This window comes from Lactuca sativa, chromosome 5 (genome assembly GCF_002870075.4).
Source record: "Lactuca sativa cultivar Salinas chromosome 5, Lsat_Salinas_v11, whole genome shotgun sequence".
In the NCBI taxonomy this organism is placed as follows: domain Eukaryota; kingdom Viridiplantae; phylum Streptophyta; class Magnoliopsida; order Asterales; family Asteraceae; genus Lactuca; species Lactuca sativa.
The window spans coordinates 6,728,236-6,800,324 of NC_056627.2; the positions used below are offsets into that span (position 1 = coordinate 6,728,236).

The 72,089-nt window shown below is 39.6% G+C and overlaps 1 protein-coding gene across 2 annotated transcripts; it reads left to right on the top strand.

Moving 5' to 3' along the window:
- The first annotated feature begins 22,465 nt into the window (after window positions 1–22,465).
- LOC111883570 (uncharacterized) lies at window positions 22,466–25,549 on the top strand. Of its 2 annotated transcripts, XM_042902355.2 has the most exons (6): window positions 22,466–22,622; window positions 23,599–24,619; window positions 24,705–24,854; window positions 24,946–25,137; window positions 25,277–25,398; window positions 25,496–25,549. In XM_042902355.2, the coding sequence occupies exons 2-5, from the start codon at window positions 23,618–23,620 to the stop codon at window positions 25,355–25,357; spliced, it is 1,425 nt and encodes a 474-aa protein (XP_042758289.1). In that variant the 5' UTR covers window positions 22,466–22,622; window positions 23,599–23,617; the 3' UTR covers window positions 25,358–25,398; window positions 25,496–25,549. The 2 variants fall into 2 exon arrangements, with proteins under 2 accessions (XP_042758289.1, XP_023735660.1); XM_023879892.3 differs by having other exon boundaries at window positions 25,277–25,549.
- Window positions 25,550–72,089: the final 46,540 nt, after the last annotated feature.

The following is a 72,089-nucleotide window of genomic DNA, read 5'->3' on the forward strand; positions in this document are numbered from 1 at the left end:
TACCAAGCTTCTCACGTTAGGGAGCACCAGTGCTATTCGTGAAAAAGAAAGACAGATCGTTCAGAATGTGCATCGACTACCGAGAACTCAACAAACTTACCATCAAGAACCGGTATCCGCTACCATGAATAGACGATCTGTTCGACCAACTCCAAGGAGCAAACTATTTTTCCAAGATCGATCTGAGGTCGGGATATCACCAGCTACGAGTCCTAGAAGGTGATATTCCCAAGACGGCTTTCCGAATAAGATACGGTCACTATGAGTTTGTAGTGATGTCGTTTGGACTTACCAACTCCCCTGCCGTGTTCTTGGACTTAATGAATCGAGTATGTCGTTCCTTCCTGGACAAATTTGTGATTGTGTCATAGATGACATACTCATATACTCAAAGAGTAGAGAAGAATATGGTCAGCACCTGAGACAAGTCTTAGAGACATTACGAGCTGAGAAACTTTATGCAAAGTTCTCAAAATGTGAATTCTGGATTAGGAAAATGGACTTCCTAGGGAACGTGGTCAACAAGGAGGGAATCCACGTGGACCCTTCTAAGACCAAGGCTATCAAGAATTGGGATGCACCCACAACGCCAACCGAGATTCGCCAATTCCTAGGTCTCGCTGGCTATTACCATAGGTTCATACAAAACTTCTCCAGCATTGCAAAACCTCTTACCTCCCTAACTGAGAAGGGCGTAGCCTACAAATGGGGAGAAAAACAAGACACCACATTTTAGACCTTGAAGCAATCCCTGTGCATTGCACTCATCTTGTCCCTTCAAGAGGGGACAGAAGACTTCGTAGTATATTGTGATGCTTCCAATCAAGGGCTGGGTTGTGTGTTAATGCAGCGAGGAAAGGTTATTGCGTACGCCTCACGACAACTGAAAACACATGAGGTCAACTACACCACTCACGACTTAGAACTTGGAGCAGTGGTGTTCGCTCTGAAGATCTGGAGGCGCTACCTATACGATACGAAGTGCACTATCTTCACAGACCACAAGAGCCTCCAACACATATTCGATCAGAAGGAGCTCAACATGAGGCAAAGATGTTGGGTTGAGCTACTCAACGACTACGAATGCGAGATTTGTTATCATCCGGGAAAAGCCAATGTGGTGGCAGATGCCCTTAGTCGTAAGGAGTACTCTGGTTGAAGAGTGAAGCCATTAACCATAATAATCCATTCACACCTGTCAACACAAATCAAGGAAGCTCAATTGGAAGCCTTGAAACCCGAAATCATGAAAGGTGAAGCACTTAGAGGGATGGACAAGAATTTTGAGATCAAGAGTGATGGAGTTCGTTACCTCATGAACCGAATCTGGACATCGAAGTTCGGTGGGTTCAGAGAAATGGTTATGGACAAAGCACACAAGACCTCATACTCCGTGCACCCAGGTTCAGATAAGATGTACCTGGATCTCAAGCAACTCTACTGGTGGCCAAACTTGAAAGCAGAAATTGCTACCTATGTGGGCAAGTGCTTGACTTGCGCCAAGATTAAAGTAGAACATCAGAAGCCCTCGGGTCTACTCCATCAGCCCGAAATACCTGAGTGGAAGTGGGAGCAAATTTCCATGGACTTCATAACCAAACTACCCAAGACGCAGGGTGGTTACGATACCATTTGGGTGATCGTCGATAGGTTAACCAAATCTACCCACTTCTTGCCTATCAAGGAGACCGATAAGATGGAGAAAATAACAAGAACCTACATCCAAGAGATCGTGCGACTTCATGGAGCACCCATATCTATCATCTCGGATCGAGACATTAGATTCACTTCAAGGTTCTGGCAAACGCTGCAGAAACCTTGGGAACTAGGCTCGACATGAGTACAACCTATCACCCACAAACTGATGGACAGAGCGAGAGAATGATCCATACACTAGAAGACATGTAGTGAGCATGTGTAATCGACTTTGGTAAAGCGTGGGACATCCACCTACCATTAGTTAAGTTCTATTATAACAACAGTTATCACACTAGCATCAAGACTGCTCCGTTTGAAGCCCTTTTACGGCCGCAAGTGCAGGTCTCCTCTGTGCTGGATGGAAGTGTGTAACACACAGTTGACAAAATATCTAGTTCCTGATAGCACTCTCACTGGTTCGAAAATCATAAGAGAAACGACCGAAAAGATCGTTCAAATTCAAGAATGACTGAAAGCCTCAAGAGATAGACAAAAGAGCTATGCCGATAAAAGACGAAAACCGTTGGAATTTCAGGTTGGTTACCGCGTCCTACTGAAGGTCTCACCCTGGAAGGGCATGATACGCTTCGGGAAACATGGAAAGCTAAACCCAAGGTACATTGGACCCTTCGAAATTACTGCAGGATTGGTCCAGTAACTTATAGACTTTAACTTCCAATTGAACTTAACAAAGTACATCCGGTGTTTCACGTGTCTAACTTCTTGATGCATGAGTTAGATCTGGAGTTGAAACTCCAGATCTGAGTTCCATATGGATTCTATGTGAAGAAAGCCCTTTGATTAGCCATGCAAAATCCAGCCCTAATGAGTTAAGTTCCATTTTAACTTGGTTTTTGATGAATGGGTCATGGAAGCACGTAAAGGTAGCAACTTTATGTTGCTAATGAACCATAGGGACCATGATCTAGTGTTTGGAGTAAGGGAGTGGCTCTGTGACTCGAGATTGTGGAACTTCTCGTTGGACTGGGCGAGTCTGGGAGATGACTCAGAGAGTCGGACTAGAGATTTGGCATGAGTCGCGTAGTAACTCGGCGAGTCACATAGGTGTACTCGACGAGTTGCATGAAGATAGGCAGGAACTCGACGGGTTGGAAGAACAACTCGGCGAGTCTGTTGAAGATTGCCTTGGACTCGGCGAGTCTGGTTGTGGAGTCCTAACCTTTTCTGGTTGAACGGTGAATCGGTGAGTCGAGGGATGACTCGGTGAGTTGAGCGAGAAGGGACTCAAAAATGCGGGACTCGGCGATTCGATGGGGCGACTCGGCGAGTAGGGTCACACAGGAAGGTGGACTTTGACTGAGGACTTTGACTTTGACCAAGAGTTGACCAGTTGATTTCCAAGGGTATTTTGGTAATTGTTGGTATTTATTGAGTTCAGTCTTTTGGTATTGATTAGAGGTGGAGTTCGTGTCGGAGGTTGGAGCAGCGTGATCTTATTTCTGCAGATCGGCTTTGCGAGGTGAGTTATCCTCACTATATCGACAGGGTCTAAGGCACCAAGGCCGGCCCTTTATCGGATGGAAATCCGGGTAGTTGTTATGTTATTGCTTTGCTATATGTTTGCATCCTGGTAGTTAGGATGGTATATGTTAGAGACCTGGTTAAGGTCAGAATCCTGGTATATAGGATGATGCTATGTTAGTGTCCGGTTAGGTCGGTGTCCTGGTTAGAGGGTGCTATGTATGTGATTTGCTAGATCGGTTGATTAGTGAGTAATTGCTATATAATTATATGTTTATGTGCACATGGTTGATTGACTGGGGTTGGGTTGAGGCGGGTCTTGCTTTGTGCTGTAGGCCAACATACCCAGGGCGGACCGGATATCCCGAAGGCCCAGCGAGCGGTCTGGATAGGCTGTAGGCCCCACGAGGGCGGACCATACGTGCCGAGGCTCAGAGAGTGGACCAGGCCGTCTGAAGGCCCGGCGCAGGCGGACCAGTCATACTGTAGACTTAGAGAGTGGACCAGGTGGGTTGAAGGCCGGTGCGGGCGAACCAACCACACTGTAGACCCGAAGTGCATGGCTGTTCTGTTCTGTTTATGATATGATATGTTATGTGTATGGTATGTGTGGTTGGTATTTTGGGGGTAACTCACTAAGCTTTCGGGCTTACAGTTTTCAGTGTATTGTTACAGGTACTTCAGGAGATCGTGGCAAGGCGAAGGTGTGATCGTACCGCTCCTCATGTTTTATGTATTTATGATGTGGTTCTGGGAAATACTCTGATAATAAATGAATTGAAAACCTTTTTGTAATGAATTAATGAATATGGGTTGTTTTTGAAAAGTTTAAATTGGTTGAAGAATTTTGGATGTTACAAGTTGGTATCAGAGCCTTAGTTTGAGTGAATTGGAGGAACATTCATGTGAATCCAGTCTCAAATCAAGGAGAGTTTTCAAAGAGAAATTAAAAATGGTTTTCAAAAATAAGTAAGAGGACGCAGAGGGTACGATCAGCCGGAGCCAGTAAGTTACCCCAAAATTACCATACAAGTTATTTGTTTATGTGATATGTTAGAACAACATGCTAGTGTTAGGCTAGAGATCTTCAGGAATTCAAAACTAGCCGACGAAGTCTAAATGAAAGTTGTAGAATACAGTATCACCTATGCGTGGATATAGAGAACGCGGAAAACGGAGCTCGTACGTGAAAGTTATGCAATTTAGAAGTTTGGAAATTCAAACTACGCTCCGCGTAACGAGTTACGCCCAGCGTACCAGAGGATAGGAGCCTCGTCCCATCGTCCATCAGGCTCTCCCATCAGTCATCTGGTCCGAGCTACGCATGCGATAACGACTCTGTAGCACCTGGTTCATGGTACGTAAATCTTATTTGAGTATTTCTCTTCTTTTAGCCTTGGACTCGGTGAGTCATAGGTCCGACTCGCCGAGTAGATGCGGGACCCGGGACACGTTTAAGTTGGCGACTCGGCGAGTCCATATCCTGGACTCGGCGAGTCACAGCTGTTGGATGAAACCCTAAGTTTCAAGGGTTTGCACCCTATTTAAACAACATATCTGCCCCAAGCCAACCCCCATTCACCTCCCAGAGCTCCCAACCCTCGTTCTAAGCTTGTTCATTGTGAGTTTGAAGCCATTGTTGTGTTTTCTTGAAGGTTTTGAGGCAAAAGGGGAAGTAGATCAAGAGGAAGGGAAGGAATCCAGCCATCTTTGTAATCCTTCAGCAGTTCCTTTGAGGTATAATCCGTTTTCCCCCTGTTTCTATGCTCATTACTTCATTTAAGTCATTCTTGAGCCATTCCCCAAGTTTGTATGTGCAAATTATTCCGTAATAAGCTGATTGGCCCTTAGATCTAGGCATGGTTGAGCTCCAGGAGCTCAGATCTGTTGCCTTTATGGACCCTTATTGCATGAAGACCCCAGATCTACCCTTTTGGGTACATATTGAACCCTAAAATCCATATTGGTGAATATCTACACGTAAAGTTGGAAAATTTACGTGTGATTCGTGTTCTAGGAGTCCAGATCTGTGAATGGCATGGACTGGAATCGAGCAGATCTGTGTATTAAGTGAGTGCATGGCAACGACTCGACGAGTCGTTCATGTGACTCGGCGAGTCTGTTCGCGAGTCTTCGAGTTTGTCCCCGTTTCGTAGTGTCGAGTGAGCAGTGAGTCACAGGGTGTGACTCAATAGGTCAGAAGCTGAACTCATCTATGGAGGAACTCGGCGAGTCAATGCCCTGACTCGACGAGTTCAAGGCAATCTCCTTAGATCAAGAACAGACTCGGCGAGTTGTTCATACAACTCGGCGAGTCTTAGCATAAGTGTTCATCGGATGAAGATGAACTCGACGGGTTGTTCATACAACTCGACGAGTAGGATGAAGGACTTGAGTATCAGTTTAGAAGGAGAACTCGTCGAGTCGTCGCCTAACTCGACGAGTAGAAACGGGATTCAGGGCAAACGTTTGGGTAGGGACTCGGCGAGTTGGAAAGCCAACTCGGCGAGTCGGGTCAACTGAAAGTTGACTCTGACTTTGAATTAGGTCATGATCAGGGGTAAAATGGTCATTTTACCCAAAGGACAGTTAGCAGTGTTGATTGAGTATGTTGTGGGAATTACAGCCGGAGGATTTCCGGAGCAGCAACAGCAGCAGTAGGCAGTCAGTTCCCGATCAGATCAGCAACTACTTCGAGGTGAGTTACCTTCCAGTAGCGGTGGGTCTATGGCTTCAATGTCGGCCCACCAGTAGGAGTCGTATGATAGATGATTGTCTTTGTGATATCATCTAGGTTTGCTACTACCTGATATGTTATGTGCTAGCATGATATGTTATATGAGATAGAAGTAGAGATCGGTTGATAGGACCGAAAGGTAGTTCAGACACCCCAGAAATGTCTGACAGTACGTCATGATATGTTTGCATGCTGGCTTGTTATGTTATATGCAATAGAGATAGTAGGAGGGGACTAGTCCCCGAGGATCGGTTGTTAGGACCGATGGGTAGTCAGCACCCCAGAATGGCTTGACACGGGTAGTCAGCACCCCAGACTGACTACCCCAGAATGGCTTGACACGGGTAGTCAGCACCCCAGAATGGCTTGACACGGGTAGTCGGCACCCCAGAATGGCCGTACCGGGTAGTCAGGCACCCTAGAATAGCCTGGCAGTATGTATGTTATATGTTTGTATGGTGTGTGGTACGATGGGGGAACTCACTAAGCTTCGTGCTTACGATTTTCAGTTTTGGTTTCAGGTACCTCCTCAGCTAGGGGAAAGGAGCCGGCGCGGTAGCAGCATGTCACACACACACACTCTCTGGTTTCCACATTTACGAGATTCTCTGGGATTTATACTCTGATATTTTGATTGGTTGTATGATTTGGCTTTTAGACATGGTTTATGTTGTGTTATGGTTTGATCAAACAATGTTTTAATTATTAATGTTTTCTAAAGTAATGTTTTAAAACGAAAATTTTGGACGTGAAAATTGGGTCGTTACAGACTCATTACGCCCAGCGTAACTAGGGTGAGTACGCCCCGCGTACGAGGGGGTTTCAGCCCCTATAAAAAGGGTGCAAGGGTTCCGGGATTATTTGCTCATTTCTTCTCTTTCTCGTGCCGAAGCTCTGCGTTTAAACCCTAGGAGCCATCCCGAAGTCCCAGTTTTCATATTCAAGTTCGGAAGGAAGTTTTACGCTCCCGAGATTCCCGAGAATCCCGAGAAAATCAGTTTTCGCTAGTCGAAGTTTTGCTCGATTTTCGTCTCACATTCTTCAAACTACCAAGTGAGTTCATACCCCCATTTCTTTAATGCTTCTGAAAACTTTACCCCGGGGGGGGGGGGGGGAATACAAGTAAACACAGGGTTAATCCTATGTGAAAACATAAATATGTTGTTATACATTTCGTATTATCGTTATAACTATCATATGGATTTTGTTAACATGTGAACGTCTTACACCACTTTACCCTCTCGGGATGAAACATAATTATAAATATTTTAAGTTTTATTATATGTTTGCATCATATCAAGGGTAACCATTTTTACAATAACATTCGTAAACATGCGAGAACATACAAATCATTATTATGCCTTGTCAACACTGTAGAAAAGGGTAATTATTTCTGAGACAAACATATTCTTGCTAATACGTGACTTAATTGAGAACTCGTGAGGCATTCATCTTCAATATACCTTCTAAGGTACCGCTAGAAGTCCTGTTTATAACTAGTATCTCCCGTCCGGAGAACGTGACAAGTGTGTATAGATCTATACGGGACTAATAATCCCACCCCCTGAATGCGAGCTACAGTCCCCGGGGTGACAAGTGTCATCTCATTTCGACGACTGAAGAACGTCGCTACAGGCAAATTATGATAGTACGGTTATAAAAACTCACCGGATAGACAATTATTATGGTATTATGTTTTCATGAGAAAAGTAACAGTTACAATTCTTTTCACATTCAAAACACGATCTTTTTATAGTTTTGTTTTACAATAACACTATACAACATCTTTTGAGCATGTCATAGTTGCTTACAGGTTACGGTCTTGGACATTTGAGACTGCATTTCACTTTTAGGAAAATATAGGATTTTCCTGGTTCAAATACATACAATTTATACAAAAATCATTCATACTCATTTCATATCATTGTTAGAAAATGTCGGATTTTCGAGAAACATACAAGAACTTTCGAATTGCATACATTTTCTCAGAACACTACCTATGAACTCACCAACTTTATTGTTGACACTTTTTCTTTGAAATAACTTGTATTCTCAGGGAATCGCTAAGCCAGGTTAGCGACTACTTTTGAAGGCTCACGCGCTGGCGTTAGTAACATATTTTGGATCACCATATTGTATTTGATATTTAAACATGTAACACATACAATCATGTAAACTTTTCAAATATATTTATATTATGGTGGTGTGTACTTTCTTTACTATTCAATTGTTATGATACTAAATATGACGTCCTCCGCCCCCGAACGTTTCCGCCGTTCAGGTTTGGGGGTGTTACAGATTGGTATCAGAGCATTGTTTAAAGTGAACTAAGTATATCAAAACCATTTTTGATATACAAATATGAACACAACTGGGCAGAAACACTCTGGAAGATGTCCATCACCTTCTCATGTCGTGAACAATGTGCTCACGTCGTGAGCTCTGACATAGGGGTTGAAGTTTTTGCCTCGAACTTCAGAAATTCATATCTTTCGCATACGAGCTTCGTTTTTGACGTTCTTTATATGAACGCGTAGGTGAGATTATGCTCTACAACTCTCGTTTAGACTCCATCGGCTAATTTTGACTTTAACTTTTATTATATTATTTTTAGTAGGATGGGACAGGAAAACTCTGTTAGAAATTCATAACTTCTTCATCTGACGTCCGTTTTCGTCTGTCTTTTTACCGTTGAACGACTATCGACGAGATCTTCAATTCTTGTTTAGATTATTTTGGCTAGAAATCCCTTGATCTCATATTCGAACTTCAGGTTGCATACTGCTAAGCTGAAACTTAGAAAAATCATAACTTCCTCATACAAAGTCAGATTTGGATGTTCTTTTTATGCACGTTCTCGGTTTAACATATTCTACAACTTTCATTTAGATCGCTAAGGCCAAATATTGCTCTAATGTAAATTCACTATTTACGTCGCGCTGTGTCGTGTAGGTTCTATCGCGAAACTTCAACAAGTCATAACTTCTCCGTTATAACTCGGATTTTGGCGTTCTTTATATGTACGGAATCCTTGTAACATATACTACAACTTAGTTAAGATTACTCCTTCTAAATAATCTTCCATAAAAACATCATTTTTGACGCTCATTGTCTCTAAATTAACTAGTCCTGATCTACGGGCGTTACAAAGTTTGACCTTAAGGGTATTCTGGTATTTCGATATTTTTACAAGCTAGTCAGATGATGATTGTAGGCAGTTGAGTTGGAGCTACGTATTGGGACTTATCTGATCTTACCTTAGCAGTTCAACATTTTTGAGAGGTGAGTCTTCTTACCATACCAATGTGTCTAAGGCACCAAATCCGGTCCATTTTATGATATGTGGATTGTTGATTGATTATGCATCATGTTGGTATGAATCTTGCATGGATTACCCCGAGGGGTTCCCGTGGCAGTAGATTGAGACCATGTGGGGGTTCCCATGGCATTGGTGTAAGACCTTGGAGGGTTTCCATGGCATCCTAGTATATTTACATGTTTAGCTTGTATGATATTTTTTGGTAATAAAGACCATGTGGGGGTTTCCATGGTAGGAAGACCATGTGGGGTCCAATTAACTTTTTTCTTGGGTTAAATATAAGATAGGTACCAGAAGGTATTTTTATTAACCAGGAGGCCTACACGAAGAATCTTTTGGAAAAATTTGGTATGAAGGGAGAATCAAATGTGAAGGTTCCTATGGCGTTTGGCACTAAGTTAACATCCTCTATGGAAAAGCCTGTTGTTGACATGACTCTCTATCGTCAAATGATAGGATCTCTCATGTATTTAATTGCTAGTCGACCAGATATCATGTTTTCTGTCTGCTATTGTGCCAGGTTTCAAGCTAATCCAAGAGAACCGCACATGGTGGCAGTGAAGAATACTTTTCGCTATTTGAAGCGAACCTCGTTTCTTGGTCTATGGTATCCAGCAAAATTAGGGTTCTTTGTTTAAGCCTTTTCTGATGCTGATTTGGTTGGATGCGGTCTGGACAGAAAGAGCACAACTGGAGGATGTCAGTTCCTTGATGGTAAACCAGTTAGCTGGCAATCCAAGAAGCAAACTTGTGTGTCTCTCTCAACAGCCGAAGTAGAATACATAGCTGCTGCTTCGTGTACCTCACAAGTAAATCATATTTTCAATCGTCAGAACAATATCAAACAAACTGTATCCAATGTCATCATAACAAAACAAATCCCAAAATCTCAGAAGATCTCAAATACATAAATCCTATCAGTGTGTACGGATCATGCTGGCGCCTTCCCACGGTCCTCGGTAGTACCTAAAACACATAACACAACAACTGTAAGCATAAATGCTTAGCGAGTTTCCCAAAATACCACATACAACACATACGCCTTTCCATGCCATAACTCTATGGGACCTTCCGGTCCAAGTGACTCAGGGGACTTCCGTCACTCTGGTGGCTTCGTGTTGCTGAACTCCCGAAACAACAATGAGTCGCCTTCCTGAGGCTTGGTAGCAGCCACAACTGCAGTAGCTGCAGCAGCCGCAACCTCAGTCACTGCTGTGTACCGCTCATCAAAAGTCTCAGTCAATGTGGTCTTGATAGACCCAAACATCTCCAGAATCTCGGCTCGGATGGCAGCAACCACCTCCTCATGAATCAACCTACGGATCTCCTCATCACTAACACCACTGCTCTCAGGTGTGTGGCATGTCCCAACCATGATGTCTCTCCGAAATACAACATAAAATATCAGAGACCCGCTCGAGCATACTCGCACTCGATAACACAACCCTACTTGTTCCCTAGTACCCTAAGGATTCTTACTTGGACTGCGCACTGATACAGTGTCTTCGGTAGTACGGGCCCTTATACTACCGTCCACATCGCATCGGTATTCACCCCAAATCCTCCTCCTTGGATCCCAGATTACAAGTACTCTACGTCTCGCTAGCATAGGTTAACCTTCGGTAGACCTCTCATAAGCTCCTCACTGCTACCTACTCATTCTCAAGCATCTAATAGCAGCAGAAATCTTCCTAGGCTAAGGCATCACAAATCAGGCCACTCTAGTCCTAATATGAATACCTAGCCTACTCTAGCATGCATATCATATCATAACATATATCATAACACATAATGTAAGGGTATTTTGGGAAATCACCGTTCGGGCGCTGGCTGATCGTACACACTGCTCCGTTCTGCCTTTCTCAAAATCTTTTACTCTCTTGGAAAAATTGTTTATTTATGAAAAACTTTCTCAAATCTTCAGTTTGATTTCATATACATCCGAAGTTGCATCCGAATCCCTCAAACCAAGGCTCTGATACCAACTTGTAACGACGTAAATTTTCAAAACAAATTTTCATTTTTAAATCATATTTTCAATCGTCAAAACAATATCAAACAAACTGTATCCAATGTCGTCATAATAAAAAAATCCCAGAATCTCAGAAGATCTCAAATACATAAATCCTCTCAGTGTGTATGGATCATGCCAAGGCCTTCCCACGGTCCTCGCTAGTACCTGAAACACATAACACAACAACTGTAAGCATAAATGCTTAGCGAGTTCCCCAAAATACCACATACAACACATACGCCTTTGCAGGCCATAACTCTGTGGGACCTTTCGGTCCAAGTGTCTCAGGGGACTTCCGTCCCAAATCCCAGTAGACCTTCCGGTCCTACCCGTATCGACCTTCCAGTCCGTAACCTCTTGACCGTCCGGTCCATGTCCTCTTGACCTTCCGGTTCATGTCATCTTGACCTTCCATTCCTTATCATACATAGCATACATAACTCATACATATCACATATCAGCATATAGCACATACATCTCATAGCATATAAGACCTTCCGGACACACATAGGTACCCTTCCAGGTACAATGTAGTGAGAAGACTTACCTCGGCTATCTCGGATACTCTCGCACACATATACACTGATCTAGCCTCCGCCTAAACACATAAGCAATTATCGCAAATCAATAAAGTCTCTCCAGGCTATACTAGTCTCTTCCATGTCCTTTAAGAAGGCTAAAAGACCATTTTACCCTTCAAATGGTCCACAAGTCCAATTGTTGACCAAACCCTAAAAGTCAACAAAAGTCAACGGTCAAACTTTGACCAGACTCGTCGAGTGTACTCGTGTGACTCGGTGAGTCCATGCATGTCCTCTTCGCCCTTGGTCCTCACTCGACTCGCTGAGTCAACCCTACACTCAACGGGTTACCATAGGTCGCGAATCGCGGGGCAACCCGACTCGAATCGTCGATTCCCTTATGGGCTCGACGAGTTTCTCCCATGAAAACACTCAAACGATCTTTTGAGGTCAGATCTGCTTCACCAACCAGTAGATCTAACCTTCTAATACTCGAAAGTCATGTAAAGGTTCAAACTTTATGTTCATGCAATGCTTATAAGACCAAAAATGGAGAAATAACCTTTAAAATGGGGTTCTACTCTCAAGGCTCACATGAAACCTCATAAAGCTGGAAGCTTGGGACCTTCTGGACCTCTCAAGGTCCAGATCTATCATCTATACCCAAAGGGACCTCATATGCTTCACAATCTAATTCAAAATTGTGCAAAGGAAACCCTAGATTCAAGGAATCTATCAAATACATGAAATGGGAAGGGACTTGTACCTCAAAACGTGAATCTCAGCGTGAACAACACAGATCCAAGCTCCACAATCGATCTAGCTTGGATTTTTCCACTCCTTCTTGCAAGATCACACCAAAGGATGAAGAGTTAGCCTCCAAATTGCTCTCTAAGCTCTCTTTGCTCTCTAGGGTTTTCACAAGTGAGTAGTGGCCGCAAATGACGGCCATAAGGGCCTTTAAATAGGGCTCAGGCCCTGAGATTTAGGGTTTCACTTTACAGCACGGACTCGCCGAGTCCACTCATTGACTCGTCGAGTCCGATCATTAATCCAAACAATAATTCGCGATCCTACTTGGCGAGTCTGAGCGTTTACTCGCCGAGTCCCTCCATAAAACTCAAGATAAATAATTAAAATAAGATACCTGGGAATCTGGATGTTACAAGATGCGTACACCACGTGCTAAGTGAAACCCAAAATCCAACACCTATACAGAATTGACGGTGAATTTTAACATTCAAGCTTTCACTTGTTACCTAAAGAAGTCTCATTTTTTAGTGATCTTGATGAAATTGTCTACAACCAAGGCATTTCTTCCCAAAAGATCCAGTTTAATTTTTGTTTTTGAGATTTCTATCCCACTTACTGTCACCTCATAATTTATCTAACCTACTTATTTAACAGACCATATCGGTCTCACAAGTACTTCGGCCAACTTTCGGTCTTTTGTTGAGTATCAAAGTTCGGTTGAATTTTAGCCACCCACTAGAGCCTATGTATGAAAAGATGCCTTTTAATGTTTGTTAACAGTCATTTGATCATATTCTAACGGGAAACCAAACAAGCACTTCAGGTCTCTCTTGACCTTGAAGGTAGAGATTCGTGCCCAAGATCAATTGCTTCATGTCTTATTTGACATCACTCACGTCCCATACACATATTGTTTTATTTCTTTTTCTTTGGCACCCTAATGCACGAAAATCTTCATGATTTTCCAACATTATTGTACGTAATGCTTACGAATTGGTTTGGATTTCAATGTTTTAAGGAAGCGATCGTCGTATTCTGTGATGCGAGCGAATAAAGGGTTAGGGTAGTTGATCAGATAAGAAGTTGAAACGTGTTTATGGATAAGTTCAAAACTGAGCGTGTGAATTTGAAACGGCTCCTAATACCACGCCTGATGACGTCTATATGGGGAAACCAAGTTGTCAAATCCCTACTTTCCAGGCGCTTTTTCAAGGATCGAATCATCGTTACAAAAAGATACTTTTTCTCTCTCCTGGGAACCGTATATAAAGGATTTGTTACACTATTGCACCTTCTTACCTTCCTCACCACTCTCTAAGATATAACAGACGAAATTCTACTGTTCATCTTCTTCCCATCAACAATGGCGGATTCATCATCTCTTCAAGATCAGACAACTTCATCTTCTTTACTCGTGATTAAACCTAATCAGAATATGATCATTCAAATGAATCCGTTCTTGTATGATTTGTACATGCTTCAAGTCGTCGAATGTCTCAAATACTCCCCTCTTGTGATCGCTCTCACACAAGTGGAATCTGTTCCAATGTCATTGTTGTCTCAAGTTTATTCCACTACAACCTATGATAAGAACAAAGAGAGAATCTTTTTTTAGATTCATACTACCAAGGCTTCTATTTCAAAAGGACGGTTTTGCTCTCTACTAGGGCTTGCAGTAGACGCCTTAGTCATCTCCCCAGACTTTATTACCACAATGCAATTGTTCTTGATGTTCTATGAGATGGGATACACTGAGGTTCTCACCACCTTCACCAAATTCAAGAAATCTTGTTTACCCCCTCAATGGAATGGGCTGCTCACTCTTCTTCACAAGGGATTATCCGAACGGGTAGGCGGATCAGATGGTTCAAAAAAGGCTTTCACGACCATTATGTATGGCCTTTACAATGGAATCAACTTAGACTATGGTTCCTTAATCTGGTCTCAGCTGGTGCAAAGTTTGAATTCCTCTACCAAGCATTCTGAAATCTCATGTGGTCGTTTTTAGACGATTGTCGCTCAAAGGGCAATAACCATTATCCAGGTTCTAGTCATGAAGGATTCTCTGCTCTCCTCTGTCTCTTCCTTCTATACCAAAAAGATAATCGTCATTGATCCAACCAAGTTTTCACACGATGGTTCTATTTCGGAAACCATGTACCAGTCTGTTTCTCAGGAAAGTCGACTTATCTCTGAATACAAGTTGCTTCCTCCAAAGACTCCGCGAAAATTGACTCTTGAGATGCAAGCAAAGTTAGACGAGGTTGAAAAGCCTGTCAAATGAGGGAAGAAAGCCATTCTTAAGAAAGAAGATATTGAAGCTACTTCTTCCAAAACCACTAAGTCTAACAAAAGGAAAGGTGACAAAGGTGATTCCTATGTTCCCAAGAAAGTAAAGAAAATGGCTCGCAGAAAAAAAAATCATTCACCTTCACATTCAGAACAGAACAATGCACTATCTGATAGAGAGAAAGAGTTCGAACAACATGAAGGTTCTCCTAGGGGTAATACACATCCTCGGTCTCCAACTCAGGTGGAAAATGTCAATGAATCTATTCATACACCTCCTCCATCTCCACCAAAGACAACATTTCAGACTTCAGTTGCTTCTTCACTCCCAACTTCATCACAACCAACTTCTACTGTTTCTCCAGCACCACCTGTATGCACCATCCCAATCTCTACTTCTCCTCTTCCACCTCTTATTATTTCCCAAACAACCGACACAACTATCACCTCTATACCCCATCATTACCACCACAACCGATTCTTCAGTTAACCTCAACACATCTGATGTGGGGGAAAACCCTGAAGAACCTCCTAAAGTCACTCCTAAGCCTGTTTCCCTAACTGCTTCCAGTGAGTCTGGTGCTATTCTTGGAGGTGCTGAATTTGAATTTGATTCCACTTACTTTAGCCCGTACAGACTTCCAAATGATGACGATGAGGCCACTCCGGTGACCAAGCAACAGCTCAACAGTGTTAATGAAAAGCTTGATACACTGATCGATTCCACGACGAAGTACAATGATGTCGTTTGGAAAGCCTTCATGGATACAACCTTGCACCAATATAATGAATCCATTGATAAATCTACGGTTGCTGTCGATGACTCTACTTCTCCGTGAAAATGAGCCACAACTGATATTAAAGAACTTATTCAAGACTCCAAGATCTTTCTTGACTTTCTCAAGGCTCATGCTGATATGAACACATCAAAGGTAATTACGTCAGTTGCTTCCCTATCTCAGTTACTTCAAGAAGAACAAGCCAAGTTTGAGACTCTACGCTTTGATGTCTTTACTGATAATAAAACCTTTCTGGCATCTGTTGACTCTCGGTTAGAAAAGCTTAATGCTGATTTCCAGGTGGAAAGGCAACTCCAAGATGATCTTGCTCAACATAATGTTTTATCTAAAGTGCAGAAAGCAGAACTTGCCATGGCAGAAAGAGAGATTTCTTTATTAAAAACCGAACGAGCAATTTTTCGCAGTTGTGATGGGGATGTTCTTTCTCAGTTGCACAATGTGCTTCAGGCTCATGATCTCATTCTAACGCTTACCATTAGAAATCATTTGACCTCCAAACTCCTTCCAGCAGTCGAACTCTTAAGAGAAATGAATGGTGTTTCAGAGAGAATTGTTCTTCCGCAACAAGGGGGAAAAGGTAAGTCACAACCGAAGGTCATCATCAAAACCGAACCGAAGGATAATGTAGCTTCGGGTTCTGGTGATAAAGAACAGAAGAATGGTGATGATAGTGATGATGAAGAAGAGACTATCACCGATGCCCTCAAACTCAAGAAAAGGGATAAGGGGTTAGATGAAACTCTTCATGTCGCCAAGGAGGATGGAGACAGAGAAAGAAAGAAGAAAGAAGAGGATGATGCACTGAGTTGCAAGAAGATGTTGTTCCCTTCTGGGACTAGGGAAACACTGATCAAAGAAGCTATAGAGTTTCCAAGCACCTACTGGTTGGAGCCTGTAACCTCTTTTGACTGTGACAATACAAGGGATTCGCAGTTTGACATGCCTATTACTCGAAAGGCATTTGTTTTCCATTGTTTTGAGCCGACAATTGAAGTCCCTTCGCCCCATCCTCAAGTCGACCGTGAACTCATTGATTTTTATCTCAAGTTCGGTCAGCCTCAGTATCTGACCTGGAGTGCGCAGAAGATTACTACAGTCAAGGTGCTGAAACCATTGCTTGCAGGGAAGTTTGTCAATGTCTCTTTCAGGATAAATCGAGGTTCGAATAACTTGGTTTCTATCATTTCCCTGGCAGACCTTCCTAATCTGAATCCTCATGATTGGATTCTTCTCTTCAACATTTTGCTCACTAATGCGAAGGAGTATGAACTAATCTTAGGCCATCTGAAAAGGATGTTAGCTTCCTATATACATGAAGTTGCGAAGATGGATCAAGAAGTGGCAAGTGTCTTGAGGAACGAACCAACGGTGAAGCCTACTACGAAGCCAGGAGATGTCAACAAAATGACTCTCGGTCAAATTGATTATGCTCACCTCACAGTTATGTTTACAAGAGCCAAAGGCGAAAGGTTCTTATTTGCTCTTGTTGACAAACACTTGTTCTCGACCGACTGCCTTGAACATATCATTAATATCATTCATCGGTGCAAGGCGAATTCTGATTCGGATAAAAAGAACTTCACAGACATGCTCCAGTGGTATATTACTTTCAGACAAACTCTTTTGGCCATCATACCGAGCGTGTTTAAGACAATCAAGAAGTCTGTTGCAGATCAACCGAAGTGAGCTCTCGGCTCCATTGACGCAAAAGGGGAGGTTGTTGGGTATTATGTGTTGCGTCATGGGCCATTCTTTTGTATGTCCGGATTGGGCCTGTCCATCCGTGATTATAGATTAGGGTTATGCTATAAATAGTGCATGCATGTATGCCTTAGTTACGTAAGTTTTTTATTATCATTGATTGCATTGTAACCCTAAACACCTCTACAGTCGAAGTTCTTCATCGAGCTCTTTTGGGGTGTTAAAGTTTAATCATTCAACATTGTTTAAATCATTCTTGTGTTCTTTATTGCTTTTCTGCTTGAATGTTTCGATCATTAAGGAATTTTATTCCAACAGCTTGGGGCAAGGTGAATGTGTGATTGTACACATCATCCTAGGATTTATGTTGAGAGATAATTTTAGATACTCTCATTTTTATGACTATGTTTGGAGACAATGTTTTGTATGACATATGTTTTATGAAAAATGGTTTATGAAAAACAAAAAAATTTATCTTGATTTTTGGGATGTGACAGAGAGCAACTTTATGTTGAGGGCCAATGGGTGAGTTGATGGCAAGACCAACTAAAGTGTTGTGAGCCTATATATTTGATATTGTTTAGGCGGATCAATTTTAACACTGAGAGCCTTGCTTGATGCTTGTATGTCTATTGTGGTATATGGTATCTTGAGGAACTCACTAAGCTTTAACTTACAGTTTTTGACTATCTGTTTTTGCAAATATTTTGTTAGATCGAGATAAAGGGGAAGACTTGACTGTACACGCATATCAACATCATGATTTGAGAATTCCGCATGTTATATTTTATACTCTGATTTAAATAGTTGGTTTTGATTATCAAACAATGTTTTTTTTGTTTTTTTTATGAATGAATAAATGAGTGAATGAATGTTTGAATGAAATATTATCTTTTTTTAAAAAATTGATATGAAATATATATATATATATATATATATATATATATATATATATATATATATGATTTTAATGTTTATAAATTCAAAAAAAAAGATATGTCATTTTTTGTTATGTATTTTTGGTTTTAAATATTTTTTATCATGCATTTTATAATGAACTACCACATAGAACTTGCATGTAACGCCCCGACTCTCAAGTGATAATTTTATAGCTTTAATTTTCATAAATTGCAAGGTCTACTCGACGAGTTGGATGCCCTGACTCGTCGAGTAGAAGCGGTTTGGGCCACGTGTTTAAGTGACCTACTCGCCTAGTCCAAGATAAGACTCGACGAGTAGGAGCTGGAGGATGAAACCCTAATTTTAGGGGTTTTGCACCCTATTTAAAGGACCATAAGCCTCCATCAGTCCCCTTACAGCCCATTGAGAGTCCAACAAACCCTAATCCATGTGTGTGCTTCATTCTTGTGTGTTTTAAGCTTTGGAAGGTGGATCTTTGTGAGAAGATATTGGAGATCAAGTGGCTAAAAGCAAGGAACGTGTGGGGATCTGATATCTACCTCAGTTGGCATCTTTTGGAAGGTATCAAGTCGTTACATTGACCTCATTTCATTCTAGATCTCATTTGGTTAAAGATTAGGGCTTTTTATAGCTTAATAAGAAGCTATTCTTGGGTATGAGCTAAGATCTGAAGTTGTAACTTCAGATCTGAACTCTTTTTGGTCTCTAAGCCCATAAATCTCTCATCTTTAGCAAGTATGAACCCCTCCTTAAGTGTAAAAATCCATTGCAAGCTTGGTTTTGACATTATGAGCTTTGTATGCACGTAAAGTTTGCAACTTTACATGATAAACATGCCTTGGGAAGCTGGATCTGCAATATGGGACCTTAAAATGTCTTAAAAAGCATCTGAATGGATAATGGACTGAATGGACTTGACAAGTTGCATGGTCAACTCGACGAGCCCGATGAAGATTGTTGTGCAAGGACTTCTGCATGGACTCGGCGAATCAGAGGGGTGACTCGGCGAGTCAACTTGGGTTTTCTCGACATTTGGACACGCTTGAACTTGGCGAGTTGCAGGGAAACTTGATGAGTCGGTGGGGGGTTTTCACGACTACTCGAGTTTCTGGAAGGTCTTGACGAGTCAGTGACTGTACTCGATGAGTCGGTCAACATGGACTGTTGACCTTGATCGTTGACTTCGACTTTGACCAAGTGTTGACTATTAGACTTCTGGGGCGTTTTGGGAAATTGGAAATTTACAAGTATGGCTCTATGGTGAATATAGGTGGTGGAGTTTGTGACGGTGATTCGAGAGTTTGAGCTTATTTTTCGAGTCGACAGTTGCGAGGTGAGTTATCCTCACTATATCAATAGGGTCTAAGGCACCAAGGTCGACCCTTTATGGATTGTATCCGGCTATGGCATGATATGTTTATTGGTTTGCATCCTGGTAGTTAGGATGAGGTTATGTTTATGCTAGTAACCTGGTTAGGTCGGTGTCCTGGTTATAGGATGTTGCTATGCTATATGATATGTTAGATCGGTTTGATTGTTATATATGTATGCTAGCGTATGATAGTTATGTGCACATGATATGTGTATTTTTATACATTATATCTTAATATTTTAGCCTTTATTATTCTTATTTAGAACTAAAAGGTACTTATAATGCTTTGAATTATAATTTACAGCTATTAGTTGTCGATAGAGCGGAAGAGAAAAGATTGGAGCGGAAATCGGGCTTAGAAGCTAAAAGAAAGAAAATAAGCTGAAGACTGTCATTACGCACAACGTAATATAACATACGCCAAGCGTAATGCTGAAACAAAAACTACGCCCTACGTAAATATCATTACGCCCAACGTAGTGAGTTGGTGTCCCGAAGTATAGATCGTGATGGGATTCCTTGTACGCCCAACGTAATTCGACCTACGCCTAGCGTACGTAGGTCGGTTCTAAAAACTATAAATAGAGGATATCGGCCAACCAGAAGGAGAATTCCGACTACCATCGATCCTTAGTTGACAAGTAACATATATTTGGCCGTTTTGAGGGTCTAGAAGGCCGCCAGAAGGCCGTTAAGCTGACAGGAGCGAAGATCTAAGGAATTGGAGAGCGGAATCATGTCGGTAATCATGTGGTTTGTTATCGTGACCATGTTTGCATTCCATTGTGATGCCATTATGTGTTTACTTTCTGATTTAGGTGTTAAAACATTTTACTTTGTGTTTACGACTAAATGAATCTTCAAATTATTGGTTTAATTGCTAATTGGATTATTTATTCTTATTTAATTTATTTTGTCAAGTTTGATTGAAGATCCATATGTGTTAAAGATTGTTGTTTTGTTTCCTATTGTTGAATTAATAAAGTTTAGATGACCATTTAGCTATGTTAGTTTGAATTATAGTTGTCCAATGACCATTGGTGATTATGACTAGAGTTTTGACCAAAACCTAGGGTTAGGAAATAAAGTAATGAACTTTAATGTGTGTGCATGAGTAGAATGACCATTCGCTGCATGATTTACCTTCTAAGACTATTAGAATTAAATAAGATCAAATCTTGCTTAATACGAACCAAATACTGATTTGCATGATTGTTTGTTCACTTGATCAATGAGTTAATAATTGTGTTGTAATCAAAGGATTAGCAGTCGTGACCATGACACTAGTCATAGTAGGAATCGGTGAATAATGAATAATTATCCATTGTACCAGTAGTTAGCCATTAATTTAAGAAGTAATTTATCTAAATCAAAGTACCTAAAGAAATTTGTATTCCTGTCAGTTTATCGAAAATTGCTATTAGTTATTCATTTGAGATTTAATACACATTTCTTTATTCCTTCGTATGTTTTGTAGCCTATAATCAAATATTTTAAATTAATTCACTACTGTTCCCCTTGTGTTCGACACCCTTACTTATCAAAGTTATACTATACTCGATCGGGTTCACTGCCTGTAAGGTGTGGTTTAGATGCGATAAATTAGGACTTATAAATAAAAAACCAGTGCATTAAAAATTCACATAACACATGTTTGTTTTGAATTGGGATGGGTTGAGGCAGTCATGCTTTGTGCTGAAGGCTAACATACCTAGGGTGGACCGGATAGACTACAAACCCGAAAGGGTATGGTAGTCAAACCGAAGGCCCGACGAGCGGTCCGGATAGGCTGAAGGCCTTGCGAGGCGGTCCAGACGTGCCGAAGGCTCGGAGAGCGGTCTAGATTGACTGAACGCCTGCGAGGCGGTCCAGTCAGGCTGAAGGCTCATTATGCATGCTATTCTGTATTTGTTGATATGGTGATGATTATGGTTATATGAGGTTGGTATTCTGGGGGTAACTCACTAAGCCATTGAGCTTACATATATTGATTTCAGGTACTTCGGGTGATCGCGGGAAGGCGAAGATATGATTGTACCGCCCCTCCTGCTGTTATGATTTTATGATTTGATACTGGGATACTCTAATATTTATTATTTTGAAAACAAACTTTGTAATGTTAAATGGTTATAAGTGTTTTGAAAAAGTTTAAATTTAACCTGATTTTTATGGGTGTTACATTGCAAAACCAAAAAATTACGATACCAAAAGATATCATTCATAATAAATAAAGATCTTTTTGCCACATGTCACATTCTTATTTATTTTGCCATATGTAATTTCATGGTTATTTTAAATTTATTTTTATTCCACATATCATTTTATGGTTTTTTCATTTTATTAACAGTATTTAAATTCAATAATAAATGCATATCAATTTCATTAATAAAATTTTCTTTTAATTTCAAAAGTACTAAATTAAAGATTCATTAATTTTATTTATTTATTTATCTAATTTATTTGTTTAAATTTAAAAAATAAAAAAACACTTTAATTTTTATAATTTAATATTTTTCTCACTTTTCTTATAAATTCAAAATTTTCAAATGTTTTAAATTTTGTATTTACTTTTTTTTAAATAAAACTCATGTAATGTATGAGTCTCACACCTAATTAATTAAAAAAAAGGAGCTGATCTGTATATAATAATTTTTTCCATACATAACAATTGATGTTTTAAAATGTTGTATTATACAATTATATGATACATTAATTGTTGTGGATAAAAAAAAAACTGTTGATACGATTCACTTAAAAAAAAAAAAGATATGCAAAAAAATACTATTCTACGATTTATTATAAATTGATCTAAAATATTGTAAAATAAAAAAATTAAAATGTTCTCAAATACAAAATTCAACCTAAATCCGTCGATTCTGAAAATATAAGGCAAGATTTACCCATAGAAAATCGTAACAAGTCTTCCAGTCCGGAGGACACTTTCCGTTCCCTACAACAATCGATCGACATCTGAGACTTCAAACGAAGATTTTGAGGCGTCAACTTCTGCTTCTGGTATGCTGCATTATTTGATTCGCTTGTGCTTTTGTTGTTTTTGATGAGTTTTATTGTAAACCCCGTAAACACTACCACACTATTACATGTACAACTACAGTGGGGTTCATAGAGTAGAATCCGAACCCTAGAATAAACCCTTGTTTGATGATGAAAATATGATGTTAATCGATATCTTTTACTACAACTCGATTCATTTGATGTGTTTACCTCCTTTATATGTTATGAGCACCAAGTGTTCGATGAAATGCCCCAATGAAAGTATACATCTTTAGACACGGTATTTTCATCATTTTGCTTTTAATTGCTGTGGCGCTCTAGTTTTTAGGGCTTATCCGGTAAACCTATTTTCGAATTTCGTTAACATTCTATCTCTACACGAAATTTCAGTGCTTTTCATTCAAGATTGATGTCTTGCATTGGCAATGTAGTGGTCTATATGGCTTTATGCTAGATGTGGCAATTTGGATCCATATGCATATTAATGGGTTAAATAAATAAGCTAAAGTGCATGTTAATACATGTAACCTCCCCGTTACCTGTATTTCTCTACCCATATGTTAACCTTATTGATTAATCATATCTGCTGTTTGATAATCCTGTCCGAAATCAGATATCATTTGTGCTTCTAGATGTAATGTTCATTTTATAACATCTAAGTATCCGAGCTAACTGGTAAATATCTAGTAAATAAATAAATTCAGAAAGCATGAATGAAGTAGATGAAAGCCACTGCAAATGCACAATATAAGTTTAGGTGTTTATCCATTGTAACTAAAACAGTTCTAAAGAAGAATTAGATAGCTCATGATATACCCAACAAAGTGTACTAAGTTCATTTTATTATGGAAAAACATGGTAATAGCTGAGTCACAAGATTAATGAAGCCTGTAACAAGATACACACATATCAAAAGTGAGAATCTTGATATTTTGGTTTATTATTGTTGAATCCGTGTATTTCAAACTGGTTTTAGGATCTGCATATAGTCAACCATGAGACGGAGCTTGGGAAAGCTTTCACAACCTGTTATCGGCCACACGAGCAGAAAAGCCCTTGTCTTGTCATCATCATCATCTGATTTCTCTACATCTGCTGGAAATGATGGTGGCGGCAGAGGGCGGGGCCGAGGATCTGATTTCCCCAAGTTCGGTGTCATAGATTCTGTTCCTGGTAAGAATGAGCCACCAACTCCTGAAGACAAGAAACCCTTCTCCCCTCCACTCGGTCGTGGTCATGGTCATGGTCGGGGGAAACCTCAATTTTCTTCTTTCGGGGCGCCAGGTGTCAATACTGTCGCTGGCCGTGGTCGTGGACAAACGACACCTGTCCCACCTTCTCAATCTGATGATACTTCACAACCTAAGAGACCTATATTCTTTCGCAAGGACGGAGACGTAATTTTACCTCCAAAAGCAGAAACCCAAGAGAAGACTAAGACTAATCTCCCATCAAGCATTTTGTCGGTTTTATCCGGTGCGGGTCGTGGAAAGCCCGCCCAACCAACAGCAAATGTTGGCACTGAAAAGGGCGAGGAAGTAAATCGCCATATCAAACCCAGACAACAACAACAACAACAACAACAACCAGTAGTAAAGCCTCGACCAAGTTCCCCTAAAATGAGTCAAGAAGAGGCGATCAACAAGGCTAGGGGGATACTTTCAAGGGGCGGTGATGTGGTCGGTGAAGATGGTGGAGGGTTTAGAGGAGCGGGTGGTCGTGGTATGGGAGGTCAACGGGGAGGTTGGACTGGAAGGGGTAGGGGGAGAGGTAGGGGTAGGGGTAGAGGGAGAGGAAGGGGGATGTCTGAGTTTGATGAGAATGAGGAAGATGAGGAAGAAACAGAGCTTGACAAAGTGAATGCTGAAAAGCTTGCTAAATATCTTGGTCCTGAGAAGTTTGACATTTTGACTCAAGCATTTGAAGAAGCCAGTGCAAATGTGTTACCCTCTCCTGAAGAAGATGCCCATGTGGATGCAATGCATACCAATCTTTTGGTATGGACTCCTTTTCGTTAATTATATCATTCAACTCAAAGTTATATCTATATATTGTAACATAATTAGCTGACATATTTTGTAGTTGGAGTGTGAAGCAGAATACTTAATGGCTGAGTTTGATTCGAATCCTGACATTGATGAGAAGCCTCCTGTACCTCTTCGAGATGCTCTTGAGAAAATGAAGCCCTTCCTAATGGCTTATGAAAATATTCAAACCAACAAAGAGTGGCAGGTAAGTGAGGTTTTTTTTTTTGTCTTTCTTTTCTGTTTGTAATTGACTAATTGGTGATTTGGTGGAATGGTGGTTTTTATTTTTATTTCAGGATGTTGTGGAAGAGACGATGAAGAATGTGCCTCTAATGAAAGAACTTGTGGAGTTCTATAGTGGGCCCAACACTAACAGGGTGACTGCTAAAAAACAAGGGGAGGAGCTTGAGAGAGTTGCAAATACTCTGCCTGCAACTGCACCTGCCTCTGTCAAGCGATTTACTGATCGAGCTGTTCTCTCTCTCAAGGTTTCACCTTTTTTTTTTTTTTTTTTTTTTTAAAAACCTTTATGGCTTTATCAACTGTTATGCTTTAGCTTTATTGGTGTGGCTAAATGAGTTGATTCCTACATTACATATTTGATTTATATATATATTTGCACTGCAGAGCAACCCAGGTTGGGGATTCGACAAAAAATGTCAGTTTATGGATAAGTTGGTTTCCGAGGTTTCACAGACTTACAAATGAATCAGTCACACAGACACAGACAAACATTACTACTACTCATGGTAACATCACCCATCAACTGCAATGTTTTTTTCTTTTACTTGGTTATATACTTTTTGTAGTTTGTAATAATAATACATGCTTTGATTGATTCAACAGCGTCCACAAAGGGTGATTCCTCCTTTTTTTATGCTGAATTTGATAGTAACTCCATGATTTTTGTTCCTGGTACTACTTTAAAAACAAAAAAAAAATTAATGGACTGTTTCTTTTCCACACTTGATGTGTTTGATGGGGTAAACACTTGATTTAGATGACTGACTATACATGATCGTTTCTTTTTTTACTTAATCTGGATAGAGTGACTTAATGAGTTAAACCAAAAACATGCCTTCGTGTATTAAGATATCAATCTTTACCTAACTGGTTTTTTTCTCTCCAGACTCCTCTCATGCCAAATTGATTAATATTGTTAGAATAGATTGAATATTGTCAAGAAAGTTGTTTCAATATAATGGTAGAACGGTTTATTTTTTGTAGAAAAAAGGACAAACTTTATATGCATTCAACACTTTATCCACAAAACATTATTACTTCACCTGGTAATAAAAGCAAACTAACAAATGAGTCTTTATTTTATTTTATTACTTAATTTTTTTTAAGGGTGGAATATTATTAAAAAAAAAGCTGGTGAGACACTAGAAAAACATTACAACATACAACCAGGACCACTCAATCTAGTTTATCGAACTAAGCCTTGTTCTATTCAAACAGACACATCTTATTGACCAGAGGCCAAATCAACAAATCGGAACCTCTTTTACATGCTAGCAATCTAAATCCAAATGATCCACATGAAAGGGTAAAGAACCGATGGAAGAATGAGCCCTCTAACTGTAAGGTTACATGCCATCATAATTTTATTAAAAAACAACCTCCGTACAAAACAATCTACCTCTTCTAATAAACAAAACCTATAATTTGCCACATGTCCCCCTTTCTATATTGCAAACGTCATCTAATGCATTTGATCCTATTTTATAAAATAAATAAAACTTAAAAAATTGCATAACTTGCATAAATGTAGGAAAAATCCTGATTTATTTTCAGCTTCCTCATTTTCGGATCATATAACTTTCAAAATTCAAAATTAAAAATCCATTTTTTTTGGAAACAATAATAATTTACGTTCAATTTCATTTGCTACAAATCTTATCTTTTTTAAACTCTCTTCAAGATTTAAATGAATCCCAAGAAATCGGGATTTTCAAAATAATATTCTAACTCCGTTTATATTGTGCTTTGTTGTCTTCAACATCCATTCTCATTATCAATTATAATTCTTCTTTCTCATCTTCAATATTACGATTTCTGCACACTGTCGACATAACAAATCTGGCGAGTTCATCTTCATAACTCAAAATTTATAACCTTTTTGTGAAAATATATTAATACCAATGCAGTTTTGTTTGCTAACCTTTTTGTGACAATATATTAATACCAATGCAATTTTGTTTGCTAAAAACATCTGTTGTGAAATCATTATTCGTTATTTATGTTTTGATGTTCTTTGAAGTGTGATTTTCATGGTTGTGCTGGACAGAAAATGGTCCCATGGATATTTTAGTCTTTTATTGACTTTTTTTACTTTCGTTATTTGTGTTTTGATGTTGTTTGAAGTGTGATGGGTTGTTACTAAAAGTGTACCCAACAACAAGAAATTGATGATCAGTATGATTGCTAATGATCAACAATGTTGATATTGTTTTTGTATTTGAATGTTTGTATTTTGATGCACAGATTACCTTTTTGGTGACAACTTTAATTTTGAAAGTTCTAGCACTAAATACCACTCTGATCCTTTTATTTTTACTTTGGATGTCAAATTTTATGTTATTAAAACATTACTTGAATGTTGTTTATGAATTCATGGCGTTGACATAACCTTTTTTTTTGCATGTTTCTAATCAGTATAGTTAATCTTTTTTTATTTTTCTTAAATTCAAACATATTTATTGTTAATTTTTAATTTTCAAATAGTTTGTTTGACCCATAAAGTAAGAAATAAAAAATAGTAGGCGAAGTATCCACTTTTTGGATGATTCAAGTTAATTGAAATGTGTAAAAGTATAAATTCGATTTAAAGTACAAAAAACCCTCATTGATTTTTGCAAATAAGTTGGTAAAGTTCTGGAATGGAAGATCTTTCTGTAATTTCATTCTATTGATTTTTGCAAATAAATTAATTTTTTAATGTAAGATATCATTTTTAACGAATGTCATAAAACTACCCACTCAAAGGTCTAAAGCAGAGTTTTTTTTTTTTTTTTTTTTTTTTTTTTTTCAGTTTTGGTCAATAAAAGAAATTGAAGATATTGAAGCTATAAATATAAAATAAATTGAACCAATCAATAATTTTTACCTTTTTGGTCATTTTGGTGATTTTATGGGTTTTTTTTTTTTTTTTTTTTTTTTTTTTTTTGCATATAATAAATAGCATCCTACTTTTGTTTTTTGTTTTTTTTTTACTTTTGTTTTTTCTGGAGGGCAAAATGGGCAGATGGGTGACATTTTCATGGTTGTGTTGGACAGAAAATGGTCCGAAGGGTATTTTAGTCTTTAATTGACTTTTTTGTTTTCTGTTTTGTCTAACAAATAACTCATTTATCTTTACATCATTTAGAGGTACTTTATCTAATTAATCCTAACATAAGGTAAAAAATTTTTTAGTGAAATCGATTATTTTTACCTTTTTGGTCATTTTGGTGATTTTTAGTTAAATCACATTACTCAGTTAATTAATAATTTTTTGATTATTGGCTCTCGGTTTTTATATAACTGATTTTTTTTAATTTTGTTGTTCATCTTTATATATCAAGTAAACTTATTATAGATTAAAGAGTAGAGAAGGATTGAAGTTATTAATTTTAGATAAGGATGGTAATTTGACTAATAAAACTTCTAATGTTGTGTTCAAAGAAGTATTTCAAAATCTATGTTGAAGTTTTATGTTTATTTTTTTAAATCAAATAAAGCTGTACTTACTTACCATCCACAATCAAATGCTTTTTTACGTTTAGTAATTTTTTTGGTCTATATAAATTTTTTAACTTACCTCCTATGGTTTCCACGGGTTATAACCTAGTTTACCTTTAAAGGCATCCGACTCTTCCAGTGAAAAACAACAAGACTCTCGTTCACATACTACTCAACCATCAAACTCCTTAAGGTTCTGAACATTGAAACCATCTTTTTCATTACCTTTCCATACTATATAATGATAGTATATCATTACATACATTATAAACACATGATTAAATTTGATAATCGTTACAGAATCAGATCTAATTTAGTGAATGTCTGATTCAATGAACATTGGTTATGTACATGTGACCAAAACTGAGTCAAAACCAGTAGAATGCATTATCAAGCAACCCTTTAGTTTTTCTATTTCAATTTCGATGAAAAATAATAACCAACATTGGGGTTAAATTCCTAGTTGAGGGCCGAGAAATTCTTTCATCAAATAGAAAAGATCTGAGAGCAAACAACCTAACATTTGGCATTCAGTTTGACCAATAGTGGTTGCGGTAGAATCAACCTTGCAAGTCAAAGGAAGAAAGATCTTGAAGAGGAAAACAGTAGTAGCTTGGTAGTGGTAAAATTTCAAGAAAAATACATTTCCCTCTTCAAAAAATATTCATAACTTGTTTATTCCATATTAAACTTCCCAGTTCCCAACATGCTTATCAAGAGAAAACACTTTATTCATACAACACTTAAACATCATTCAAGAAGTATATACATACCGCATCTTCATTACGTAAATATGCATGGATTCTGGCTGTAGGATCTTGAAGGGTGAGCCGAAGCCTGTAACAACCGCAAGGAGCTTGGAATCCGCTAGGCTGACTTGGCAATGTTGCCACCATCCGAACTACACATCTGAATTTGGCTAATACCTGCAACATATCTAAAATACCATTTTTAGGAAGTGATGTATGTAGAAAGAAGTCAAAAGTCAAAACAAAGGTTTTGTAAATGAAGTTGAAATAAAGCAACTAGCTTTTTATGGAAATGTCGTACTACTACTAGTGCTCCAACTATCGCAAAACGTAGGGGTGTTCAAAACCGGATATCCAAAAATTCGGATAGTTGATTTTTGATATCCGAATCCGTATCCGAAATTTCGGATATTCGAAATTTTGGATACGGATTCGGATATTAAATCGGATATCCGAATTTCATTAATTTTAAATAAATATCCACATCTGAACATCCGATCCGTAAAATCACCTCAACTCTTAAAATTAATAATAGCAACTATGTTAAATCTTGCAACATAGATGGATATCGATAACAAGAAATAAATATATGTAGCATTCACTTAATAGTTTTTTATTATAAGCCAACGAACCAGGATTATAACAAACAAATATATAATGATTGTAAATGGAAAGGTTTGCAATAAAAGTTTGGAAAGAATGGTCACGAAAAAGTTGAAAATGGTGGGGAACATTAGTCCATTAAGCATGCCAATGTTTCTAATTTCTCATTTTAAAATATTAAAAAATAAAGAAAAATAATTTTTTTGGATATCGGATATCCGAAATATCCGAAACTTTATAAATTCACTATCTGTATCCGAATCCGAAAAACTGGATATCCGAAATTTCGGATAATTTCGGATCGGATTTTCGGATTTTCGGATGCGGATATTTTTGAACACCCCTAGCAAAACGTAAAAGATCATACCTCCGAAAGGGAGAGTATGTTCGCCAGTGTAACAAAAGGCACATGTTGATGGTTGGTCTTTGTCGTTGTAAAAAGCTGAAAGGGGTGTATCATCATTTAAGGGCAAATGTCATATTAGCCCATCAAACTTATCGTGTTTGTTTTAAAGGTCACCCAACTTTTTTTTTGTACATTAAGGGAATGAACTCTTATTTTTCTTGTAGCACCTGGTTCCTGGTACGTAAATCTTACTTGAGTATTTCTCTCTTCTTTTAGCCTTGGACTCGGCGAGTCACAGGTTCGACTCGCCGAGTAGATGCGGGACCCGGGACATGTTTAAGTTGTCGACTCGGCGAGTCCATATCCTGGACTCGGCGAGTCACAACTGTTGGATGAAACCCTAAGTTTCAGGGGTTTGTACCCTATTTAAACAACATATCCGCCCCAACCTCGCCCCCATTCACCCTCAGAGCCCTGTATCTCTCTCTAGCCGTGCTTCCTTGTGAGTTTGAAGTGTTTTTGTGGTGTTCTTGAAGTTTTTGAGGGAAAAAGAAGAGGGAATCAAGAAGAGGAGAAGGAGGCCAAGCATCTCTGTGTCATTCCAACATTTCCCCTAAGGTATAGCTCGTTTCCCCTCTGTTTTTAAGCTTATTGTCCCTTATAGCTCCATTAAAGTCCTTTTTGAGCCATTTCCAAGATTGTGTATGCTTGAGGGTTCGTAATAAGTTGATTGGCCTCTAGATCTAGGCAAGATTGAGCTCCAGGGGCTCAGATCTATTAGCTTTATGGACCCATGTTGCTTGTTCACCCTAGATCTACCCTTTTGAGGCATTTTGAACCCTAAAATCCATATTGGTGAATATCTACACTTAAAGTTGGAAACTTTACGTGTGATTTGTGTCCTAGAAGTCCAGATCTGTGAATGGCATGGACTGGAATCGAGCAAATCTGTGTATTTAGTGGGTGCATGGCAACGACTCGGCGAGTCGTTCATGTGACTCAGCGAGTCTGTTCGCGAGTCTCCGAGTTTGTCCCCTTTTCGTAGTGTTGAGTGAGCAGTGAGTCACGGGGTGCGACTCAGTGAGTCAGAAGCTGAACTCATCTATGGAGGTACTCGACGAGTCAATGCCCTGACTCGACGAGTTCAAGGCAATCTCCTTAGATCAAGAACATACTCGGCGAGTTGTTCATACAACTCGGCGAGTCTTAGCATAAGTGTTCGTCGGATGAAGATGAACTCGACGAGTTGTTCATACAACTCGGCGAGTAGGATGAAGGACTTGAATATCAGTTTAGAAGGTGAACTCGTCGAGTCGTCGCCTAACTCGACGAGTAGGAACGGGTTTCAGGGCAATCATTTGGGTAGGGACTCGGCGAGTTGGAAAGCCAACTCGGCGAGTCGGGTCAACTGAAAGTTGACTTTGACTTTGTTGACATGATCAGGGGTAAAATGGTCATTTTACCCAAAGGACTGTTAGCAGTGTTGATTGAGTATGTTGTGGGAACTGCAGTCGGAGGATTTCCGGAGCAGCAGCAGCAGCAGTAGAAAGTCAGTTCCCGATCAGATCAGCAACTACTTCGAGGTGAGTTACCTTCCAGTAGCGGTAGGTCTACGGCCACAATGCCGGCCCACCAGTAGGAGTTATATGTAGATGTTTGTCTCTGTGATATTCATCTAGGAATTATTACTACCTGTGTTATGCTATGTGCTAGTGACAGTAGGGGGAGATAGTCCCTGAGGTATCCGGTCGGTAGGACCGAAGGGGAGGCCAGCACCCATATATGCTAGGCAGTATCCGGTCGAGAGGACCGAAGGGGAGGCCAGTACCCAGATATGCTAGGCAGTATCCGGTCGAGAGGACCGAAGGGGAGGCCAGCACCCAGATATGCTAGGCAATGTCCGGTCGAGAGGGCCGAAGGTGTAGGTCCAACACCCAGATATTGCCAGCACCCAAATATGCTAGGCAGTATCCGGTCGAGAGTACCGAAGGGGAGGCCAGCACCTAGATATGCTAGGCAATGTCCGGTCGAGAGGGCCGAAGGGGTAGGTCGGGCACCCAGATATGCCTGACAATATATGTATGTCATGAGATTATATGGTATGTGGTACGGTGGGGGAACTCACTAAGCTTTGTGCTTACAGTTTTCAGTTTTGGTTTCAGGTACCTCCTCAGCTAGGGGAAAGGAGTCGGCGCGGTAGCAACATGTCACACACACACTCTCTAGTTTCCGCATTTACGAGATTCTCTGGGATTTATACTCTGATATTTTGATTGGTTGTATGATTTGGCTTTTAGACATGGTTTACGTTGTGTCATGGTTTGATCAAACAATGTTTTTAATTATTAATGTTTTAAAACGAAATTTTTGGACGTGAAAATTGGGTCATTACAAGTTGGTATCAGAGCCCTGGTTTGAGGGATTCGGACACACCTTCGGGGGTGTCTGAACTCAAATCGATGGATTAAAAGATTTTCTAAAAAGAAAATGTTTTCAAAAAAAATTGAGAAAAGAGTTTCGAGAAAGAACGAAGTGTGTGATGTGCGCGACCGGTTGAGCTCAAGTAAGGACTAAGGATCTAGGAGTGATGCCTTATGTGCCTGCTTTATGTGTTTCAGTTGTATGAGAATTGCATGCTAGTTATTGAGTAGACAGCAAGTAGGATAGCCTGATTAGGTTATACCTGATAGTATGAGCTTAGCACTTTATGCTAGTGGAGTTCCTGAAAGCAGATAGAGTTGATTGAGATTGTTACCCTTGTCTGAATGCTGCTTGCTTCGTGCTACGTGGGACTCTGAATAATGGGAGTTAGCCATTAGGCGAATGCGTCACGTCACATGTGATCAGGGTTGAATAATCTTAGAGTGCCGGATTTGATCCTACTGTGCAGCTCTTGTTTGAGTCCAACCGTTGTAGGGACGAGTCGGGTACTCGAAGGATTATTTGAGCCTCGTCACATGTGATGGTATTCGGATAATGGCTAATTGGCATTACAAGGAGGCCTGCAGCAGCTGAGGACTGGATAGAGTAAAATCAGAGATTTCCCTAGGGCAAGCCTAGGATGAGTATAGCAGTGATCAGCAGTAGTGAAAGGGATTTGGTGGAGTCGAGACATTCCTTGAAGAAGGTACAGATAGATGTGGAAGGTAGTATGGGCCCGTACTACTGAAAGCAGAGGATCCGTACCCGAACCAAGGAAGGCCAAGATAAGACCAGGGAACTTGTAAGTAACAGTGATCCCTCAGGAAGTATCAATATCTCTAATGTTTGATGTGATGTATTGCAGAATGGTGGTACTTCGATCGAGGCCGGTAGATGGCGGTTTAGGAGAGGGGTCAGGTTCGGGATCAGGTTCCGAGCCGGTTGATGAGGGACTACGCGAGTTCATCGCGCCAAAGATCACCAGAGGCATCCTTGAGTCGACACCCATTCTCTTTGGGTCGATCAAGGAAGGGATCATGGAGTTGATGGAGGATCGCCTTCGGGCATTCCGGAGTGATATGGCATCTAGCCAGTCGGGATCTCGCACACTGTCCTTCAAGGACTTCAGGGGCAGTGGTGCGCCGGATTTCCATGGGGTGAAGGACCCCATTATTGCCAGGCGATGGATTGCAGACATCGAGTCTGCACAGTTGACTAGCTTCTGCCCCGAGGGGTCGAAGGTGAGGTATGCAGCAGGGTGTTTACGGGACCGAGCCCTGGATTGGTGGGAGTCAGTGGGTGACTCGTTGGGAGCCTCAGCTATCGAGGCTATGACCTGGTCGGACTTTGTGACCAGGTTCAGGGCAGAGTTTGCGCCGGCTGTCGAGCTTCAGCAGCTGGCCAGGGAGTTTCTAGACATGAGACAAACGACGGAGACTGTGGCGGAGATCACCGCCAAGTTCCGGGAGAGGGCTTTGTTGGTGCCCCAGTATGCTGGTGACGAGGACATGAGGAGGACTCGTTATCATGATATGCTACGAGCTGACATCCGGGAGCATGTTAGCTTTTCGGCTTGCCCTACCCTGGACTCCATGATTGCCAGGGCGAGGGAAAGGGGGATAGATTTGGAGCACATCCAGAAACGGAAGGCATAAGAGGGTCAGTCAGGAGGGGCTTCGAGGAAGAAGCCCAAGGGATCAGATACGGGGCCGAAAGGCCAACAGGGACGGGGACGCTGCAGGAAATGCGGCAAGGCGCACGAGAGAGCGTGCAGCATGGGATCATCAGGCTGCTACAAGTGCAGCAAGTCTGGGCACATCAGCAGGGATTGCACTGCTCCGGCAGCAGTTATTCAGACATCAGAGTTGCTATGTTTCCACTGCAACCAGAGGGGCCACAAGAAGGCCAATTGCCCCTAGTTGACAGTTTCAGCGCCGGTGAAGGCGCCAGCTCCAGCGACCCTGCGGATCACGGATGGCCGGCAGGGCAAGGCAGAGGCTCCAGTGGTGAGGAGCCGAGCATTTCAGCTGACTACCGAGGAGGCACGCGCCGCACCCGATGTGGTGACGGGTATGATTATTTCCCTCTATCTTATTTTTATGATGTTATGTTTTTGATATGTGCTCTGTATGTATATGTATGCATTAGGATCGTTCCATGTGAACGGCCTTCCAGTTTAGGTGTTGTTCAACTCGGGTGCATCCCGATCATTTGTTTCCCTTGCGCTTAGCAAGAAGTTTCATGAGTCATCGGGCGAGTTAGATTGCCCTTTGGAGGTGGAGATTGCTGATGATCGATCGGTGCGAGCATCGATGGTATTTCGAGATTGCGTGCTGCGTTTGTTTGAGGAGCGCTACTTGGTAGATTTGGTTCCCATTCTGTTGCGTGGGAACAAGGTGATTATAGGCATGGATTGGCTGAGCCCTAATGGGGCGGTGATAGATTGCGCACAGCAGCTAGTGCGGGTCAGGACCCCAGGCGGGGGAGAGTTAGTAATTCATGGCGAGAGGCCGCAGTATGGACCCGCAATATGTTCAGCAGCGAGGGCGAGGCGCTACCTTCAGCAGGGATGCGCAGGATATGTCGCGTATGTGATGGATACCCGGGAGGCAGGTAAGGCGACAGTGAGCGAGGTTCCGTTGGTTCGAGACTTTGCAGATGTTTTCCCGGAGGAGCTTCCTGGGATACCTTCGGAGCGACAGGTGGAGTTCAGGATTGACCTTGTTACTGGTGCGGCTCCGATAGCCAAGGCGCCATATCGGTTGGCTCCTCCCGAGATGCAGGAGTTGTCTACGCAGCTGCAGGAGCTACCACCCTTAGTGCTATATGAGTCCTAAGAGCAGAAAAGTTTCAATCTTGAAGGTCCTCTTGTGACCATGCATGAGATCTAGCCGTTTCCATGGAAGTTAGTTGCCATATTTTAAGTTTGGGTTCATTTGGTGGGTCAAGCCACCAAGTAATCGACTTTATGGATTAAGACACTTTATTGTACTCAAACCTACGTTTGGAATTTAAGGTCTTAAGGGATTAAACCCTTTTTGGAGTTTTGGCTTAACAGAATTGTACGCTAGGCGTACAAGCCATGCAAGCTCTACGCTTAGCGTACAGAGGAGTACTCCTCGCGTACTCACTAGATTAGGGTTTCATCATTTGGGCCTCGGTTTGGGCCGATCTTTGGACTTCTTAGCTATTGGGCCTCAGTGGGCCATCGGAAGTCAGTTATTAGGCTAAGGACATGTTTGGGCTCAAGGGAAGGCCCATTTGAGGAGTTGGGCCCAATTCATGAAATTAGGCCATAAGTGGGCTTGGAAAAGCCTTATAATGTTGGGCCATTGGCTTTATGGATTTGGGCCTAGGTTATGGTCTAAATTTGATTAGGGGTAAAATGGTCCTTTTACCCTAAAAAGGAGTATTGGATTTTGACTAAGTGTTATTATGGTAATGATAGCTTGGGGGGTCGTCGGAGCAGCCGTTAGAGATTTCTCACTGTGAGATTTTGCATTCAACTTTACGAGGTGAGTTACATTCCAGGTAGCAGCGGGTCTAAGGCACCAAGCCCACTAGTAGGAGTTTATAGTTAGATAATTGTCTTTGTGATAATTGTCTAGTATGCCACTATCTGATATGATTTATGTGCTAGTAGGCTATGCTATTATGTGATAACGGTAGACGATTGGGGTTTCGGTGAAGAAACCCAAGGGATTCGAATCGAGGTCAAAGGGCCACCAGGGCCTGATCCGCTGTGGAAAATGTGACATGCCACACAAGGGAGTATGCACAGCTGGGGGATCAGGCTGCTATAAGTGCGGAAAGACTGGGCACTTTAGAAAGGATTGTACTGCCCCTACCCCCACCATTTAGACATCAGACCTGATTTGCTTCCATTGCAATCAGAGGGGCCATAAAAAGGCCAACTGGCTGAGATTTGTACCAGCAGCGCCAGTGGCGGCGCCAACTCCAGCCACCCTACAGATCATGGATGGCTGGCAGGGCAAGACAGATGCTCCAATGGTGAGGAGCCGAGCCTTCCAGCTGATTGCCGAGGAGGAACGCGTTACACCAGATATGGTGACGGGTATGTTTCTTCTCCCTATATCTTATTATATGTCAATTTTGGTATTTATGTTTCATGTTTCAAGTATTATGCTAGGATCGTTCCATGTGAACGGTATACCAGTATTGGTGTTATTTGATTCGGGAGCTACCCGATCTTTCGTTTCTCTTACACTTAGTAAGAGGTTTGTTGAGTCTATGAGCATGTTGGATTGTCCTTTAGAGGTCGTGATTGCGGACGATTGGTCCGTTCGGCTCATCAGAGGTTTATAAGGACTATGTTTTGAGGATGTATGACGAACGATATCTCGTGGATTTGGTTCCCATTCCTTTAAGGGGTAATAAGGTTATCAAAGGCATGGATTGGTTGAGCCCTAATGGGGTGGTGATCGACTGTGAGCAACAGTTGGTTCAGGTCAGGACCCCAAATGGGGGAGAGCTAGTGATTCAGTGTGTGAGACCGCAGCATGGACCGGTCATGTGTTCTGTAGCGAGAGCCAGACACTACATTCATCAGGTATGTACATGATTTGTCGCCTATGTTATGGATACCCGGGAGACGGGTAAGGCGACTATGGATGATGTGCAAGTGGTGAGAGAGTATGCGGATGTATTCCCAGAGAATTTTCCTGGGATACCCCCGGAGAGATAGGTGGAGTTCATGATTGACCTGACTCCGGGCTCGGATCCGATAGCCAAGACCCCGTATCGGTTGGCTCCTCCCAAGATGCAGGAGTTTTCTACACAACTGCAGGAGATGTTAGACAAGGGATTTATTAGGCTGAGAAGTTCGCCATGGGGAGCCCTGATTCTATTCGTGAAAAAGAAGGATGGATCCCACCGGATGTGTATAGACTATCGGAGGTTGATTAAGGTAACAACGAAGAACCATTATCCCCTCCCGAGGATTGATGATCTTTTTGACCAGCTACAGGGTGCATCTTGGTTCCTCAAGATTGATCTACGATAAGGTTATCACTAGATGCGAGTCAGGGATGATGATGTGCAGAAGACAACCTTTCGGGCTCGTTATGGTCATTACGAGTTTGTGGTGATGTCGTTTGGGCTCACTAATGCTCCTGCCGCATTCTTGCACCTCATGAACCACGTATGCAGACTGATGCTGGATCGGTCTGTGATAGTTTTTATTGATGATATGTTGGTTTACTTCAAGACACAAGAGCATCATGAGGAGCATTTGAGAGAGGTGAAAGGTCAAGCCTTGAAATATGATAATGTTTAAAACAGACTTAGCGTCAGCATGTATCTCAGCATCAGCGCCAGCACGTCAGCAGCTTAGTTTATAATAGTTTAGCTTATTCAGTGCTTTGTAACAAATCTTGTATTTATCCTGTTTCCTTAGTTATCTTGATTTATTAGCTGGCGTATCCCTGAATTGTAGGGATCGTCTAGAATAGCAGTATATATTATTTTGTATAGGTTTGTGAATGGTTACGCCTTTCACAAACCCTAATTGTCGCTTTGTGCACACGATAATCTCTTTGTGAGATTATCTTTCTTAGTGAAAGTTTTTCTTCGTGAATTTCTCTTGTTCTTATTCATAGTCATTGTTTGATATTTCGATTGATCTAAAGGCCTCTTCAATTGGTATCAGAGCAGGTTTCTTTTATCAAACAAATGGCTTCATCTTCTTCTTCATCAAACTCATCAAATCATCCTTCTGCTAAAATCCCTCCTTTCGATGAAACTAACTTTGCTATGTGGAAAATAAAGGCTCTATATGCCTTGGAATCTGTTGATGAAGACATGCTGGACATCGTTGAAAAAGGTCCTTATGTTCCGATGTATCAGCCTCTTAAAAACAATGTTCCTGATGGCACTATGAAGAAAACTCCAAAAGAAAACTGGACGGCAGACGACAAGAGAAAACATGGTTTGGATGTTCGTGCTCGTGCCGCTATCAGCTACTCATTGCCATACAACATCTTTGGGTTGGCTCAAAATTGCATCTCAGCAAAAGATATGATGGATACGCTGACTGTATCTTTTGAAGGAACTGAAGAAGTCAAGGCTACTCAAATAAATGATCTTAACCGAAGGTATGAACATTTTTTTGCTAAGAAAGGTGAAACCTTGACTCAAACTTTTAACAGATTCAATACTCTTGTTAACGATCTTCGGAGACTAGATCAGTTGAAGCATAGAACTGTTCTAGTGCAAAAGTTTTTGGATTCTCTAGGTGCAGGTTGGGAGAATCATGTTGATGTGCTGAAAAACAGTGAGAAGATCAACTCTATGGACTTACAAAGTCTCTATGGAAATCTTCGATACTATGAAGAATCCAAGCTTCAAAGAAAGGAACTGATGAAGGATTCTCAGCGTGAATCTTCTGTAGCCTTGTTCTCCAACAAAAAGCTTGTGGCAGACTCAGACACAGAAAGTGATTCAGACACTGATTCATCTAAAACTGACACTGATGATATTGAAAAGGTTGTAGCTAGTGCAGCCTTGATTGTGAAGACCTTTGAAAAATCAGGTCGAAACTTCTCAAGGTTTCAAAAGAAGATTGGTGGAAAGTTCTCAAAAGGGTCAGGAGCTGATAAAAGGCATGGTGCTGATAAGAAAGAGAAGGCTCAGTGCTTTAACTGTGGGAGCACTGATCATTTTGCAAAGGATTGTAAACAAAAGAAACAAGGCACAGATGAATACTGGAAGCAGAAGTACAACAAGCTGATTGAGAAGCTGAAAGCTGAAAATTTGGAACATAAAGTGCTTGTAGCTGAAGAAGAAAAATGGAAAACTCATGAAGAGTCATCAGATGATGAAGTCAAGTGTCTCATGGTCAAAATAGAGGACCCGGATATTCCTGATAAAGACAAAAGTACTTTTGACACTGATATGTCTGATGCTGAAAATTCCAGGAAGCACAACATTGACTCTTCTTCAATGTACCAGTTTAAAAACTTTGTTTCCTATTCAATGAATGAAAAAATCAAAATGTTTGAGTATTTGGGTGTCATTAATTCTAAGAAGAATCAAACCATAAGAAATTTGCAAAATCAAATTGATCTTCTTGAAATTGATATATCCATAAAAAAATAGCATTATTGAGTCCACTCAGGAAAATCTTAGAATTACCAGTTTGTCAAATTCATCCTTGTCTGCTGAAATTGACGATGTTAAAAATCTTTTGATCAAAGAACAAACTGTGCTTCACACTTGGGCAAAATCTCATAAGAATGCCAATTATATTATTTCAGCTCAAATTCCACATTCTTGTGAAAAAATTCTTGGGGGTAATTTTGCAGAAGCTGAAAAAGTTTTTAAATCACAAGAAAAGGAATCTGAGGTCTATTCCATGAATGAGATGAAAAATAATTTCAAAAATAAGTTTGTCAGTAACTCTTTTATTAATCAAAGTTTAATTGATGAATATTGTACTATTAATTCTGATGGTATCACTGAGTGTAATGTTGACCAACCCCTCTAACTGAGAATATTATTGCTTTTCCTATCTCTAATGGAGTGTTTCATGCTGTTCATGAACAACTCAAGCACTTCCCTGATTGCAATCCATCTGTGAATGAGTCAAAATCAGATACTGATATTTCATCTTCTAACACTGATCAAATTCTTTCTGACACTGAACTCAGTCGTGACTCAGTGATAAACAAAAGGACTCAAAGCTCTATTGGTGAATCTTACATATCAAAATGTGTTAAATCAAAAAATTTGCTCACCAAGAAGAACTTTGGAACTAGAGTTTGTTACAGATGTGGTGACTCCTCTCACAAGATCAGTGAATGTTCTTTTGATAAATCATCCTCAAGAGCTAAAAATATTAAAGTTAGGAATGAAAAATGGACTCTTAAGTCAAACTCTTTAAATTGTCTTCCTAAGGAGTGTTATAATTTATTATCAAATAACTTTGTGAATGACCCATCTTCGAATGGGTCAGTGTGTTCTAACTAGTTTCTCAGCACTGCAGGGACAGGAGCATCTTTGGTACTTAGACAGTGGTTGCTCAAGGCATATGACAGGATCAAAGTCTCTCCTGGAAGATTATGTTAAGAAAACTGGTCCTGCAGTTACTTATGGAGACAATGGAAAGGGGTTCACTAAGGGATATGGAAACATCAAATGCAATAACGTGGTTTTCCAAAACGTTTCATATGTTAAGGGTCTCAAACACAACCTTATTTCTATTAGTCAATTGTGTGATGCTGACTATAAAAGTTCACTTTACAAAGAAAGAAGGCAGAGTTGTAAACACTGACAAGAACATCGTACTCTCAGCAAGTAGAAAAGATGATATATAGTTGTTCTTGAACATGTCAAGACTTCGGAGCAACTTGCTGATATCTTCACAAAGGCACTGGATTCTCAATCAACGGCTTACATTATCGGGGAGCTGGGAATGATTTCCTTGTAATTGATTTTGATGTTTAATTGTACTAATGTTTGATTTTGTCTTATAAGCTGATGTACATTGTGCTGATGATGAAATACTGATGATATTTGCTACTGAGCACTTTGGTTTGATTTCTTATCTCTATCTCTTCCTCAAATCTTCTAAATAAAAGTTGAATGATTCACTGTATTAAACCATACACTGATAACGACTTGAAACTCTTTGCCGATGGTTAGATCAAAACACCAAGATCTATCACACGCAACTACCCCTTCTTACCAATCTTACACTGACTCTATGATTCAGTGTGCCAAAACACACACTGATGAGAATCTAAAATCTTTGCCGATGGTTAGATCAAAACACCAAGATCTATCACACGCAACTACCCCTTCTTACCAATCTTACACTGATTCTGTGATTCAGTGTGCAAAAACACACGTTGATGAGAGTCTAAAAATCTTTGCCGATGGTTAGACCAAAACACCAAGGTTTATCACACGCAACAATCCATTCTTTACCCTCCTCTTATTCAGTGACTAATGATTCAGTAAGATAAACCACTCACTGATGAAGTCACAAAACTCTGTGCCGATGGTTAGATAATGTAACTAATATCTATCACACGCACCACTCTCCTTGCTAGCCCTGAATAAGCAAGCTGTACCTTGAATTGACGGAGAAATATCTTCAGCATGTAACTTTTGTGACACTGAGCTCAGCGCTTCCGCAAACACTGATTGACGTTTCACATTCAGTCAATGGCTCTTTTATCCAACGACTATATTCTACTCTGACAGGTTGTTACTATGCGCCGTTATCCTTAATGACGATAATCAAGCATATCAGAAGATAATCATCACCTTTTTAATGAAGATAATCATTACCTTTTAAAAACCCCTTTTATTCCATATTTAAACCTCTTTCTTCCTTGGTTTAATTTTTCCTTCCAAAAACCTTGAACTTCTCTCAAAAACCCTAGAATTCTCAAATCCTCTCCAATGGCGGCATCTCTGTTTACATACTCCTCAACCTCTCGAAGGGTCATTCCTGCCCCAAACTCTCCTCCTCTTCCCATTCACATCAAGGCCACCAATGTAGTCTTCAACCCAGACATTCCAGAGGTTCATCGAGGTCTTGGACTCGATGATTTCGTCAATTTCTTGGCTTCTTGTCGCCTTCGATATGCAATCAGCGATGTACCATCAGAGTTCTTCCCAGAACAAGTATGTGAGTTCTACTACACTGCAACCGTTAATGAAGAAAACAACGCCATCACCGGAACCATTGGCCATGGAAGACACTCCGTCTTCATCACAGCAGAACTTCTCAGTGCTCCTTTAAGGTTACCAATTTTCGAACCCTTCTCTGAACCCCCAACTATTGAAAGATGTAAACGCATGTTTGATCAACTGGGCTATGATCACTCAAAGGCTGGTACTCGATCAGCTCTTATTTTGCGTCAGTGCATGACCCCAGGCTGGAAGTTTTTCACTGGAGCTCTATGCAAGTGTGTGGGTCACAAGTCTCATAGTGGTGACCAACTGAGCAACTATGAGCAACAAGTTGTCTGCTCCCTTCTTCTCAACAAAAGGCTGGATTATGGGGCACTATTCTTTGATCAGCTTGTTCAGCTTCTATGTGCAAATGTGCGTGCTGATCATGTTCCCTTTCCACGCTGGATTGCCCTGGTATTCGACAAGTTCTTCGCTGCTGACTACTTTTCTCACTCTGGGAATCCAATCAAATGTCCTCGAATGTCAGTTCATATGTATCAGGATGATCCTTTAGATACTGACATTGGAATCTCCGATCGGATGAGAGAATGGATTGCCAATCCATACACTGTGCCTTCTCTCACCGTTGACACTGATGAAGGAGGTGCTGATGGTAATCATATGGATCATGCTGATCAAGAGGTGGAGCATCATGATGGCGATCATTTCTCCCCTCAACTGTCTCATCACATCATCTCGGACTCTGGCAAAGCCTCCTCTGCACCACAGGATTCGATGCCTCAGGGGGAGCATCCATCTCAGGGGGAGCATCCCTCACAGGGGGAGCATCAGTCTCAGGGGGAGCATCAATCACCGGCAAATCACCATTTCTCTCCAAGAATGCCTCCTAGCTCTCCAGTTGCCCCAGGTACCTCAATGGTTCAAATTTCTGCTTCAGCATTTTCTGAACTGATGTCACTGACTCGGGACATGAGTCAGCGTCTGCTTTGAATTGAGGCTGATGTTCAACAAATCAAGGAGGTTCTCCTACTTACTCCTCCCGCTAGTCCCCACTATGATGATGCTCAAAAAGGGGGAGATACTGATGAAGATGCTGATGCTGATGATCATGTTGATGGTGAACCAAATGAGAAAGACACAGAACCTGCTGCTGACAACACTATCATTCAGCATGAATCTCTCAACCCCGTTCGTAAATCTGATTCTGCGGGGCATAATAGTCCAGCAGCTACTGAAAAATTGTTTGAAGACAGTGAGCATGATGAAGAGCATGATGAACCTGATGACGAATGTCAAATTCTTGACATGAACTTCATTGATCCTCTCATTCCAGTTCAGCAAGAAAGCTCAGATGACCTTGAAGAATCTCATCCGATTCTAGCTGATGATATTGCTGATCCTATCATTCCGGTCCAAGGAGAGGATTCGGACGTTGCCAGTGAAGAATCTCATCCGTTGTCTCGAAAGCGGAAGGTAGCAGATACTGACTTGGATTATTCTCAAACTGATACTTCTTCAACTGTAAAGAAACCCAAATCTATTGTCAGTATTTCAAACCTTGCCACTGAATGGAACATGTCCCTTGACCAAGTCAAGCAAATTATTGATGAAGCCAATCGAGCTCAGTTTCTAAAGAACATTGCTCAAGCTGATGAATCCCTTATTCAGCACAAACTTCAGGCCAAGGGATCGTTTGAAGCTCAGATGCAGAAGTTCCTGGAATTTCAGTCCAAGGCTCAGTCTTCTCAACCTCCTACTGGCTCTAGTAAGCCTAAGGCTGACAGTGTTCTTGACCGGATTGATCGAAAGAGATTTGAAGATGTTTTCGATTGGCGAATGTGGGGTGACAAGATCATCAAGGTCAAAGCTTCCAAACCTCGAAACGAGAAAATCCTTTCGTTGTTGATTACTCGTCAAGGTCCTCAGCATTCATATACTGAGGTTGTCAAAAGAGATGAGTTGATCAGATATGGGTATTCGGAATGGATGGAACTGCTCGATCTAGCATCCAAGCAAACCTCAGTTCACTCTTCCGAACTAACTTGTGCTCTTCATCTACTAATCAAGAAGGTTCAGCGTTTGGATCTTGTTCCTAAAGACCGACCTCAACATCAAGGCCAAAGGTCGTCAGTTCCTAGATCTCGAAGGACCAAGTTTCATGTTAATGGTGAAGAAGTATTGGTTCTAGACTTCGGTGCTGATGTGATTAATAATTCTCTTCCTCTCGGTGTTGATCCGGTTCAGCATCAATTCATCTCAGCTCCTGAACACGGGATGTTCTACCTTGATAAAAACAGGAGGATGTGCTTTCAGCGCACTACTGAGATTCCAAAAGCTCCAACCACTCACCTTGTTGGCTTAAGGCAAATGTGCATGAGTCATCAAGATCTATCCGGAGAATTTCACATTCTTATCGCCATGGAGCTGCTGAACAGAAGACAGGAGTTGCTGGACAGTCCTTACTGGCCCGTTAAAATTGAAGCTGAAGCTGAGTATGAAGAATTCCTTTCAAGGGGTGTCTTAATTTAGTTTGTTTTGAACATCATCATATTGGGGGAGATTGAAAGGTCAAGCCTTGAAATATGATAATGTTTAAAACAGACTCAGTGTCAGCATGTATCTCAGCATCAGCGCCAGCACGTCAGCAGCTTAGTTTGTAATAGTTTAGCTTATTCAATGCTTTGTAACAAATCTTGTATTTATCCTGTTTCCTTAGTTATCTTTATTTATTAGCTGGCGTATCCCTGAATTGTAGGGATCGTCTAGAATAGCAGTATATATTATTTTTTATAGGTTTGTGAATGGTTACGTCTTTCACAAACCCTAATTGTCGCTTTGTGCACACGATAATCTCTTTGTGAGATTATCTTTCTTAGTGAAAGTTTTTCTTCGTGAATTTATCTTGTTCTTATTCATAGTCATTGTTTGATATTTGGATTGATCTAAAGGCCTCTTCAAGAGGTGTTGGAGACGCTGAGGAGGGAGAGACTTTTCGCAAAGTTCTCCAAGTGTGAGTTCTGGTTGCGCGAGGTGTAGTTTCTGGGGCACATCGTCAACCAGAACGGTATACTGGTCGATTCGGCCAAGGTAGAGGCCATGATGAGATGGGCGGTTCCGAGGTCTCCATATGAGATTCGGAGTTTCCTTGGTTTAGCGGGCTATTATCATAGATTCATCCAGGACTTCTGCAAGATAGCTGTTCCACTGACCCGACTAACCAAGAAGTCGGTGACTTTCCGCTGGGGACCTGAGCAACATACAACTTTCGAGACTTTTAGATGGAGGTTGTGCGAGGCGCTGATCTTAGCCCTGCCAGAGGGCATAGATGATTTTGTAATATACTGTGACGTGTCCATCTCGGGTTTGGGCGCAATGTTGATGCAGAGAGGGCACGTCATCGCTTACGCATCGAGGCAGTTGAAGCCTCAGGAGGTGAATTACCCGACACACGACCTGGAGTTGAGGGAGGTTGTTTTCGCCCTCAAGATTTGGCGACATTAGGGTCTGTTGTACCATTTTGTCACACCCCAAAACCAGGAACGGCGGAAACGTTCTGGGGCGGAGGACGTCATGTACATTATCGCAACAATGAATAGTAGTAAAAAAGCAACAACATCATCCATTTCATTAATAATATAATTTTAATACAAGTGTGTTCTGACATGTTTAATAGACACTAAAGTATAAATCAAAATGAAAGATGAGTCTTGAACGAGCTCCATCTTCTCTAAACCTTGCATCAGTACCTGTCTACTGTTGACCTGAGGATATAAGTTATTTTGAAAGCGAGTATCAGCTTTAAAGCTGGTGAGATCATAAGTATTTTAGTGTCTGAATTTGTAACAAAGTATTCGTAAGTATGTGAAGTGTAAGTATGTAAAAGTTTTGAACCTCCTAGAAAACCCTATGTTTCTTACTAAAAGTAGCCTTCTACCAAGGCATCTAGTATCTGTGTGTGTCTCTTGTAAGAGTGTGTATTTTCCCAAATCCGACTATCGTTAACCAAAAACAAACCTTTTACATTACCGTGCATCGTGTGAGTGTTCACGAAGTGAATGTAATGGGAAAATATTATGGTACTGTATGTGTTTGGATATGAGTTATATCTGTATGATATGTTACGTGCATAATAGGGATAGTTTCCCTGATAGTGGTCCTTAGGACCAAGGGGTAGGTCAGTACCCGGATATGCCTGACTGTATGCTTATATCTTGTTATTGTATGCTAGTGGTAAGGGGGTGGAATAGTCCCCAGTTACCGGTTGAAAGATACTGATGATGATTACCGGTTGAAAGATACCGATGGTATTGTATGGTATGTGGTATGATGGGGGAACTCACTAAGCTTTGTGCTTACGGTTTCAGTTTTTGGTTTTAGGTACCTCTTCGTCTAAGGGGAAAAAGTCGGCTGCGTAGCATGGCATCACACACACATCTGATTTTCCGCACAGCGTTTTTCTGGGATTGTACTCTGATATGATATTTGTTTATGTTGTGGGTTTCAAACATGATACTTGATTTTATGAGATGACGTGTTTATACAATATTTTCTAGTGAATGTTTTATGAGTTAATTAATTAAAAATGAAATTTTTGGACTTGAATTTTGGGATGTTACACGGGGCCCAGAGACAGGCGAGACCTAAGTGAAATAGATCTGTATCCGAGCAGGGTTCGAAGCCAGGCGGGGCCTGGAGCGGCGGGGCCGTTGTAGCGGGCGAGGCCCGAGGTAGGGGGTGAGGCCCGAAATAGCGGGCGTGGCCCAATATATGCTATATGTGTTTACGCAGGGTATGTGGTAGGTTGGGGGAACTCACTAAGCTTCGTGCTTACGGTTTTCAGTTTTGGTTTCAGGTACTTCCGGTAGCGGAGGGAAGAGCTCGAGGTGATCGCATGGCACACACCATTGATTAGTCAGTCTGGGATGTTTTACTCTGATAATGAAATTATGTTTTGGAATTAATACTCTGAATTATGTTATGTTTTATGATATGTTTTTATAAACATGGTTTTTGTAACGATTTAAATAAAATTTTTTGGTACGGATTTTTGGGATGTTACATAGTGTGGATTCTTATCAAGAACAACACTTCACACAATGGGTCTTGGTTGGTCTTTGTTTTATCCAAAACATCGCAACTACCAATTTGAATGTGTTATAACCTACTTAAGGTATGTCACTCAAGTTACAATCTTGGAGAATGACTCTAAGACTCGATTTTGGAACGAAGTATGACTCACCTTAATTGATTTAACCATTCAAAAATTCCTGATTCCTCTTCTTAGCCATACAAGTGCACTAAGGTGTCCTTAGAGGATTAGTTGTGATATCGTTTTCATAATCATTTAGGATGATCATAAAACACGATACTAAAGTACTCTCCTTTCTTTCAGATTGGAGAAACTTTTATCTTTTTGCCTAATTTGATTCTTCTTATTTGTTCTGCCATACATTGAAACTTTTTCAGTGAGTCAGAATTATACTTAATCTTGTAAGTATAACCATATTTACTAACTTTAGTAAATCATGACGAATAGTCTTATTGTTCTTTGTGGTGGACCTGACCAGTGCACAACCAAGTGTACCCAATCCCCTAGTCCTTCACTTGACTCACATATACATGTGAACAAGGAATTAGTCTTAATTTCCCAAAGATGAAGGTTCTCATTCATCACACAATACAAGTTGCATGATTCCAAGTTTCTGTCAAATTGAAACTTGGTTGATGAGAATCATTCCTTATTTGGTAAATTTTGACACTACGACAAACGAAAGAATCAAATCCATTTTCAACATTGTTAACAATAGAAACATACAAACATCAATTTTCACAAATGCCATTGCAAGGAAATATAAAATAAGATAAAATCAAAAATTTTCTTTATTTATAAAAAATTGCAGAAAACTTGTCCTTACAATGCAAATACATATGAAAACTATGTTACTAAATATTTATAAGCAATCTATCATAACTCCTAAGTAGCACCGTAGAAGCTCAAAAATCTGATCATCGAACTGTAACGACGTGAAAATTTAAAACAATTTTTCATTTTTAAAATACATACTATTCATAACATCCTATATAAAAATCTCTTTTATTCAATTACAAAGAACAACTCCATTAATAATCCAGGATCCTCATAACTCTTTCTCTGGTGTGTACAATAAAGTCGGTGTCGTCCCGCGATTCCGAGAGGAAAACCTGAAACACATAACACATAACATGGTAAGCATGAAGCTTAGTGAGTTTCCCAAATACCACATACAACACATATGCCTTTCCAGTCCATAACTCTATAGGATCTTCCGATCCAAGTGTCTCAGGGGATTTCCATCCCATAACTCTGTTGACCTTCCGGCCCATACTCTGTTGACCTTCCGGTCCATATCATCATACTCGTATCATAACATATCACATATATAACATGCATCACGTACATATCATACACATAAGACCTTCCAGTCACACATAATTACCCCATCGGGTATGACATAGTGAGAAGACTCACCTGGCAAGCAGCAAGCAGTTATCCTTACACTTGAATCTTGAACTCGCCACCGCCTAACACATAAGGAAAATATCTCTAATTAACACTCAAAATCTCAAATCTAAATAAACTGATGATTTCTCTTTCCCTCTCTTATCGGGTAGTGGGTAAAAGACCATTTTCCCCTCCATGATCTCTATTACTTATGATGACCAAAACCCGAAAGTCAACAAAAGTTAACTCAAGTCAACGGTCAACTCTGACCAGACTCATCGAGTGCACAAGAGTGACTCGGCGAGTCCATGCGTGTCTTCCGACTCCTCCAAGGCCTCACTCGACTCGTTGAGTGAACCTTCCACTCAACGGGTTTCCACTGGATTCGAATCGCGGGGCAACCCGACTCGACTCGTCAAGTCTTCCCATGGACTCGACGAGTTTCCTCCATGATTATGCTCATTCGACCTTCTGAGGTCAGATGTGCTTCTCTAACTAGTACATTTAACCTTCTAGCCCTCAAAAGTCACATAAAGGTTCAAACTTTACGTTCGTGCAACACACATATAGCCACAAATGGAGAAATAACCCATAAAATGATAGCCTAAGCCCCAAACTCATAAAGGATTGCATAAAGCTGGAGAGTAAGGACTCTCTGGACCTCTCAAGGTCAAAATCTGAAGATATTGACACAAGCGGACATCACATACTCTCGATCTCTTACCAAAAGAAGAGAAGAAATCCTAGATTCATGAAATCTATTACACAAACGAAGATGGACATGAATCCTTACCTCTCACAGCAGCTATGAACGAAATGATGGAAGATTTCCGCCCCACAAGACAGCCCAACTCGAAATCCCACCTTACCTTTGCTAAAAAACACCATAGGATGATGAATTAGCCCTCCTCTTACACTACAAGCTTCCCCTCTGCTCTCTATGGTTTCTCAGGGTGTAATGGCCACAAATGAAGGCCATAAGGACCTTTAAATAGGTCTTAAACCCGGAAAATTAGGGTTTTCCTTAACAGCACTGACTCGTCGAGTCCAGATACCCGACTCGTCGAGTCCCCTCATTAAACAGGTCCCCAAGTCACGATGCTACTCGACGAGTTGAGGCGTGAATTTGCCGAGTCTCTTCATGTCCCAACATAGAATACTCAAATTTCCATGCCTGGATATCCGGATGTTACATGAACATATCTTCATGATCAGACTCTGCTTACTCTTCCTTTAAGCTTCCTTTCTTTTCTTCAATCCTAAAAAACATCAAAATGCAATCTTATCACACCATGTATTAAGAATCTATAAATAGGAACTTAATAGAGTTAAACAGTGGACTTACCTAAAACATAGTTAAACATTTTGACTTGACCATCCTTGTGGTCCTTGAGGTAGATACGACAACTTCACAACCAATGCCCCTTCTTTTGGCAGTAGAAACAAGTGGACTATTTGGCATTTGCACATGGAACTATCTCAGAACTGGCTTTTATCTTATGATCAAAACTTTTGACCATGGCCAATTCCTTTCCTTTAGGAGAAGGAATCATTCCTGGGATATCCATGTCATTGCCTATGTCCATGGAAACTTGGGAAGTAGATATTCCAATCAGATTTGCTTTACCAGTGCGCCAAATCATTGATGTTTCAGCAACAATAATCAAATAGGTAAGATCGATAAGGGTCACGTCGTGATCTGTCATACAGTAGTCTTTAACAAACTAACCATACGGCTCAGGAAGTGATTGAAGAACCAAGTCAACAGACAACTTCCTTGACACAACGACTCCTAACTTTCCTAGCCTGTCAATGTGTGACTTCATCTCCAAGACATGTACACACACAAACTTTCCACCTTGGTGTTTGCTATCCAATAGTGTTTGAGTGACCTTGAACTTTTCAAATCGAAGAACATGTGGGTCAGGAAGAACTATTGGAGGAGGTTGAGGAAGTGAAGTATGATATTGATGAATATCCTCTTAATGTGGAAAGCCTTTTCCAAAAGATTCGGGAAGACCATAGTTGTCAGTAATAAAAATCTACAAGGGATAAATTCAAGTTTAGTTGATTTAAGTCCTTAATATAACACTCAAAATGAAATATTAAGGTTACGACCCAGCACAATATTTCACAATTCGGAAGAGGGATGCCATAATCCAATTGCAAAATATTTGAAGGTAGGTAAATGACAATTTACCAATTTTCCGCCATGAAAAACGAAAATGAATAATAGGTTTTAGATGAATTGAAATTCCTAGATTCTTTGAGATTCATTGAACGTTTCAATGACATGTTTAATCTAGATTATGTCCTCTCAAGTTTGTGACCAGAATGCCAAGGATCACAAACAAGGTGTGAATAACCATGTAAATTAGCTTGGTACTCTCGATGTTACATATCACTTAATCAATGTGTCGGTTAACCACACACGCTCCATTGATCGATGATTTACACCAAGCTACCCATTGCCACCCTTGCTAGTCCCAAATTAGTGTGCCGGTTAACCACACACGCTCCACCAACGACTTAGCAAGGTGCAAAGTGCAATTTAATGGGTTAGCACCAAATTCACATTTTTCCTAAGTAACTAAGATTGAGAATTTATAAATGTTTAGTTACTTGGTATTTTCATTATACTTTTAATGGATGTTTGTGTCCTATCCTACCCCTTCAGCTAATGATCCTCCACCAGTCAAGGAAGCAGTGGGTGGGAGTGGACACCCATTAAACCACCATTTTATAGGCAGTAACTGGTGGTTTTGTGTTGGATTAATGTCTAAGTCCATAACTATAATTGGTAAGACTTGACCCGACCCGACATGGTCCATTTGGGTTGCATACCATCATGCACTTGGATAGACTATAATGAGAGAAATAAGACACTTATGGTTATTAATATATTATAAGTTCTAGTGTATTAATAATAAGAATAATAAGATTATTTAATTAGTATTGATCAAGAATTAATCTAGGATTAATTAAGTGATCAAAAGAAGACTAATTAAATATATGGGTTGATTGTTTAAATCATCCATACTTGTATAGTGGGCTAATGCTCCATGGATAATCAAGTTGGGCTAAAACCCATAGGATGGTCCATGGATGCTCCATGGTGTATTTGTACCCATGGATCGTGGAAATGAAAGGCCATGTCAATTAGGGTTTACATGGTGTAACCCTAACTATATAAGCATCTTATTCTTGACAAAAATCGGCCACTAGAGTGAGAGTAAGAAAGGGCTAGCCGATTTCATGAGTTGGAGAATTCTCTCAAGTTATTCCAAGTGTTTTGGTGATTGTGATTCCATTTGAGGCTTCCACACTATTGGGGCTAGGCACTCAAGCTTCATGAAGACTTTCTACATCAAAGAGGTATGTATTCTATCTTGTTACACTCATTGTTTTGTATGCTAGATTAGGATAATACCTTGGAAGTTCTTATTTGCATGTATAATAGAGAAAACATAGATCCAAGGTATTTAGGGTTGCATGTACACTTAGGAGTGTTAGAATGCTCAAAACCCAATAGTGGTATCAGAGACTAGGCTTGTTTTCTTGTTATACCTGCAATAGAAGCTGAAAAAACGAATTTGGTGCTGTCTGATCATCAGACTCGGCGAGTCCATTAGAGGACTCAGCGAGTCCATGCCTAAAATGTGATCAATTCGATCCAACTCGCCGAGTTGGTTCATGCACTCGACGAGTTGGACCCCCAGACAACATATTTTCGAGTTTTTTGGCTAGAAATGGACTAGGAACATTACCCTAAGTTGTTTTTGAACTTATAAACATGTTTTTGATGTGGTAATGTTCATGCTAATCCATTTTCAAAGATAATTGTCAATAGATTCATGTTTTGTATTAGTTTATGGTTTAGACTAATTACATGAAAAAGTTTGATTTGAATTATCTTGTTCTTATGAGTTGCTTAGATTAATAGAAAAGTTAATTGAAATAGTTGTTTTCAATCCATTTTAATCTAAGAGTTGAGTATAAAATGTGTCTGTGTAACTTGTCCTCAAGTTACATGAAGAGTCACATTAAAGACTAATAAAATTCATAAAAGTTGGCAATGGTTACAAAATGAAGAGTCTTGTGTCATTGAATAATTTTTTTTTATGACTCCATAACTTGTCCTCAAGTTATGGAAGTTCAAGAGTCACTTCATTAAATAAAAATATGTAACCATAATTAAATCCATAAGTTATAAAATAAAGAAAAAGTTACTTCTTTTATTAGTTTAAAGTCTTCCATAACTTGTCCTCAAGTTATGGAACTTGAAGAGTTTCTGGATTAAAACTACTTTAAACACATAAGTTATGGAGTTAATTAGTTTTGAATAGTTTCAAAACTTGCCCTCAAGTTTTGGAATTTGAAAAGTTTTCACTTATGAATACTTTAATTCCAAGTTAGCCCTTAGAATTTTAAAAGTTAAAATTCAACCCTTATACTTTATAATATTATAAGTTAATAATATATATATATATATATATATATATATATATATATATATATATATATATGTATGTATAAGAGTAAAGTCAGTCTTACCGCTAGTACGCCTCATTCACGAAGCCGGTCTATAAGGTGGGTATAAGGTTGTTGCCTGTAAAATGGCAACTTAATGGGTGTCCACTCTCACCCACCGCTTGCTTGACTGGTGGAGGGTCGTTAGCCGAACGGGTTTGACAGGACTAGAATTCTCCCTTCATTAAAAGTATTAATGATAATACTAAGTAACTAAACTATTAATAATACCCAATCTTAGTTACTTAGGAAAAATGTGAATAAGGTGCTAACCCATGAAATTACACTTTACACTTTGTCTAAGTCGTTAGTGGAGCGTGTGTGGTTAACCGGCACACTAACTTGGACTTAACAAGGTAGGTAAAGGGTGACTTAATATTTATCATAGTATCGATGGAGCGTGTGTGGTTAACCGGCACATCGATTGAGGGGTAATTTATTAAGGGTACCAAGTGATTTGCATGGTTACTTCACACCTTGTTTTGTGATCCTCGGCATCCCAGTCACAAAACCTGAAGGGCACACTCGAGATTGAAACATGCCTTTGAACAGTTCAATGAATCTCAAAGATCTAGGAGTTTCAAAACCAATTAAAACCCAATAATACATTCCGTTTATCTTGGTGGAAATTGGCGAATCGTCATTCACCTACCTTCAAATATTTTATAGCTTGGATTACGGCATACCTCTTCTAAGTTATAAAATAGTTTGTTGGGTCCTAGCCTTAATATTTCATATTGGGTGTCATATTAAGGACTTTAAATCAACTATCTTGAATATCTCCCAAAAGATGTCTGGTTTAGACACCTATGATCTTCCCAAATCTCTTGAAACAAGGTTTCCTAATGAAGATGATGTCCCATGGATATCATACTTCTTTCTCCTCCTCCAACTAATCTCCCTAACCCACAAGTTCTTGAAAAGTTTAAGGTCACTCAAGCCCTATTGGCAAGGCAAGGTCTAGGTGTGATCACATCTTGGAGATGTAGTCATATATTGACAAGCCGGGAGAGTTGGGTGTCAAAGTCTTGAGAAAGTTGGTGGTTCAATCACTTTCTAAGTCACATAGTGAGTTCCTTTGGGACACCTATGAAACAGACTATGACAAGACCCTTAATGATCTTATCTATTTGTTAAGATCAACTTCCTTAAAACTTGATGGACATTGACAATAGTGACACAGGAAATCCAGAAAAACATTCTCTTCCCAGTGGAAAGGGATCGGCCATAGTCAACTCGGTTGACCAAATGGTAAAGAGAAAAGCTAAGTCTATGATAGTCTCGTGTACCATTATCAAAGGGTCCATGTGTTTATATTGCCAAAGGAAGGGGCATTGATTGTGAAGCTGCCAAATTTACCTAAGGATGTTAAAGTCAATAAGTTTGACTCTACTTCAGGTAAAGTCCACTATCTAACTCTGTTAAGTTTCTATTCTGAGATTCTTGATACATGATGTGACTGGGTCACATGGTGATGTTTAAGAATCAAAGAAAAGTGAAGAAACTTAAAGAAAGAATATGCTGAATCTGATCGCGTAGATGGATTTCTATCGCATAGCTTGAAAATCGGATTCTTGAGCTACTTCTTAGGAGTTATGATATTTTTGCTTAGGAATAGATAACAACAAGTTTTCATATGGATTGTAAGGATTAGTTTTTCCACAATGTTTTAAAATAAAAGGAAATTTTTTATTTTATTTATTTTAAAATATCCTTACAATGACATTTGAGGAAAAATTGTTGCTTATATGATTCCATTAAGAGCAAGAGTGGAAATATGAAATTGATTCTTTCATTTGTGGTAATGTCTATATTTACCAAATAAGGAAAGATTCTCATCACCCAAGTTTCAATTGGACCGAAACTTGGAATCATGCAAGTTGTATAGCATGATGAATGAGAACTTTCAAGTTTTGGAAAAATTAAGACTAATTACTTGTTCACATGGATGTGTGAGTCAAGTAAAGGACTAAGGGATCGAGTACACATTCTTGTGCACTGATTAAGTCCACCACAAAAGTTTGATAAGACTATTCGTCATAGTTTACTAAAGCTCAGTAAATATGATTATACTTACAAGCTTAAGTGTAACTCTGAGACATTGGAAAAGGTTCCAATGTATGGCAGAGCGAATAAGAAGAATCAAATTGGGCAGAAGGATAAAAGTTTCTCAAATCTGAAAAGATGGGAGAGTACTTTAGTATCAGTTTTTGTGATCATCTTAATGATTAAGAAACCATATCAAAATTAGTTCTCTAAGGAAAATCTTAGTGCATTCTTATGACTAAGAAGAGGAACTTGAATTGTTGAAATGGTTAAATCAAGAAGATGAGTCATACTTCGTTCCAATACAAGTCTTAGAGTCATACTCCAAGATTGTAACTTGAGTGACATGTCTTAAAGAAGGTTTAAAACACTTGTCAAATGTAAGAGTAAAAGTTTTCTACTCTTGTACATTTAAAATTGGTAAGTTGTGATGTTTTGGATAAAACAAAGACCAACTTAGGCCAATTGTGTGAAGTGTTCGTCTTGATTAGAATCCACACTGTCTCTTGGATGTTTGACAAGGGAGTCTTATAGGTCAAGAGGACAGTGGGAGTCTTAAAGGTCTTGAAAGTCTCAAGAACTAATCAAGAACAAAACCTAAAGGTCTTCCCTAGCACACGACTTGAGGTTTATAACCTATCGTGTTGACATATCTGTGCCCATTCCAGTTAAAGTTGGCTTTGCATATGAGTTCTTAGAGTTCTCAATTGGTTGCACAACTACATGGAAGCAATGGCCGGCCCTTGAGCTGCCAGGTGGCAAGAAATTAAGATTGAGTTCAATCCATATGGTTTTGGATTTGTCATTATCTGTGTCTTGTGATTATGGTTTTGACAAATTCATATGGGTAGGAACTCATACACCATAAAAATCTAAGTGTCATAAGGTTTCTCTCCGATTCATGAAAATGATGGTGAGGAAACACTTTCACTAAGTAGATTTTAGCTAGATAGCAATTGTGATATTTGCATTCTCAAAGTCGTTAGTGGAGCGTGTGTGGTTTACCGGCACACTAACCTGGACTTGTGAGAAGTGGCAAAAAGGTCTAACCATTATGATTACGGCATACCTCTTCATAATTGTTTAGATACACAAGTGTGCTATCTAAGGGAAGGTGTATGATTTTGATAAAGTTTTATCAAAACAATCTAGCATCAGAAATCTGAACTTTGGTAAGAAAGTCAATGAAGTATTGATTTCTAGAAGTCCAGGTGATTTCTGAGAACATGTCAAAGCTAGTGGGAGCATAAGTGTTATGCTAATAATCGTCATGTTAGTGGGAGCATGATAATTATGATAAATATTGCAAGTTAGCAATGTTAATTATAGAAAACAAAAGGTTTCAATTGGGAAAAGTTGTTTTGCTATAATTAAGGGAGAGGAAATTATACTTCATCTCAAATCTATAAGCTTAGATCGTGAGGTTTTAATCATTTAGTCAAGGATATATATGAATTTCATGTTGGAATGGCTCAACATAAGGAAATTCTGTATACGGGTCCATTATTTGCGTTCTAAAATTCGATTATGATTACGACATCCCTTTTCATAATCTGAATTATGAGAACTTGGCAAATTGAAATGGTAATAGTATAGCAAAAGACCGGTTTAGTCTTTATGTGAGACATCATGAATCGTGTCCCATATGCTTCGGATATAGGATCGATTACATGTGCTATATTCATCCTTTCTAAAATTTTCCAAATGCCTAGGGCATTAAGAAGGGAAAAGGTTTAGAACTGGATATGACTAAAAGGATTAAACAATTGTCGAGAACAATCTAAGGTTTACCAAAGATTGGTTGCTCAAGGACAGTTGGAAGTATAGTGATAATTCTGGAAGGACCATATTGACATAATCTGTAAGGAGGCAACTCTTGTTCAGAAGTGATAGTCAAAATGGAATCTGGAAATGTTTCAAAGTTAGAAATTTCAATCTGTGTAAGATTAAGGAAACTTAATGCAAGAAGGATATTTACAAGGAGTTGATCTCCTTTGGAATACTCTGTAATGATTGTTGCCAAGTCTTTGTGAGTTTGTGCATAATCGTTACAAGAGGATCAATGCATATAAGTTTAGAATCTAACAGGTTTCAGTAAATGGCATGAATTTGGAATTCTTGCATTTGCAGTAAGGATTTGGGAGTGTGAAAATAGAATCATTGAAGTTATGTTCAATTGATCTAGTTCACAAAGTAAAGGTCATAGACAAACATAGTATGCATACTTGGTGTATGGCATGACTAGTGTTTAAGAAAACATAGTGTACATGCTTGGAGCATGGGACAACTGTTGTTTTAAATTCAAGAATAAAGTTGATAGCTGAAATAGTATACAATGAATAATGTGTAATCATATGGTGATAAATAAAAGGTGTTTTATTTATGTTCAAAGGGTTGATACCATATTGGATTCAATTATTATTGTGTTTCATTTTGCATGTTTTGACTTCCCGAATAAACTGGGTTATTCTTCTGGAATGACTAAGTTATTCAAACCATCCACAGTCGGTCATATGTTGGAAGTAGATATGAATTAAGACTGTCATGGGTTGGCTTGTAGAGGTCTAAGGTGTTGGACAAAGGGCTACAACACTCATGAGTGCTCATAAGTTCTGAGTATTGGATTCAACCCGCGCTCATTGGAATCACTTCATGGATTTTATCACGAGTGATCATGAGACGATAATATCTTATATTCTTCAAACCTAGAGATATGAGTTGTTACTATGAGTTGGTTGTACATTGATTGCACGAAAACGCATACGGTAACTCGGTGTTATAAAACATGCCTTTGTGTATGATTCAACAAGTAGTAGAACAAGCCATATGAGTCGAAGTTTATCCATTACTTTTACCTTCGAGATAAAAGCGATATCTGTGGGCCCCTCGATGATTTGATGATGACAAATGGAAGTGCTCGGCCGGGCCATGACTGATTTGATTTGTTCAATTAGTCAGTCGTCATAAATCGAAAATCGGGAAACAACAAATGGACACAGAGAATGATTATAATCCATGTCTCAGTCCATATGATATCTAGAATGGAGGAATATATGATCCCTTATCTAATGGACAAGTCACTGACAAAGGTCAGAGTTCATCTACAAGGTCAGAGTTCGACAGAAGCTTTTGAGAGCTACGATTGCCAGTTGGTTTCTGAAGTCATACGCAATAATAGTTTTAGACTTATCCAAGTGGGAGACTGTTGGATTAATGTCTAAGTCCATAACTATAATTGGTAAGACTTGACCCGACCCGACATGGTCCATTTGGGTTGCATACCATCATGCACTTGGATAGACTATAATGAGAGAAATAAGACACTTATGGTTATTAATATATTATAAGTTCTAGTATATTAATAATAAGAATAATAAGATTATTTAATTAGTATTGATCAAGAATTAATCTAGGATTAATTAAGTGATCAAAAGAAGACTAATTAAATATATGGATTGATTGTTTAAATCATCCATACTTGTATAGTGGGCTAATGCTCCATGGATAATCAAGTTGGGCTAAAACCCATAGGATGGTCCATGGATGCTCCATGGTGTATTTGTACCCATGGATCGTGGAAATGAAAGGCCATGTCAATTAGGGTTTACATGGTGTAACCCTAACTATATAAGCATCTTATTCTTGACAAAAATCGGCCACTAGAGTGAGAGTAAGAAAGGGCTAGCCAATTTCATGAGTTGGAGAATTCTCTCAAGTTATTCCAAGTGTTTTGGTGATTGTGATTCCATTTGAGGCTTCCACACTATTGGGGCTAGGCACTCAAGCTTCATGAAGACTTTCTACATCAAAGAGGTATGTATTCTATCTTGTTACACTCATTGTTTTGTATGCTATATTAGGATAATACCTTGGAAGTTCTTATTTGCATGTATAATAGAGAAAACATAGATCCAAGGTATTTAGGGTTGCATGTACACTTAGGAGTGTTAGAATGCTCAAAACCTAATATTTTGGTCATAAGAACATCCTATGTGCTCATACAAACCCTAATGCTTGGATCTAGGTTTCTCTACTGTACATGCAAGTTATCCAAGACTATAAACCCTAATTCTAGCATACAAGTAATCATATTAACATGAGAATAAGTTTATAATGTTACCTTGATTGTTATGTAGCAATAACAATCCCAATTCCTCCTTGAATTGACTTTGGAAGGCTTAGAGTCACAAGTGTCACTCCTCTAATGGTTCACAAACACCATAAGCAAGAGGATGAAGAGGAGAGAGGATGGAGGCTACCAAAACTGTGTGAAAACCCTAGCAAGATGCTTGTCCACGTTTTTGGCCCTTAAGGGATCTATATATAGTGAGACAATTAGGGTTATCTAACAAGGAAACCCTAATTTGGTTGCTTAAGCCCTAAGCAACCCATGGATTACTTTCCTAAAGGGATTGGACGATTTCTAATGGGTTTCCCCATAGAATTCGTCCACTCCTTAATATAAGACAATCCATATCCCAAATTGCAATTATCTTATAATTACAATTCTAGTCCCTTAAGTTTAATTAATCTCTTTTAGTCACAAAACTAATTACCAATTAATTATTGACTAATATTAATTAAACAATATGATTTCTCCTTTAATATATTATTCTCATAATATATTAATAAATCATATTTAATCCTTTCTCTCCATAATTGATCCTATCAAGTTGCTTTGGTGAAGGCAACCCAAAAGGACCATGCACCATCGGGTCAAGTACATACCAAAATAGTTATGGACTTAGACACTAATCCAACAGTCTCCCACTTGGATAAGTCTAATAACTATTATGCGTATGACTTCAGATCCTGATCTACAATCGTAGCTTTCCAAAGCCGCTGTCAACTCTGATCCTATCAGATACGCGTGTCCTTAGATAAGAGATCATATATTCCTCCATTCTAGATATCATATGAGACATGATTTCAAATCATTCTCTTTGTACTATATCTCGATTCCCGATTTATGACAACTGACTAATTAAATAAATCAAATTAGCCCTAGCCCGACCGAGCATTTACGTTTGTCATCACTAAATCATCGAAGGGCCCAAAGATATCGCTTTTATCCTACTTTGGATAAAAGGAACGGATAAACTTTGATACAATGCTTGCTTGCACTCACTCACCGAATTACACACAATAATATGTTTTATAACACCAAGTTACTAGTGCGTTTACATATTATCAATGTGCAACCGATTTGCAAGATACAACTCACACATCTCGGTTTCAAGAATATAAGATGTTATCGTCTCACCAATCACTCGTGATACAATTCATGGAGTGATCCAAGTGAGCGTGGGTTTAATCCAATGCTCAAATTCATATTCATAAGCACTCATGAACGTTGCAACAAACATTTGCTTATGTCTAATGCTCTTTAGACAATCCACACACCAATTCACGACAGTCTTCTTTCATATCTACTTCCAACATATGAATGACTGTGGTCCGTTCGAATAATTTGACTGTTCTTAAACAGTTAAATTATTCAGGAAGTCAAAACATGCAAATGTGAAACACAAGAATAATACTAATCCCATATGGCCTCAAACCTTTGAGTATAAATAAAACACCTTTTATTTATCACCATATCGATTACTCATTATTTGTCGTTTCGGGTAATCAACTTCTTACTTGAATTATTACACTTGTCCCATGTTCTTAGCATGCACACAATGTTTACCTATGGTTCTTACTTTGTGAAATAGATCAAATTGAACACATTTCCAATCATTCTCATTTCACAACTCCAAATCCTTTTCATAAGTGAAAGAATATCAAATTCTTGCTACTTATAGTCTTATAGAATATGCTAGATTCTAACATTTTTATGCAATGATACTTTCGTAATGTCACTGCAACAAAGTCACAAAGACTATTGCCAATGAAATTACAAAGTACTCTATCAGAGATTGTTACAAGACAATTCCTTAGATATGATGTCTCTCACTCAAAGTACATTCCTTTGAACATCCTTTTGCATAAAAGTTTCTAATTTAGTCATAGATTTTTCAATATTCAATTTCCAATATGGATATATTTTCCATATGACAACTTATTCTTAATAGAATCTTATCTATTCATAATAATGTCGCTATGGTCCATCTAATATGGAAACATTTCCATATTTTCCATATGACAACTCATTCTTAATAGAATCTTTTCTATTCACAATGATGTCGATATGGTCCATTCAATACCATGCTTCCAACTACTCACAAGCAACCAATCCTCGTCGAACTTTGGATTGTCCTTTGATAGTTGTTTAATTATTTTAGTCAAAACCGATTCTAGTCCCTTTTCCCTCTAAATGCGCTAGACATTTGGAAAATTTTAGAATGGTCAAATATTAAAGCATTTGCAATCGATCCTATACCCAAAGCGTATGGGACACGACGCATAATGTCTTACACGAAGATTCGATACTTTATCAATCTTCTGCCATAATATTTTATGTGCTACGTTCTCAAAATTCAAACTATGAAGAGGAATTCCGTAATCATAATCGAAATTTGAGAACACACTATGTTTCCTTAACAAAATTTATTAACATTTCACAACCTAAACCTTTAAATTTGAAATGAAGCATAATATTCTCTCACTTAATTATAGCAAAACAACTTTACAACCATTGCGACTTTGCAAAGTATAACTCGTGTTTTCTATAATTAATATTGCTAACTTGCAATACTTGGCTTAATAATCATGCAATCATAACATTTATGCTCCCACTATCATGATGATTATTATAAAACATAACACTTATGCTCCCACTAGCTTTGACATGTATTCATAAACATCTTAACTTTCAGAAAAACAATACTTATTGAATTTTTCTTAAGTTCATGTTTCTAATACTTAGTGCTTTGATAATCTTTTATCAAGGCTTCTTAAACTTATACACATTTGCCTTAGATAGTTCATATGTGTGTCTAAACAATTAATACTAATTGCCAAACCTCACAACTCAAATTATGGAAAGGGATACCGTAACCATAATCGAATTCGAGAATGCAATTTTACAATCACTATCTTCTTAAAATCTTTCTTGGTGAAAGCATTTCCTCACAATCATTTTCATGAAGGAGGAAATCTTATGACACTTAGATTTAAATGGTGTATGTGTTCCTATCCATGTGAATTTGTTAAAACCAAAGTTTACGACAAATTCAAATTCATATGGACCAAACTTTCTTAATCTTGATTTCTTGCCTTATGGTAGCACAGCTGCCCACCATGTCTTCCAAGTAGTTCAGTAGCTCACCCTTTCCTATCAATGTACCTTTCATTGATTGAGGTGCCTTACCTTTTATGCATTCAAAATGAGAACTCATAGGGCTCACATGCATAATTCACTCAATTGGAATGGCACAGAAACAAAAATAGTGTCAACACGATAGGTTGTAAACCTCAACTCGTGTGCTAGTGATGATCGATAAGGTTTATTTTGATTTGTTCTTGAAATCTTTCAAGACCATTAAGACTCCCACTGACTCCTTGACACATAACATTTCTCTTGTCAATAAACATTTCTTGACAAACAAATATTCAAGAGTTAGTGTAGTTTTTATCAAACACTTCATAAATTGGTCCTAGTTGGTCTTTGTCTTATCCAAGACATCACAACTTTCCAAATTTGATGAATGTTATAAACCTTCTTAATACTTATCACTCAATTTCACAATCTTAACTCTAAGACTTGTTTTGGAACGAAGTATGATTGACTTCTTGATTTAACCATTTCTTCAATTCTTGATTCATCTTCTTAGACATACAATTGTGCTAAGATTTACTTATAGGATCAATTGAGATATGGTTCTTAATCATTAATACTTATCATAAAGCATAAAAACTACTCTCCCTTCTTCTTAGAATGGAGAAACTTTTATCTTTCTCCCTTCTTGATTCTTCTTATTCGTTTTGTTATTGATTCAAACCTTTTTAATCAATTCAGAATTACACTTAATCTTATAAGTATAATCATATTTACTAAACCTTTAGCAAAACATGATGAATATTTTTGTTACTCTTATGGTGGACTTTGATCAACACACAACTTTGTGTACTCGATCTCCTAGTCCTTCACTTGACACTTTGTCAATGAATTAGTCTAATTTTCAAATATGAAATTTCTCATTCATCATGCAACTAAGTTGCATGATTCCAAGTTTCTGTCCAATTGAAACTTGGGCGATGAGAAACTCTCCTTATTTGGTAAATTTCCGATATTTCCATAATTAAGAATCAAATCCATTATTGCTAATAATAGAAATATTCAAACAACAATTTTTCATACACGCCATTGTAAGGATAAATAAATAACATAAAGTCAAAATTTATTTTATTGCGGAAAAATTTTGTCCTTACAATGCAATTCAATGAAGAACTATGCTAATACATATTTCTTAGCAATCTAATTCTAACTCTAAGTAGTATCTCAAGAATCTAATCTTCGAGAAATGCGTTCGAAATCCATTCCTTCACGGTTAGATTCTGCTCACTTCTTCCCTTAAGCCTCCTCTCTTTTCTTCGATCCTACAAAACATCAGTTGTAATCTTATCACATTATGTATTAAGAATCTATAATATGAGCTTAAAAGAGTTAGTCAATGGATTTTACCTAAAGCACAGCTATACGTTTTGACTCTCCCATCTCTTAGATCTCTTAGGTAAATAGGGCAGCTTCATCTCCAATACCCCTTCTCTTGGCAATAAAAGCAAATTGACTCTTTTTGGAACGGAACATGGAACTACTTCAAACATTGCCTTTCTCTTATGATCAAACTTTTCGATCATAGCATGTCTTTTGTTGCCATTGTCTATATCCACAGAGGTCTTGAAGGCAGATTCACCAATCAACTTTGCTTTTCTATTGTGCCAAACCATTTCTGATTCAGCAGCAATAAGCATATAGGTGAGATCTATAAGGGTCACGTCGCAGTTCATCATATAGTACTCTCTTACGAACTCACTATATGAGTTAGGAAGTGACTGAAGAACCCAATCAACAGCCATCTCCTCACAAACAAGGGATCCCAACATTCTTAACCTATCAATGTGTGACTTCATCCCTAGGGCGTGTACACACACCGACTTTCCCTCTTCATGTTTTCTTGCCAAAAGGGCTTGAGTGAGCTTGAACTTTTCAAGCCTTCGAACTTGTGGGTTAGGGAGAATAATTGGAGGAGGCGGAGGAAGTGAAGCATGATTTCTTGTTCCTCGATAGAATCGTGGAATATCATCTTTGTGTGGAAAGCTTGTTCCACGGGATTTGGGAAGACCATAGCTGTCGAACTTTGACATCTACAAAACGGGACAATAACGAATTCAAGTTAGTTGATTGATTGAGTCCTTAGTAAATCACCCAAATGAGATACTAAGGCTAGGACCCAACACATTACGCTACAACCTAGAAAAGGGATGTCGTAATCTAGTTGCAGAATATTTGAAGATAAGTGAATGACGATTCACTAATTTCCACCACGAAAAACGAAAAAGAAATTTAAGTTTTAAATCTATGAAAACTCCTAGATCCTTTGAGATTCATTGAACTTTCAATGGGATGTTTAAATCTCGATATGCCCTTCTAGTTTGTGACTGGGATGCCGAGGATCACAAAGCGGGTGTGAATAACCATGCAAACTTACATGGTGCCCTCACATGTTACAGTCACCTATTCGATGTGCCGGTAAACCACACACGCTCCACCGAACTATGACAAACATTGAGTCACCCTTTGCTACCTTTGCTGAGAACCATTTAGTGTGCCGGTAAACCACACACGCTCCACTAACGTCTTCGCAAGGGCACAAAGTGTAATTTCATGGAATCGCATCAATTCACTTTTGCCTAAGTAACTACGATTGAGAATTTGTAAAACATTTAGTTACTTTTTGTACTTCATTATACTTATAATGGAAGGTTTTGTCCTATCCTACCCGTTCGCCTAACGACCCTCCACTAGTCAAGAGTGCGGTGGGTAAGAGTGGATACCCATTCAATCGCCATTTTATAGGCAATTTCCTTAAACACCCCTTATAGACCAGCTTCGTGAATGAGGCCTACTAACGGTAAGACTGACTTTTACTCATACATATATATAATGTTAGACTTTTAATGTTATATATAGTATAGGGTGTATTTTTCACTTTTAAAATATTAGGTGGTCAAATTTAACAATTATACCTTTAATTCAATTAAATTGTAAACCTAAACTTTTATGGATTTATTAAACTTCTTTTAATTATACACCTTAATTAATTAATAAAACCATAAGGGTGTGATTTGAATCTTTTCAAAACAATACTAGGGTTTTAGAATTTAGCATTCCTAATTAAACTTTTAATCAACTTTTAAATTCCAAAACTTGAGGGCAAGTTTTAAAACATTTCAAAACATTAGGGTTTAGAATTTAAATATACATCAAATTAAACTATTAATCCAAAATTTTAAATTTCAAAACTTGAGGGCAAGTTTTGAAACCTTTTTCAAAACATTAGGGTTTTAACTATTTAAATTTCAAAACAACAAAACTTTTGGGTTCAAATTTAAACTATAAAACCTAAAGGGGAAAATATGAAACATTTCATAACATAAGGATCAAATAACAAATAATCTAAATTAACAATCAATCACATAATTATCCATATTTGATTTATTTAATGATTTCTTGCAAAACAATTTATCAATTTAGTCAAAATAATTAATCAATTATCACATAAGGAAACAATTGTCTTATTAATTGATAAATATCTCCAATTAGATCAAGAATATAGTCAAATATATCATAAAATCGGATTTATATTGATCTAATATGATAAGGCAACTATCCCAAAGCAAAAACAGCAAGAAATCCCGAGATATGCTCCATCTGACGAGTTGACTCGTCGAGTCTGCATGGACTCGGCGAGTCCAGCCTCTAGAAACCAAAAAAACGAATTTTTCAAACATATCAAGCATCAATACAATAGAAACCAGTCTAGGCTCTGATACCACTGATGGGTTTTGGTCATAAGAACATCCTATGTGCTCATACAAACCCTAATGCTTGGATCTAGGTTTCTCTATTGTACATGGAAGTTATCCAAGACTATAAACCCTAATTCTAGCGTACAAGTAATCATATTAACATGAGAATAATTTTATAATGTTACCTTGATTGTTATGTAGCAATAACAATCCCAATTCCTCCTTGAATTGACTTTGGAAGGCTTAGAGTCACAAGTGTCACTCCTCTAATGGTTCACAAACACCATAAGCAAGAGGATGAAGAGGAGAGAGGATGGAGGCTGCCAAAACCGTGTGAAAACCCTAGCAAGATGCTTGTCCACGTTTTTGGTCCTTAAGGGATCTATATATAGTGAGACAATTAGGGTTATCTAACAAGGAAACCCTAATTTGGTTGCTTAAGCCCTAAGCAACCCATGGATTACTTTCCTTAAGGGTCTGGACGATTTCTAATGGGTTTCCCCATAGAATTCGTCCACTCCTTAATATAAGACAATCCATAGCCCAAATTGCAATTATCTTATAATTATAATTCTAGTCCCTTAAGTTTAATTAATCTCTTTTAGTCACAAAACTAATTACCAATTAATTATTGACTAATATTAATTAAACAATATGATTTCTCCTTTAATATATTATTCTCATAATATATTAATAAATCATATTTAATCCTTTCTCTCCATAATTGATCCTATCAGGTTGCTTTGGTGAAGGCAACCCAAAAGGACCACGCACCATCGGGTTAATTACATACCAAAATAGTTATGGACTTAGACATTAATCCAACAGTAACCTTATACCCCCCTTATAGACCGACTTCGTGAATGAGACCTACTAACGGTAATACTGAATTTTAGCTTATACATATATAATATATTAGACTTTTTGTAACATCCAGATTTCTAGGTATATTATTTTATTAATTTAATTTGAGTTTGGGGAGGAACTCGGCGAGTTGATGCTTAGACTCGCCGAGTAGGACCGCTGGTTCCTATCCAGATTGGAGACCGGACTCGACGAGTCGACTCGTGGAATCGACGAGTCCACGCTGTTAAGTGAAGCCCTAATTTCTCAGGTTTGGGATCTATTTAAAGGCTCTTATAGCCTTCAGTTGCGGCTACCAGACCCCAGAGAGAAACCCTAAGAGAGCTAGAGCGATTGTGAGGAAGGAGAGGCCATTTTTAATCCTTGTGCTGGTGTTTTTGCAAGAAGAAGGTGACCATGGAAAGAGGGAGCTGAAGAGGGTGCTATTCTGTAGATTTCAGAGCCAGGGACTTCATATTTGAGGTATAGATTCGATCCTTCATCGGTTTTGGTGTTAACCTTTGGAGTTAGGGTTTTCTAGACCCTTTAGAGGCTTGATTGGATGAGCATTTGGTCCCTTCTCGTATTGAGGCTTTGGATCTGGATCCAAAGAGGTCCAGAGACCTTAACCCTTTGATCTTTATGATTGATATTAGGAGTCATGAGCTTATGATGTCATATTTGAGGTTATTTCTCCAAATAGAGCCCTTGGGCCTTTGCATGAGCATCAAGATCTGAACTTTACGTAATTATCGTGCTTGGGAAGGTCAGATCTATGGATTAGAGAAACAAATCTGACCTCAGGAGGTCGTTTGATTTTGGGCATGGCATGAACTTGCCGAGTCCAAGAACAGACTCGACAAGTAGGATTAGGTTCCCCGAGAATCACTCAGTTGGTGACTCGTTGAGTTGGGGAAATGACTCAGTGAGTCAGAGGGGATTTAGAGGACTTGAGTTCATGACTGAACTCACTGAGTCAAGAGCTGGACTCGACAAGTTGGGACGGGTTGTCCAGCGATTCACGATCAGTGATGATTTGAAGAGTGGAGGGTTGACTCGGTGACTCAAGTGAGGACCAGGAGTGTGAAGGACACGCATGGACTTGCCGAGTCACATTTGTGCACTCCAAGTATGATTTTTGGTTATGATAGGTTTAGTTCCTAGGACACCTCGTAAACCAGAATGGGATATTGGTCGATCCGGATAAGATTGAGGCAGTGATGAGTTCGGGGGTGCCAAGATCCCCCACTGAGATCATGAGTTTCCTAGGGTTGGCCGACTAATATAAGAGGTTCATCAGGGATTTCTCCAAGATTGTCGTGCCTCTCACCAGGTTGACCCGGAAGGGTGTTGCTTTTACATGGGGTCCGGAGCAGCAGATTTCGTTTGAGACTCTTCGCCAGAGATTATGTGAAGCCCCGGTGTTAGCCCTTCCGGAGGGGATGGAGGATTTTGTGGTGTATTGTGACGAATTGATATCGGGATTGGGAGCGGTGCTGATGCAGAGAGGGCATGTGATCACATACGCATCGAGGCAACTGAAGCCTCATGAGACAAGATATCCCACCCACGATCTAGAGTTGGGGGCCGTGGTGTTCGCCCTCAAGATTTGGCGTCACTATTTATATGGGGTCCGGTGTACTATATACACGGACCACAAGAGTTTGAAGTACTTGATGAATCTGCCCAATCTGAATATGCGCCAGAGAAGATGCTTGGATGTGGTAAAGAATTACGATTGCGGGATCCTGTACCACCCGGGCAAGGCTAATGTTGTAGCCGATGCCCTGAGTCGTAGGGCTGAGAGTGCCCCGATACGAGACATTTGCATGAGATTGACAGTGATGACTCCAGTGTTGGACACCATTTGAGAGGCCCAGGTTGAGGCCGGGAGACTAGAGAACCGCAAGAGAGAGCAGGTAGTCAGGTAGGTGACCGAGTTTGTCGCCGACAGTCGAGGGCTTTTGACCTTGCAGGGTCGGATTTGGGTGTCGTTTGAGGGTGGGGCACGCACCATTCTGATGGAAGAGGCGCATAGGTCGCGGTTCTTGATCCATCCCGGGGCCACTGAGATGTACTTGGACCCGAAGAGAGAATATTAGTGGCCCTATATGAAGAGGGATGTCACATGGTTTGTAGAGAGGTGCCTAACCTGTCGTAGAGTCAAGGCTGAGCATCAACGTCCGCATGGCAAGTTGCAACCATTAGAGATTCCCGAGTGGAAGTGGGAACAAATTTCCATGGATTTTATCACCAAATTGTCGAGGATTGCGAGAGGCACGATGTAATTTGGGTGATCGTTGATCGGTTGACGAAGAGCCCTTACTTCTTTGCTATCAGTGAGAGCTCTTCTGCTGAGAGGATGGCGGAGTTGTACGTAAGGGAGGTGGTATCGCGACATGGAGTTCCAGTGTCGATTGTTTCAGATCGAGATGTGCGTTTCACTTCCAGATTTTGGAAGAAATTCCATGAGGAGTTGGGTACGAGGCTGCATTTTAGTACCACATACCACCCACAGACGGACGGTCAGAGTGAGCGGACGATTCAGATGCTCGAGGATATGCTTCAGGCATGTGTGTTGGACTTCGGTGGATGTTGGGACACGTTACTTCCTTTGGCTGAGTTTTCATATAACAACAACCATCATTCGAGCATTGGTACGCCTCCCTTCGAGTTATTATATGGGAGGAGGTGTTGGACCCCTATTTGTTGGGGAGAGGTCGGGCAGCATGTGATGGGCAACACAGAGATAGTGCTTCAGATGACTGAGCAGATTCAGCAGGTCAGGCAGAGATTGTTGACAGCTCAGAGTCGTCAGAAGAGCTACGCGGATAGGCGTCGCTCGGAGCTCGAGTTTCAAGTTGGTGACTTCGTACTCCTGAAGGTATCTCCTTGGAAAGGAGTGATCCGATTCAGGAAGAGGGGCAAGTTAGGGCCCCAATATATTGGTCCATTCAGGGTGATCGCAAGAGTAGGCAGGGTAGCATGCCGGTTGGATCTACCTGCAGAGTTAGGTCAAATTCATGACACCTTTCACGTGTCGCAGTTGAGGAAGTGTGTGGCCGATGAGTCGGCGGTGGTACCATTAGAGGATATCCAGGTGGATGTGAGCATGAACTACGTTGAGAGACCGGTTGCAATTATGGATCGGAAGATCAAGGTTCTGAGGAACAAGGAAGTGCCCCTGGTGCAGGTCCGATGACAACATCGGAGAGGGTCCGAGATGACTTGGGAGCCGGAGCGAGAGATGTGTGAGCAGCATCCAGAGTTGTTTGCGGAGAGAGACTTTGAGGACGAAGTCTGATTCTAGTGGGGAGAATTGTAACATCCGGATTTCTAGGTATATTATTTTATTCATTTAATTTGAGTTTAGGGAGGAACTCAGCGAGTTGATGCTTAGACTCGCCGAGTAGGACCACGAGTTCTTATCCGGATTGGAGACCAGACTCGACGAGTCCACGCTGTTAAGTGAAGCCCTAATTTCTCGGGTTTGGGATCTATTTAAAGGCTCTTATAGCCTTCAGTTGCGGCTACCAGACCCCAGAGAGAAACCCTAAGAGAGCTAGAGCGTTTGTGAGGAACGAGAGGCCATTTTTAATCATTGTGTTGGTGTTTTTGCAAGAAGAAGGTGACCATGGCAAGAGGGAGCTAAAGAGGGTGCTATTCTGTAGATTTCAGAGCCAGGGACTTCATATTTGAGGTATAGATTCGATCCTTCTTCAGTTTTGGTGTTAACCTTTGGAGTTAGGGTTTTCTAGACCCTTTAGAGGCTTGATTGGATGAGCATTTGGTCCTTTCTCGTATTGAGGCTTTGGATCTGGATCCAAAGAGGTCCAGAGACCTTAACCCTTTGATCTTTATGATTGATATTAGGAGTCATGAGCTTAGGATGTCATATTTGAGGTTATTTCTCCAAATAGAGCCCTTGGGCCTTTGCATGAGCATCAAGATCTGAACTTTACGTAATTATCGTGCTTGGGAAGGTCAGATCTATGGATTAGAGAAACAAATCTGACCTCAGGAGGTCGTTTGAGTTTGGGCATGGCATGAACTCGCCGAGTCCAAGAACAGACTCGACGAGTAGGATTAGGTTCCCCTAGAATCACTCAGTTGATGACTCGTTGGGTTGGGGAAATGACTCGGTGAGTCAGAGGGGATTTAGAGGACTTGAGTTCATGACTGAACCCGCCGAGTCAAGAGCCGGACTCGATGAGTTGGGACGGGTTGTCCTGCGATTCACGATCAGTGATGATTTGAAGAGTGGAGGGTTGACTCAGTGAGTCAAGTGAGGACCAGGAGTGTGAAGGACACACATGGACTTGCCGAGTCACATTTGTGCACTCGACGAGTCTGGTCAAGGTTTGACCGTTGACTTTTGTTGACTCTTAGGGATTGGTCAACAATTGGACTTGTGGACCGTTTGAAGGGTAAAATGGTCTTTTAGCCTTCTTAGAGGACATATGAGGATCTAGTCTAACCCAGAGAGCCATTATTGATTGAGATGATTGTTTATGTGTTTAGGCAGAGGCTAGATCAGTGTTTGTGTGAGCGAGAGATTACCGAGACATCCGAGGTAAGTCTTCTCATTATACTTTATCTTGAGTGGTAACCAGAGTTATGTGACAGAGTATCTTGTATGCTTTTTATGTGATGTGTTGAACTGCATTATTTCTATGTGATTTATGCTGTGTGTATTCCAGATTTAGGACCGGAAGGTCCACAAAGTTAGGACCAGAGGGTCCACAGAGTTAGGGCCAGAGGGCCCACAGAGTTATAGCCTCGAGTGGCTAATATGTGTTATATGTGGTATTTTGGAGAACTCACTAAGCAATCATGATTACAATGTTATGTGTTATGTGTTATGTGTTTCAGGTACTAGTGACGACCGCGGGAAGGCGCCGACATGATTCGTACACACACGCGAAGTTTTATATGTTTTGATCTTGGGATACATTTTATGAATTGAGATGTGATACATTGAGATTTTTATAATAATTATGAATGGAAACGTGTTTTGAAAATGTGAAAAATTGTTTAAATTGTTACGGCGTTACACTT

Excerpts from the sequence above, each read along its gene's own strand:
- LOC111883570 (XM_023879892.3), top strand. The coding sequence starts at position 23,618 with ATGAGACGGAGCTTGGGAAAGCTTTCACAACCTGTTATCGGCCACACG. Across the intron at positions 24,620-24,704 it reads CAATGCATACCAATCTTTTG|TTGGAGTGTGAAGCAGAATA; the intron begins GTATGGACTCCT and ends CATATTTTGTAG. Across the intron at positions 25,138-25,276 it reads GAGCTGTTCTCTCTCTCAAG|AGCAACCCAGGTTGGGGATT; the intron begins GTTTCACCTTTT and ends TTTGCACTGCAG.